Source organism: Leopardus geoffroyi, chromosome D3, assembly GCF_018350155.1.
Source record: "Leopardus geoffroyi isolate Oge1 chromosome D3, O.geoffroyi_Oge1_pat1.0, whole genome shotgun sequence".
In the NCBI taxonomy this organism is placed as follows: domain Eukaryota; kingdom Metazoa; phylum Chordata; class Mammalia; order Carnivora; family Felidae; genus Leopardus; species Leopardus geoffroyi.
The window spans coordinates 23,452,737-23,513,684 of NC_059339.1; the positions used below are offsets into that span (position 1 = coordinate 23,452,737).

Genomic DNA, 60,948 nt, shown 5'->3' on the forward strand with positions numbered 1-60,948 from the left:
GAAGTCTGATACCCAACCAACTGAGCCACCCAGGCATTCCACATGAATCTAATTTTTTACAGTAGGCTCCATGCCCAACGTGGGGTTGGAACTCACGACCTTGAGATCGAGTTGCATGCTCCACCCACCAAGTTGGCCAGGTGCCCCAACATGCATCTAATTTTTTAACTTTTATTATTATTTTTAAATGCTTATTTATTTTTGAGAGAGATTGGGGAGGGACAGAGAGAGAGGGGGACAGAGGATCTGAAGCAGGCTCTGCACTGACAGCAGCCAGCCCAATGCAGGGCTCTAACTCACAAACCAGTGAGATCGTGACCTGAGCTGAAATCAAGAGTAGGACGCTTAACTGACTGAACCACATAGGGGCCCCTTAGTGTTTATTATTTTAAACATTTTTTTTAAGATTTTGTTTTTAAGTAATCTCTACAACCAGTGTGGGGCTTGAATTTACAACCCTGAGATCAAGGGTTGCAAGCTCTGCCAGGTGCCCCTTAACTTTTTAAAAACTAGCATCAGACTTAAAGTTTGCAAAGATAGTAGTTTCTCCATATCCTTCACTCAGCTTTTCCTAATGTCAACATATCATTTAATCATAGTATATTGATCAGAATCAAGAAATTAACACTGATGTACTACTATTAACTACAGACCATATTCGAATTTTACAATTTTTCTACTACTGCCCTTTTGTGTTCCAAGATCCTATCCAGGATTCCAGATAACATTGGGTTATTTCTCTGATTTTCCTGCAGCCGGGACTAAGTTCCTCGGCTTTTCTTTGTCCTTCACTACCTTGACCCTTTTTTTTTTTTTTAACATTTATTTATTTTTGAGAGAAAGAGAGAGAGAGTGGGAGACACAGAATCCAAAGCAGGATCCAGGCTCTGAGCTGTCAGCACAGAGCCTGCTACAGGGCTTGAGCTCACGAACCACGAGATCATGACCTGAGCTGAAGTCCAACGCTTAACTGACTGAGCCACCCAGGAACCTTGACCTTTTAAAGAGTGTTGGCCAAGTATCTGTTGAATGTCTTCCAATTCGGGTTTGTCTCAAGTTTTCTCACGATCGGACTGATGTTCCAGATGTATTTTTGTAAGCTACACCACATTATTTTGGGAGCAGGGTGGGGATTAAAAGCCAAACAAAGAGGTTTTGGCCTGTCTGCAGCCTGAGGCTCAGGGAGGTGATTTGATTCATTAATATCACCTGGCCCAGCATGATCTGGGACCTAAGACTTCTTTTTTTTTTTAATTTTTTTAAATGTTTTTATTTATTTTTGAGACAGAGAGAGAGACAGAGCATGAGCAGGGGAGGGGCAGAGAGAGAGGGAGACACAGAATCTGAAGCAGGCTCCAGGCTCCAAGCTGTCAGCACAGAGCCTGACGCAGGGCTCAAACCCACAGACCGTGAGATCATGACCCTAGCTGAAGCTGGATGCCCAACCGACTGAGCCACCCAGGCACCCCTGGGACCTAAGACTTCTGAGGCTGTGGCCAGGAACCAGTGTTCCAAGGATCCAAGGAAGCAGTTCCTGAGGCACTGACCCTGAAGGAAGGCAGCCTGCAGGTAACAGCTATCTGAAATAACAGTTACCTGAAATAACAGTAGTAAAGGAACCTAGAACACCTTAGGAAATCACTAGTGCTCACCCCATTCCCATTGGGCCAGGATGTCCCTCACGGTGTTAGAGGCAGGCAGACCTGAGTTGGAATTTCTACTTTTCTGTAACCTTGCTCAACTTAGCTTCTCTGAGCTTCAGTTACTTCATCTGTAAAAATGGGCATTAATAATAAATTACGTGACATGCTTAGGAGCCCTTATTAAAATAAGAATTGATATTTATTGAACACCCTCTATGTCTAAGGTGCTGTGTGACCTCACAAAGGTTTTTGTTACCTCTGGGTCTCCCATCTCATCATCACTTAAATTGGGGGGGGGGGGGGGGATAGGAAATGGAATTGCAAATAGCACCTAAAAGTACACATTTATTTCACTTGTACTGAGCGATGATTTTCATACACATGCATTCTCATTGAATTCTCATGATTAAGTAGATTATGCCCATTAGGCAGTTAAAACTAAAGCGCCCAAAGTTAACTTACTGGCCAAAGACCACAGAGCCTAACAGAGATCGAGGCTGGATCCTCAACCCAGATTTCTAGCTCTGGGCCCATGGTTTTCCAAAGACAGCATGCCTACAGTAGCAGGCACGCCTTTGTCTACAGCGGGAACTGAAAAATAACTTTTCTGGGCTAAAATGTATACTCTGGCCTAATTTGCAATTTGATACTGTTTCTGTGTCCTTTACTGTGGTACGTACTTTTGAATCTCAAGCAACATTCTGTATTAGCTTCCTTAGGCTGTTGTAACAAAGTGACACCAACTGGGTGACTGGGAACAATAGAAATGTATTGTCTCACAGCTTTGGAGGCTGAAAGTCCAAGATCCAGAAGTCAGCAGTGCCGTGCTCCCTCGGAAACCTGGAGGGGAAGGCTCCTTCTTTGCCTCTCCCAGCTCCCGGTGTCCCCAGATGTTCGCTGGCTTGTGGCATCATTGCAGCCTGCACATTGTGTCTCCCTGTGTCTTCACACGGTCTTCCCTCTGTGCGTGCCTGTCCTGTTTCTAGATTTCCTTTTTCCATGAGGACGCCAGTCATGCTGGATTGGAACCCACCCCAATGACCTCATTTTAACCTGATTACCTCTGTAAAGAAGACCCTGTTTCCAAGTAGGTCACATTCTGAGGGACTGGGATTGGGACTTCAATATCTCTTGTTTAGGGGACTGAATGAGCCTTTCCTGTCACACTCCCTATACTTCTGACACAAAGTCTGTGGCTTTTTTTACACCAAGCAATTCTCTGAGACACCAGCTGGATGTCCTACAATTCAATTCAATTCTGACACCAACTAGAGTTAGTGTAGACCCTACAGGTTAAGGACACAGTCCCATGAGACTGCTTCTCCTTCAGATGCCAATTATAAGTACTGGTTGTCTTCTGTACTTCTGACCTACTGGCTACAAATTGGGATTCCTGTGACCTCCTCCTTGGACTTAATAATTTGCTAGAATTCTTGTAGAATTCAGGGAAACACTTGGGTTTACTGGCTTTTATAATAAAGGATATAGATGAATAGCAAAATGAAGAGGTATATAGGGTGAGGTCAGGAAGGGTCCAGGGAGCAAGAGTTTTTGTCTTCATAGAGTTGGGGATACACCACTTTCCGAACATATGGATGTGTTCACCAATGTACAGCCTCTCCTAACCCCCTACTTTTGGGATTTTTATGGTGGCTTCACCTTGTTGGTAGACGTGATCGGTCATTAACTCAACCTCCAGTCCCTCTCCCCTTCCAGGAAGAAAGGGGTTTGGGCTCAAAGTTCCAAGCTTCTAATGATGGTTTCATCTTTCTGATGACCCCACCCACTCCCTTCCAGGATCTCACCAGGCATTACCTCCTCAGAACCAAAGATGTTCCTATCACCCAGGAAATACCAAGGGATTTTTGGGGCTCTGTGTCAGCAATCAGGGTCAAAGATCAAATATTTGAACAAAAGGTGCTGGTAGCACTCTCTTATCACTTAAAAAATGACAAGGGTTCTAGGAGCTGTGCCAGAAACTGAGGGCATAGCTGAAATATATATTTTCTATTAATTCACAGGACACAATTCAGCTCATAACATTCTCTTTCCAAGAGCAGACTCCAGGTGCTGTATTTATGCCAGTATAGCTGGGGAGGTCCAGGAAAGTCACATTTTCCAGGAAGGATGCTTTCTGTAAACTTTGCATGATTCAAAACTTTGTATTCCAAGATTCGTTTTCCCCCCAGGAATGAATGTAAAGTAGGTGATGAAATGCACTCGCACAGCTCATAAATCTATGACTGTCTTACTCCATTTTTGCTTTTGGTGCTGCTTTGTATCTTTGCAGCATTATCTCTACCCACGGGTACTCTCCTAAATTGACAGCACTACCTGTTGAGGAGGTGATTCAGTCCTCTTCGTGGTGTTTTATCACATCCAGTATTTACTCCAAAGGTATTGATTTGGGGGTGTGTTTTTCAGCCCTAGCATCTCTACTTTGTAAATGTTTGAATGATGTTGTTATAGCTTTTTTAAGCGGTTTGTAATGAGAATGAACGACAAAATAACAGCTCAATGGGCACAGAAAGCTGTTGCTAGAGTCCAAAGGACGTTAACAACAGTGTGATTTGTTGGGGTGCCTGGGTGGCTCAGTCGGTAAGCATCCGACTTTGGCTCGGGTCATGATATCATGGTTCTTGAGTTCAAGCCTCACGTCGGGCTCTGTGCTGACAGCTCAGAGCCTGGAGCCTGTTTCTGACTGTGTGCCTCCCTTTCCCTCTGCTCCTACCCCACTCACACTCTGTCTTCTCTCAAAAACAAATAAATATTAAGAAAATTAAAGACAAAAAACAAAAAAAACGACTGTGGTTTGCTCAGCAAGGACACCGGTGGTCATTTGTTTTCCCCGCTACAGTGGCGCCGCCTTGTGGCAGTAGCATAAACAGTTTTTAATCCATTCCATCTCCGTGGCTTTGAAGTTGTTCGATACCTAAGAAGTAGAATTGTTTTCTTTTCCTGGTGTTTGTGTGATTTCCAGTGTATACACAGAGTGTCAGTTTGTTAACATTTTTGCGGCACTACATCAAAGTCGCATAAGTCATATCTGCATATAATGCATACTACAGAAAGACTGGAACTTGGCAGCGTGGCTCATGCCCTAGCCAAAACATAAAAGCTTTCTTGTCCCTGTCACTCCTGTTTGGGGTCCTGTAGGAGCCAGGGGATGCAATTCTCAGAGAGCAGCTGGGCCTGAGCATAAAAGCCCATCAATAAGGAGCAGGTGACGCTGCCACAGCTGGGTAATTTGTCTCTTTGCTCTTCTGCAGCCTATTTGGTGATGATGTATTTGTCCCAGAGAATAGATGATGGCAGGTTTGTTCATATTTTACACTTATGAACCTGCCTGTTCCTCTCCTCCTGGCTCTGCCCATCTGTCTTTGTCCCTGGCTCCTCTCATTTCATTTCACAGATTGGGCAGCAGGCCTTGGCCATGAGTTATGAAGGTGGATTCTGTGAGGGCAGCTTTGGGAAGGGAGGGAGGGAGAAGAGATGGGTCAGCTCCCTGGAGAGAAGGGATGGATGGACAGGTTCAGGAGAAAGAGATGTCACAGACTCAGTAGTGAGTGGGAAGGGACCTGAGAGAGGAAGGGGAGGGAGAGATCCTAGGGCAGAAGACAATGATGCTGGGGAGGCCTGCTCACAGAAGATGGCTTGGAATGCTGGGTCCAACCCCAATAATTAAGTTGGGCCTAGTGTAAAACCTAATTGTGGTAGCCATCCTCCCAGGTGGCCCCCGTGACTCATGTTGGTATTCACACCCTTGTGAAGCCCCCTCCCACACTGATCAGGACCAACGTGTATAACCAATGGGACGTGCAGAAATGATGAAGTGTGATTTCCAAGTCCAGGTCATGAAAGTCCTTGGAGATTCCACTTTACTCTCTCTTGGATCACTTGCTCTGGGGTAATCCCACTGCTATGTGGTAAAGACACCCAAGAAGTGCCTGGAAAAGTCCATGGGGCAAGGAACTGAGGTCCCAAGCCAACACAGAGCAATCACTTGTCAGGCGTGTGAGCAATCTACCTTGGAAGTAGATCCAACAGCCCCAGTCAAGCCTTCAGATGACCACAGCCCAAGCTGACATCTTTTTTATTTTTAATTTGTTTGTTTAATCTCTACAGCCAACATGGGGCTCGAACTCATAACCTCATGATCAAGAGTTGCATGCTCTAGTAACTGAGTCAGCCAGGAGCCCCCCAAAGCGGACATTTTGACTGCAGCATTGTGGGAGACCCTGAGCCAGAACCAGTCCAGCTGACCACTCACTCCTGAATTTCTGACCTGTTTGGACATGTGAGATGATAATTGTTTATTGTTCCAAGTTGCTAGATTTTGAGGGTAATTTATTCCACAGTAATTGGAAACGGTCTAATTCCTTATTTGTAGAACTGTCATTCAGCATCTCTCTGGTTTGCCGCTCAGAATGCACAGTCATGGGACAGGGACCCATTCATGACAGGTGCTCAGTTAACCAGCATTACATGTTACTGAGTGTCACAAAGAGAACCCCTGTGCCTTACTTATTCAAGCAGGGTAAATGGAGTTAGTTAAGCAAGGAGAAGGTTCTGGGATGGAGTAGGTATGTATTGTGAGGAGAGGGATAGGGCCACAATTAGGATGATCAAATCTCCTGGTTTTCCTGGGACAGAGGGGTTTTCTGAATGGAGGACTTTCGGTGCTAAAACTGGGAAAGTCTAGGGGAAGCTGAAATGAGTTGGTCACCCTAGCTGGGGTTGGGATGGGGTTAGGGTTTCAAAGCTGCACTTCCAGTAAGCTGCCACACTGTGGTTCATATGACATGGGAAGGGAGATCTGTCTGACCAGGAGAGATGGTCAGGGGTGGGAGCTTGCTCCTGGAGCTGCCTGGTTTCATCCTCTTGCCCCACTTAAGTGGAGGGAGATGGGAAAACCCTCTTACAAGTGTCAGACCAGTGTAAGGAGGCTGCAGGTCAGCCCTCCCTTCTTCTCCTCAGCAGAGGGGGCCAGAAACATCTAGAATTTGGTGAAGATTCTCACCCTAGACCAGGAGGGCCAGCCCCTTTCTGTCCATGGGTCCTGGCTTCCTGTGGTTTCATTACCAAATGCCTTCTACCACACGGCCAAAAAAAAATCAGTGACCGGTCACCAAGGCTGCCTGCTCCATTGTTAGAGAGGTATTTCCTTGTACTGACTGAGGAGCTGCTACCAAATAACCTCCACCCTTTGATTGTATTTGATTCTGCTTGCTTTTTTTTTTTTTTTTTTTTTAATTTTAGAGAGGGGAGAGGGGCAGAGGGAGAGGGAGAGAATCTCAAGCAGGATCCACGCTTAGCGAGGAGCCTGATGCAAGGCTCGATTTCATGATCACAAGATCACGACCTGAGCCGAAATCAAGAGTCAATTGCTCAACTGAGTGAGCCACCCAGGCACCTCATGTGCTAAAATTTCTAACCTGTTTCTTCATGGCAGCCTTTTCACATACTATGCAACATTGCTTTCTCTGCCTCAGGTTCCCTTTGCCCTGCTCCCTTCTCCTGGCAAACCCTCTCTGCGTATTGTTTCAAGCTTAGGTCCAAAGTCAGGCCTCCTGGGAGGTCCGATGGAGCCAGTCGCTTCCGCCTCTCCAGGTCTGCCACACAAAGAGTCTAAGGGAAGGGCAGCTCTATGGCATGACACCAGTGACATCTCCATCTACCCATCTGGGCTTGTCCTGAGTGGCTGTGACTGGGGAGCCTCTGATCACACCAACTTCCAGAAGGGGGAGCTTATTCCCTGTTAGTCCCTCTGATAACCCCAAGGAGCCACTGGGCCCAGATGTTTCTCCAACACCTCTCTTTGTTCTTCTTTGTTAACACTAAGAGCAGGCCTCAGGCTCACAGTGTTCTGCCTTAGCTACAAGGCAGTGGCTGCAGTGTTATTTCCACTGTATTTATTTGGATGATTCTGCCTGTTTATGAACAATTGATCCAGGTTTTCCATTTATCATGAGGATATGGCTTCCTTTTTATCTATCTATCTATGTATCTATCTATCTATATTTTAGAGAGAGAGAGAGCACGTACAAGTCGGGGAGAGGAGCAGAGGAAGAGAGAGAGAGAATCTTAAGCAGGCTCCACACTCAGTGCAGAGCCTGCCGAAGGGCTCAATCATACTGGGATCATGACCTGAGCCAAAATCAAGAGTCAGATATTCAACCAACTGAGCCACCCAGGTGCCCCTATCGTTTCCTTTTTAAAATAAGCTACACATATAATACATGTTAAGTTAGAAAACACAGGGAAAAAAAATCATAGTGCAAGACTCATTTTCTTATAGAAGTCATTACTGACCCTCAAGTCTATATGGGACCTCCCTTTTTCTCTTCCCCACACATTGTAAGTCCTTACAGCTCCTTGTACTTCTTCATAGTCTGTATTTCAATTGACAAAAATACTTTTGTGTGTATTTTTCACTTATTCAGTAAATATTTAATGTATCATGCAAGAGAAATGAGAGGAGAGCAGCTTAAGGCATCTGCTGTAAAGGGGCTCAAAGTCAGTGCTGATTTGATTTTGTCTCTGCTACCAGACCTCAAGTCCCAAAAGGGCTGGGGGCTTGTTGTCCTGTCTACCTTTAGTGTTTCAGAGCTTAGCACAGCCAATAGCCAGGTAGACGTAGTATTTGCTGAATGATTAACAAAATTAATGCCTGCCCTCCACTCCTCCTTGCCAAGAACACCAGGAGGGAGACACTGGTCTGCAGCCAGTGGGTGGATATTCTTTGAGGAGGTGTACATGCAAACATCCATGTCCCTTTCGGCCCCTGGGCCCCTCGTGGGGTCTGCAGGCTCTCCCCTCCTGCTGAGGTCTGTGACCTGGGGGATTGTGGACCGAGAAGGGATTAATTTGGAAAGCAGGCAAAAGAGCTGGGCAGGGCCAGAAGAGGGCATGGGGCCCCAGAATGTCTAGGCAGAGATGGTAAAATGGGATGAAAATAGAAAAGGAGATGGAGAGAAAATATACCTATGGCCTAGAGCCTTTTCCAACTGTCTGCAATTGTTGGGGTTTGCTCCTTTGATAAATGTGCTAAATACAGCCTGTGGATCCCTCCTCCCCAGAAAAACGCACAATTTCAGGGGGCCTACTGACCCTCTGCCGCTAGTCCTTGAGTGCCCAATTAAGAATCCCTAGTATCAGAAAAAGATTCCATGCTCCTGGATAGGAAGAACAAATATTGTTAAAATGTCAATACTACCCAAAGCAATCAACATATTCAATGCAACACCTATCAAAATAACACCACCATTCTTCACAGAGCTAGAACAAACAATCCTAAAATTTGTATGGAACCAGAAAAGACCCCAAATAGCCAAAGCAATCTTGAAAAAGAAAATCAAAGCCGGAGGCATCACAATCCAGGACTTCAAGCTGTATTACAAAGTTGTAATCATCAAGACAGTGCAGAACTGGCACAAAAACAGACATTCAGATCAATGGAACAGAATAGAAAATTCAGAAATGGACCCACAAATGGATGACTAACTAATCTTTGACAAAGCAGGAAAGAATATCCAATGGAATAAAGACAGTCTCTTCAGCAAGTGGTGCTAGGAAAACTGGACAGCAGCGTGCAGAAAAATGAACCTGGACCACTTTCTTACAGCATACACAAAAATAAACTCAAAATGGATTAAAGACCTAAACGTAAGACAGGAAACCATCAAAATCCTCGAGGAGAAAAGCAGGCAAAAACCTCTTTGATCTTCTTACTCAACCTCTTCTTACTCAACACGTCTCTGGAGGCAAGGGAAACAAAAGCAAAAATGAACTATTGGGACCTCGTCAAAATAAAAAGCTTCTGCACAGTGAAGGAAACAATCAGCAAAACTAAAAGGCAACTTACAGAATGGGAGAAGATATTTGCAAATAACATATCAGATAAAGGGTTAGTATCCAAAATCTATAAAGAACTTATCAAACTCCACACCCAAAAAACAATCTAGTGAAGAAATGGGCAAAAGACATGAATAGACACTTCTCCAAAGAAGACATCCAGATGGCCTACTGACACATGAAAAAATGCTCAACATCACTCAGCATCAGGGAAATGCAAATCAAAACCACAATGAGATACCACCTCACACCTGTCAGAATGGCTAACCTTAACAACTCAGGCAACAACAGATGTTGGTGAGGATGTGGAGAAAGGGGATCTCTTTTACAGTGTTGGTGGGAATGCAAGCTGGTGCAGCCACTCTGGAAAACAGTATGGAAGTTCCTCAAAAAATTAAAAATAGAACTATCCTACAATGCAGCAATTGCATACTAGGTATTTATCCAAGGGATACAGGTATGCTGTTTCGAAGGGACACATGCACCCCAATGTTTATAGCAGCACTATCAACAATAGCCAAAGTATGGAAAGAGCCCAAATGTCCATCAACAGATGAGTGGATAAAGAAGATGTGGTATACATATACAATGGAGTATTACTCAGCAATCAAAAAGAATGAAATTTGCCATTTGCTGCTATGTGGATGGAACTAGAGGGTATTATGCTAAGCGAAATTAGTAGGAGAAAGAAAAACATCATATGACTTCATTCATATGAGGACTTTAAGATACAAAACAGACGAACATAAGGGAAGGGAAGCAAAAATAATATAAAAACAGGGAGGGGGACAAAACATAAGAGACTTTTTTTTTTTTTAACGTTTATTCATTTTTGAAAGACAGAGAGAGAGAGAGAGCGAATGCGGAAGGGGCAGAGAGAGAGAGAGGGAGACACAGAATTCGAAGCAGGCTCCAGGCTCCGAGCTGTCAGCACGGAGCTCGATGTGGGTGGGGCTCGAACTCACAGACTGCAAGATCATAACCGAGCCGGAGTCGGCCGCCCAACCGACTGAGCCACCCAGGCACCCCAAGAGACTCTTAAATATGGAGAACAAACAGGGTTACCAAAGGGTTGTGAGATGGGGGATGGGCTAAATGGGTAAGGGGCATTAAGGAATCTACTGAAATCATTGTTGCACTATGTGATAACTAACTTGAATATAAATTAAAAAAAAAACAAAAACAAGAATCCCTAGCGCCATTGTTCCATGCTCCCATTTTACCGAGGTGGACACTGAGGCCCAGAGTGGGCAAAGGCCTTGGTCAAGGTCACAGAGCAAGTCAATACCAGAGCTGCAGGAGTTCTGAAAACAAAAGTCTGACTTCAGCTCTAACTCTGTGGAGTTGGGGGACGCCCGGCGGAAACGCCCACCTGGCTGCTTGCAGAAGGAAGCGGTCTACGCGGTGGGGCGGGGCTTACTCATGCCCCGCCCCGTCGCCGGTTTCGGGGCGGGGGCTTCCTTCAACCTGCGCCGCTCCAACATGGCTCCGCGGCTGTGCAGCATCTCTGCGGCGACGCGACGGTTGATGGGGCGCCCGAAGCCCCGAGCAGGGGACCTTGCGGCTGCCGCGCGGTGAGAGCCGGGGCAGGGATGGGGGAGGGCTTCGCGCGTGCGGGGAGTGCTGGGGAGGGGACCAGGGTCTTGGTCAGAGGAATGGACAGACTCCGGCTTGGAATCTATATGGGTTAGAGGCGGGAGCAAGATCTAGGCCTAGGGAAGAGCTCTCAGCAAAGAATGGGGGAAATGGTAAAGGTAGGCGCAGGGTCTTTGTCCTAATGGATACCTGGCTCTGGGCACAGGATGAAAGATGGGGTGAATGAGAGGGACATGCCCTGGGCCCGGGAGAGTGGGAGCCGGGCAGAGGGCAGGAGTGGCTTCTTTTCTAGGCCTTTGAGATGATTGTGAAATAACACCCACTGGGGCCTTCTAGGAGAGGCAGCTCCTCCCTCGGAAGTTCTGGGGGGAAGAGATACGGATAGCAATAGGGGACCCCCCAAGGGCCATGGCTACAAAGACCCTTTGCTCCCCAATCCTAAACAGTACAGGTGGGGCAAAGGAGGCCTGGGAAGGGATGGGAGTTGCCCAAGGTCACTCCCTCTGGTGTCCGGAGGTGGCATTGGGTCCGGACCTAGGTCTCCTGACAGTGCTCTTTGCACCACAACTGGTGGCCTCCTGGGAGAGGCAGTTCTCTCAGCCTGGGCTTTTGTTTGGGCCCTGCTCTGGACTGAGGCAGGGCTTGGCCTCCTTGAACAGCCCTGGGCGGCCCCTCCCTCCTGCGTCTCCAGCGGCCTGTACTTTCCCCATCCCCTCATCACCCTCTATACACACTTGCTTGTCTGCCCGACTAGCCTGTCATGTCATTTTTCTGTTAATCCAGCCCCTAGCACAGGGTTCAGGACAGTGTGTGCTCAAGAACATATTGCTACAGAAGTGAAGACACCTGTCTCCCCACCTGTGTGCGGAAAAGAAGCAGGAGGCCCTCCTCTCCAGCAGCCTAGGCTTGAAGCTTCAGAGTTCTGTGAGACCTTGCCATGAGATCTTAGAGCACTGTGCACTGTGGCTCATGGGTCGTTGGGAAAGAGGAGCTGAGTGTGTTCCCCCCACCCTGTCCGCCCAATAATTGGGGAGAAAGCTGGTATCATGGAAAGAACCTGGAGTTTAGCGCCAGCATATCTAACTCAGCCTTTCTTAGTGGGGTGAGTCGTTTGGCCTCTTGAAGTCTCAGATTCCTCATCTGCAAAAGGGATGATAAAATAGTCTGTATCTCATAGAGCTGTTGAGGGTGAAAAAGGCCATGTATGTGAGGCTTCTAGCCCCTGGTAAACATACAACAGATATTGCCCTTGTTCTAACAGTTTCTGCACGAACTCCTCATAGTATCAGGGCTGAAATGGCCTTGGAGAGAACATCTTCTCTGAGCTCCTTGTTTTCCAGATGAGGAAATCGAGGCTGGGATTGGGACCTCACTTCCCCAGGGTACCAGAATCAGTAGGTGGGAGAGCCATTTGTGTGGCAAATATCCAGAGACCACAAAAGGAGCGTGGGACATAAGGCAGCCTACTGCTCCTCACTTACTCACTTGACTTGGGCACTAGAACCTCTGTGAACCTCGGTTTCCTTCTCTGTAAAGTGGTGATGATGATCTGCTGGGCGTTTTTGCAGGCTTGCTGTGAAGGCTCTTGGACTAATGCTCCCCACGTCGCTCAGGGACTGCTTTACAGTTACTTATGCCTTTTAGATACCTGGGAACATCCCCTCCTGTTGACCTTTAGGCCACCCCATATCTCTCTGGAGTCACTAGAGGGACAGGTAGCAGCCTTTCTGACCTCCGAGGTTTGGGGACTGCTGGGATGGAGATAAGAGTGTGGGCTTTAAAGTCAGATGGATGTGGGGGCGCCTGGGTGGCGCAGTCGGTTAAGCGTCCGACTTCAGCCAGGTCACGATCTCGCGGTCCGTGGGTTCGAGCCCCGCGTCGGGCTCTGGGCTGATGGCTCAGAGCCTGGAGCCTGCTTCCGATTCTGTGTCTCCCTCTCTCTCTGCCCCTCCCCCGTTCATGCTCTGTCTCTCTCTGTCCCAAAAATAAATAAACGTTGAAAAAAAAAAAAAATTTAAAGTCAGATGGATGTGGGTTGGAATCCTCTCGGCCGTTAACCATCCTTGAGCTTCATTTTTCTCAAATACGTGTCATGCAGATTAGCACATAGTAATTGCTCAATAAACAGCAGTTGTTACTACTGCTGTACCAGTAATCCTGTAAACAGAACTTTAGTTCTTTTATTTTTATTACTGTTATTATTATGCTTTATTTAAGTAAGCTCTACACTCAATATGGGGCACTTGAACTCACTATCCCAAGATCAAGAGTCACATGCTCTACTGACTGAGCCAGCCAGGTGCTCCAGAACTTCAGTTCTTTTATTTATTTATTTATTTATTTATTTATTTATCTAATGTTTATTTATTTTTGAGAGAGAGAGCATGTGCACGCAAGTGGGGGAGAGGCAGAGAGAGTGGGAGACAGAGGATCTGAATCAGGCTCTGCGCTGACAGCAGAGAACCTTACATGAGGCTCGGTCTCACAAACCGTGAGATCGTGACCTAAGCTGAAGTTGGCCGCTTAACCGACTGAGTCACCCAGGCACCCCCAGAACTTCAGTTCTTTTAGCTCTTATGTATGTCTTCTAAACATACACCTCTGGAATAATCAAGCAGATACATGGTCCTTTCTAAAGTCAGCCAACTCAGGGGTGCCTGGGTGGCTCAGGCGGTTGAGTGTCCAACTTCGGCTCAGGTCATGATCTTGTGGTTCTGGAGTTCGAGCCATGCGTCAGGCTTCGTGCTGACAGCTCAGAGCCTAGAGCCTGCCTCGGATTCTGTGTGTGTCTTTCTGTCCCTCCCCTGCTTGCATGCGTGGTCTCTCTCACTCTCTCTCTCTCAAAAATAAATAAACATTAATAAATTAAATAAATAAATACATACATACATACATACATAAATAAATAAATAAAATCAGCCAACTCAAAACACAAGAGTGTTTCAGAGTGTGTATAGAGCTGAGAACATTCTGGAGCAATTTCATTTTGCAGGGTGTCGGATTGTTGATCACTATTGAGAGTGCAAATGTGACATCTACCAAAAAGTTCTCATCTGAGACAAATATTTGTTGAGCAACTCCAAAGCCAAAAGCACTGTGCTTTGTACCCTGGGGGGGATGGGAGGACATTAGTGGCTTCCAGTGTGGCTGGGGAGATAAGACATACTTCTATGAAAAGGATGAAAGGGCCCATGGAGAAATAAGAGAGGTGTTTTTATGGAAGGGGCTAAAACTGGTCCATCCGGACAGATCTTTCCTGCAGGGTATACAAAGCTGCGTTGTGTTTTTCTAGGCCTAAGAGGCATTCTTAATATAGTTTAGATACCAAAATCTTTGGCATTTCTGAGATTAAATTGGCGGGGGGGAGGAGGAGGGAAAGAAATTAGGACTGTTCTAGAGCACTGATCCTTAAAGTTGAGCAGTCCCCTGGTGGGCTTGTTAAAACCCAGATTGCTAGGCCCACCCCCAGAGTTTTTGCTGCTGTATGTCTAGGATGGGACCTGAGAATTTCTCAGATGACATTATTAGTGGTGGGTTTCAGAACCACTGGGATAGGGAATCTTGGATCTGTGGAAAGCTTGGCAAAGTACATGAGAGCTAGAATTCCAAGTGGAGACATCCAGCCTTTGTTTTGTACACAATGGGGAGCCACAGAAGACTTTAGAGCAGAACAATAGCATCATCCAAATGGTGCTTTACAAAGATGGATGGGCAAATTAGGAAAAGTGGGGAAAGAGTGGGAGCTGGGAGATGAGTTAGGAAGTTTGGTAGGAACAGTGATGTTAGTTGCACTGTCTTGTCAGGCCCTTTCTCTAAAAGAGCCATCCTAATGCCCCTATTTTACAGATGAGGAATATAAAGCTCAAAGAGATGAAGCTGAGCTGAGATTAGAACCTGGATTCATCCAGAACCTGTGCTCTTAAGCACTAATTCTGCTGGTGGTGGTGGGGAGGGAAAGGGACCCTGAGCCCTGCGTCCACACTCTGAACCACCCTTCCTTTAATTTATTTCCTTCCAACTTTCATCATCTTCAGGCGGCTCTGTCTTAGTGTCCCCTCACTCCTTCATTTGTTTCCCAGACACAGACTGAGCACGTGCCAGGTGCCCAGCACCATTCAAGGCAGTGGGAATACAAGGGACAGATAAGATCCCTGTCCATCTGGGGCTGCTTCTACTGGAGCAGACAACAAACAAGGCATATAATAAGGGGGAAAAAGTATAATGTGATAGAAGGAGCTACAGAAACAGCAGGGTGAGAGGGGTCGGGGAGTTCAGGGGCAGGAGAATGTTATGATTTCACTGAGAAAATGAAATTTGAATTCTTGAAAATGTGAACCTGTGGACACTGGCTTGGAGTTCAGACCCTGTCCTGGGATCTTGGACAGGTCCCATCTTGGGTTTTGCCTGAGAAAAGATCTTTTTAGAGATAGGTTGCTTTAGCCTGCTCATTTGACACACGGGGAAACTGAGGTCCATAGGCATAAAAGATGAGAGAGTTGTGGGAAGAGATGGGAGCCCATCAGAGCTCCTGGATTCCCCTGCCATTCCCCTGGAGTGAAGAGCATTCTAGCCCCCAGGCTCTGTCTCCAAGGGCTGACCTCCTGGCTGTTTATCTTGGTCAGTACTGATGTTAATAAATTACTCAAAGCCCAGTCCTGGAGCAAAGGTCTTGGTTGACAGTGAGTAGGAGCCATTGTTTTCCCTGCCACCACCCCTTCCAAGGGAAGCATCCCCTCTATATTCAAATCAAAGGTCGGATCTCTCTGCCAGTGGCTTTGTTGAAACACCTGGTTCTTCACAGTATCTGCCTGATGCTCCCCAAGTCAGTGCTCAAACTGGAGGTGGGAGCCAACTTTGGAGGAAAGAGTTCTGGGTTTCTTCTTGCCTCAGCTCTGCCCCTGATTTACCATATGACCTTGGGCAAGTTCCTTAACCCCCTGACTATTTTCACATCTCAAAAATGGGGACCCTAATAGTATCAACCCTATGTCAACATTACGTAGATGCAGCAGGATCATGCTTCTGACAAGTTGATCACAGATCCCTGACACAGACGATGTCCTCAGCTAAAGTATCTATAGCGAAGCTATATTCTGGTCCCCAAATGTCATAGAACCACACTGCCCATCTGATGATAATTGTCTTTTTTTTTTTTTTAATGTTTATTTATTTTGAGAGTGCACGCACAAGCGGGGGGGTGGGGCGCAGAGAGAGGGAGAGAGATCTGAATCAGGCTCCACTCTCAGTGCAGAACTGAACCTGGGGCTCCATCTCACAACCATGAGATGAGATCATGACCTGAGCTGAAATCAAGAGTTGGGCACTCAACCGACTGAGCTACCCAGGCGCCCCGATGATAATCATCTTTTTTGTTCTTTGTTAATGAAACAAATACATGCACAATGACAGAAAGCCTGTGAATTCAGAAACACTTTAAACAATTTTATTTTTTTAGCTTTCCAAAAAGCTTTAGTGAGTAAAGAAAAGTTTAAGCATCTTCTCCCCTCTCCCAGGTAAGCAGTATTTAGTTTGGGACAAATCCTCATTCATCTTTCTCTGTGTTCATATAAATGGTTTACTACTTTAAGATGCTTTTTTAATTTCATCAGTCTCAGTGGCTGCTCCATATTTTGGAAAAAAATAATACTTTGATTTGCCAAGACATTTATTCTAGCCACAGAAAAAGATCGAAAAAGTACACTTGCTGGCACTTAAGGGCCAGGCTCTCTGGCTAGAAATCATCCAACATGAGAATTGCTTTTCAGGCCTGACTACAAGTTGTACCACTGCTATTAAGCAAAAAGATTTATGGCCACCTAAAAAAAAAAAAAAAAAAAAGCCCGCCCCTGCTGGGACCTTGTGTGGGAAGTATAGTTAGGGTATGGCAGGACCAGGTGGCAGGTCCCCTGCTCTGAACAGAGTACTTCATTCCTTTGTTCATTTTTCAAGGCACCTTAGCCAAGCACACAGGGTGGATAATGTCAATTAAATGTTGCCTGGATGAATGAATGAGTCTTGCCTTGCAATGCCTTTTTACCCTATCTGCTGTTATCTGCCAAATCAGCCCTGGAGATTCAGAGATTGGTCAGATCACCTCCTCTGGAGGGTTTGCCCAGACTGCCAGAGGCTTGCTCACCTAGGCTCTCCCAGATACCTCTGGCTATAATTATGTTCCAAAGCCTGTTTTTTCCAGTGGACTGTGACTTCTTCAAGGACAAAGCTTATTTTTCTTTGGCTCTCCATTTATGGGGACTGGGAAGAGGCACAGGCCAAGTGTAGTGTGGGCACTGGGGAGCACAATGAGTGTAACCTTCTGTCAGAGGGGACAGAAATTGCCAAGAAAGCACTGAGTAAAAGAGCCTTGTATGGGGGCGCCTGGGTGGCTCAGTCGGTTAGGCGGCCGACTTTGGCTCAGGTCATGATCTCGCGGTCCGTGAGTTCGAGCCCCGCGTCGGGCTCTGTGCTGACAGCTCAGAGCCTGGAGCCTGCTTCATATTCTGTGTCTCCCTCTCTCTGACCCTCCCCTGTTCATGCCCTGTCTCTCCCTGTCTCAAAAATAAATAAACGTTAAAAAAAAAAAACTAAAAAAAAAAAAAAAAAAAAGAGCCTGGTATGTTCAGGGAGGAGCACATCTGGAGAGTGGAGTACACAGGTTGGAGGGAGGGGACAGCAAGGAAGGCTGGTAAGATACATTGCACTGTCAGGTTTTGGACATCAGGCAAGGTGGTTTTAGGGTTGATCTTCTTGGCAAGAGGCTGCAGATGTGTGCCCCAAGGAACCTCTTGGAAAGGGAAAAGTGGAGGGAGGGAGGAGAGAGGTGGGAGGTGGGGCTCTTCCCCTGGCCTCCTGAGGCCTTGCAAAACTTTAAGAAGCAAAGTGGGTAGCCATGACCTCTGTAAAAGGGACCAGGTCTGCTCAGCTGACTCCAGTGACATTTTAAACTCTGGGTCTGCCACTGGATTCTTTGGCTCCATTCCTAGAAATATGGGTTCCTCAGGACATCTGAGGGATGGGGGAACAAGATATCGGAGCCGATGGGAAAGCCAGGGCTCCCCCCCCCCCGCCCCGCTTGTCCCCCTGAACTCCTCTGTCCTTCAGCTTCTATTCCAAGGACAATGAAGGTAGCTGGTTCCGCTCCCTCTTTGTGCACAAGGTGGATCCCCGGAAGGATGCCCACTCCACCCTGCTGTCCAAGAAGGAAACAAGCAACCTCTACAAGATCCAGTGTGAGTGGCTGCTGAGCCAGCCCGCCAGCCCTTCTGGGGCCTCTGGGAGCCCACAAGGCTTCAGCTGGGACAGGAGAGGGGCTGGGACATCCTGAGCTATCCTGGGAACCTTGGCCTGTGGGACGTCCCCCCACCCCAGTTCCCCACAGACACACACACACCCTGCTTCACCTTCCATTTTCTGTCCTCTGTTGCAGTTCACAATGTGAAGCCTGAGTGTCTGGATGCCTACAACAGCCTGACGTGAGCATCCTCCTCCATCTGCTCATCCCTCCCTGCTTGGGTTGGAGACTCCATCCCAGCCCCATTCTCCCTGCAGAGATCTAGGAGATGTAGATGTCAGAGCCAGAAGTCCTAAAGATGTATTGTCCAGCCTCTGCATCTTAGAAATGGGGACACTCAGGCTCAGCCCTGAGGGCCTGAGTTGGAACCCTTATCTCAGGGACCCTGGTGGCTGATGTGAGCCCTCCTCCCTCTCTCTGTCCCCCTCCCCTCCACCCCAGGGAAGCTGTGCTGCCCAAGCTGCACCTGGATGAGGACTACCCCTGCTCACTCGTGGGCAACTGGAACACATGGTACGGGGAGCAGGACCAGGCAGGTGAGGTGCCCACCTCCCCAGTGCTACTGCCGCCCAGCCCGGATCTCTGACACCTGTCATGCCTAGCCACCTTCCACACCCTCCACAGTGGCACCCAGAGGGATCTTTCATAATGCAGTCCTCCTCAGCTCACTCTACTGCTTAGACACCTGTTGTGGCTCCTGTCTGCCCTCAGGGTGGCCCACGAGGCTCTGTGAGCCCTTCTCTGCCACATCCTCTTTGCTTTGCTTCCTGTGCTCTCCCACTCAGGACTTCTTGCAGTTCTCCAGATTGACCATTTCACCCTCCACTTCCAGACTCTTGTTCCTGCTGTTTCTTCTGCTGGAAACATCCTTTTTCCCTTGCCCGCTTTACCTGGCTCACCCCTCTGCTCAACCTTTGTTTTGGTGTAGACCTCACCTCCTCCTAGAAGCCTTCCCTGATCCTCTCCACCTAAGCGGGGTCAGGCACCTCCCCTGACTTCCCTCTTCACAGCCCCAATCGTGTACCCCATATTGTGCTTGCATTTTCCCCATATAGGTGGTGAGTTCTGGGATGGAGGGGGTCCCTGTCTGTCTTTACTACCGAATCCCCTATATGTAGCACATACTTATGGAATTCACAGAGGCTCTTGTCTGAGCTGGTTCCTTATAGCCTCCCGGAGGTCCCCATAGCATGCACTATCCCTCCCCCAGAGACCCACCCTGCCCTTGGCACCAGCTGCTAGGCTGGCACACATAAATTTGACTCACAGCATCTCATTCACTCAAAGGGTCCCTGGTATTTAGACTGCACTGTCAGGGCAGTAGCCACTAGCCACATGTAGCTATTTAAATTTAAATTAGTTAAAATTAGGGGCACCTGGGTGGCTCAGTTGGTTAAGTATCTGACTTCAGCTCGGGTCATGATCTTGCAGTTCGTGGGTTCAAGCCCCATGTCAGACTCTGTGCTGACAGCTCAGAGTCTGGAGCCTGCTTTAGATTCTGTGTCTGTGTCTTCGTCTCTCTCTGCCCCTCCCCCACTTGTGCCCCTTCCTTGGCTTGTAGATGCATCACCCCAGTTTCTGCCTCCGTTACCACATAGCATTCTCCCTGTGTACCTCTGTCTTCACATGGTGCTCTTTTTGTGTCTCTTTGTCTCTCAAATATGAATAAACATTAAATTTTTTTTAATTAGTTAAAATTAAAGAAAAGGAAAAATTCAGTTTCAGTCACACTAGCCACCTTTCAAGTGTCCACTGATAGACCCATGTGGCTCGTGGCTACTGTGTTAGCACACCCATAAGACATTTCTATTGTAGCAAAAAGTCCTTTGGACATGCTGATTTAGACTCTGTATAGCACAGGGAGCTCTTCTGCAACAGTCCTGATAAAGGGTCTTCTAAGGGATAAAGGGATAAGGGTCCCTTGAACACTCCTAGTAATGGGGAACTCACTCCGTAATAAGCAAACCTATCTCATCCTTCCACCGCCCTGATAATTGTATGTGTCTAAAAAAAAAAAAAAAATCAGTGTCTTACAGACAGATTCCCTTGATCATGTATTCTGTTTCTGTAACAGACATTGACACATTGCTAGGTGGATAAGAGAAGATCAAACTGTCTTGAGCTTTAGCCCCTACCATTTTCCCATATTAGGTACAACTTAATCAGCTCTAGCTATAGTCCTTGGATTCTCTTAATTATTTGCTAGTTGGGAAATGAACTTTGAGGGATGAGTTCCTGAACTTTTAAAGCATGTCCTAAATTTTGTGTATCTTGAGGTGTCGTCCCTTGTGTAGAATCAGCTAGGGAGCAGAGACCCCCACCCCACCCCAAGCCATCCCCTAGAAGTAGGGCTCAAGAATCTACATTTTAATGGACGTAGAAGAACCGTTGATCTATCTCCTAGAGGGAGCACTGCAATTGTTAGAAAACTGTCTTTTCATGGGCCTAGGATTCCTTTCCTGTAACTTTTCCCTATTGGTCCCCAGTATGATGTTTATCCCTCTTCTACTGGCAGCATTCCTGAGCTTGGTAGACTTCCATCCATATAGTATTTTTGCTGTTTCCCTTGGGAAAGAGGCCTTTAAACTCTCAGGTCAGACCATTTTGCAGATAGGAGAATCAAGGTATACAGATGGGGTCAGAAGGCAGGTAAGGGATAGGCTGGGGATGGGAAGGAACAAAAGTCTGTGTTTCCAAACCACTGGTCAGCCAACTGCCCTCAGCTCTAGTCTCCCTTTGGAGACCTTCCTCTCTCGACCTCAGCCATGCTCCCAAGGGTGACAAGACTGTTTCCTTTTTTCTCTTCCACCTTTATTATTGGAAGGTGTAGTAGTTTCCTACGGCTGCCATAACAAAGTGCCAACTACTAGGTGGCTTAAGACAACAAATTTATTCTCTCAAGTTCTGGAGCCCAGAGGTCTGAAATCTAGGTGTTGGCAGGGCCGTGCTCTCTCTAAAGTATTTTCTTGCCTTTTCCACCTTCTGGTTTTTGCTGGAAATCCTTGGCTTTCCTTGGCTTGTAGATGCATCACCCCAGTCTCTGCCTCCGTTACCACATAGCATTCTCCCTGTGTACCTCCGTCTTCACATGGTGCCCTTTTTGTGTCTGTGTCCAAGTCTTTCTCTTCATATGAGGACACCAGTCTTTGAATTTAGGTCCCACCAATATGACAGCATCTTAGCTTGATTATATCTACAAAGACCCTATTTCCAAATAAGGTCCTATTCTGAGGTTCTGGGTAGGCATAAACATAAGGGGCAGGGGAATACTATTTGACCCAGCAGAGGGGCTATGATAGAAAATTCAAACAGTACACAAGAGTTTTCAATAAAAAGCAAGCCTCCCTCCTGCCCACAATACCCGGGCCTCAATTCTCTGCCTCAGGGGCATCTTCTATCACAATCTCTTGGGTCTCCAATGAGAGATGGTATAAAGACCAGCATCTCTGGATATGTCTCCCCACCCCTAAACACATGTGCTAGCATACTGTGCATGCTGTTCTGTTCCTTGGTTTCTTTCTTTCTTTTTTTTTTTTAATTCACTAAGAATGTTCCATCTCAGCCCATCAGGCCTACTCTCCCTTGTCCATCCTGTCCCTCACAGGCCTGGTGTGCTGTTGCACCTTGGGTACAAGGACACACCTGATCCTCTTGTGCTATTTAAGGAAGATTGGATGGAAACATTATTCCCATTTTCAGGATGAGGACGTCAAGGGCTGGGGGGGGTGGGGTGTGGGATCAAAGGCCACCTGGCAGACCTGGAGTTCAAACCTAGGCCTCCTGGGCTTGTGTCTGGGGAAATCCCCTGTCTAGCACTGTCCCTTACCAGGGCAAAGGGAACTCAGCTGGAGACTGCCCCATCTCATACACACTTAGCTAGCCTTAGGGTAAGCAGGGCAGGGTCCCAGCAGCCCCCTGACCTGTACCTCCTATTTTCCTCACCCCCAACAGTACACCTGTGGCGATTCTCAGGTGGCTACCCAGCCCTCATGGACTGCATGAACAAACTCAAAAACAACAAGGTATGTCGGCATCTGTTCCACAAACCTCTCTGGAATATTGGCTCTGGCTCAGCCTGTGCTGGGGGCTGCTACCACTACCCCATGAGATACACCGCCAGGGTGGGGGGCTCTTCGTGGCTGCCATGCCCAGACTGCCACACCCACAGGAGTACCTGGAGTTCCGAAAGGAGCGGAGCCAGATGCTGCTGTCCAGGAGAAACCAGATGCTCCTTGAATTCAGCTTTTGGAATGAGCCACAGCCCAGAGCAGGCCCCAACATCTATGAGCTGAGGACATACAAACTCAAGGTGCCTCCTCCCAACCAGATCCCTGCCTGCCTCCCACCTTCCCTGCTGTGGTGGTGCTTTACAGATACACCTACATGGGTGGGTCCTGTGCCCCAGCACCCAGACTGGGGCTTCTGGCCTCTCCCTCCCAATGGGTTCAGAATAGAGGTATGTACACACGTGTGCACACATGCACACCCAGGTGCAAGTCAGGACCCTTGAATGAGGCCAAGTGGCCCCTGGGGTTGGGGAGACATAACAGTTTACCCCCTCTACCCACCCGTGACATTTGGAATCTGAGATGGGGCTCATTTCCACTCTTTCCCCTGGTTCTCTTTCAGCCAGGAACCATGATTGAGTGGGGGAACAACTGGTGAGTGGCAGTGCCTGGGGTTGGGGGGACCTTGCCTACCTATCCTGCTTAGTTCCCTGGCATCCCACCTTTCCCAGGGCCATATGTCAGGGAACCCGACATCCTCTACTCCAGGAGAAGGATCCAACCAGGATGTGAACCCTCTTCTAGCAGAATACCCAGCCCACAGCTGTACCTCTGTCACCCCCTTCCCTGATCATCTCTGAGAACTGGGGGGGTCCTACCTCAGGCTCCTCCCTTGAGGTGTGGCTAAGAAATCAGCCTGGTGACACCTCATAGGGCCCTTTGCACTCGCCCTGGCCCCTGCTCCACACTCTTCTGCTGTCCCTAGGGCGCGGGCCATCAAGTACCGGCAAGAGAACCAGGAGGCGGTGGGCGGCTTCTTCTCGCAGATAGGCGAGCTCTACGTTGTGCACCATCTCTGGGGTAGGCTGGGAACCCTCTAGGGGCCCTCTGCTTGTCCCGTTTCTCTATTGTCACTCTATATAGACAACGCAAATATATTAGTGCCCTTTTGAGCTTATGGTCCAGCAGAGGGGGACACCACCTCAGACATAAACTAACACAAAAACATCATTTTGGGTTATTACAAATAATGAAGACGCAGGGAAAAATGATGAAACAAACGGGAATGACTTGGATAGACAAAGAAGGCCTCTCTGAGGAGGTAAAATGTTAGCTCTGCTAAAGGATGAGAAGGAGCCAGCTTGTGAATTGCCAGGGAAAGGCATTCTAAGTAGAGGGAACAACATGTGCAAAGGCCCTGTGGTGGAGAAAACGCCTTCAGGGTTTTGAAGAGTGCAGAGGAGGCCAGTGTGGAAATAGGGATGGATGTGAGGAGATAGGGACAGACCAGATCAGGCTGGGCCTTGCAGGTTGTGGAGACAAGTGGGATTTATTCTAAATGCAGTGGGAGGCTGCTGCAGCATTTTAAGCACATGACCTGATTTGTATTCCACTGATTGCTCTGGTTGCCATGTGCTTTGCTGGAGAGAGTTTGTAGGGGAACAAGAGAGGCAGTGGGGCATCAGGAGATGGTTATACTAGTTCAGGCGGATGGGTTCAGGAGGATGGTGGCCTGGCCTAATGTGGTGGCAGCGAGGATGCTGAAAAGGCCACAGATTCATTAGTCTGGAGGTGAAGCAGTGGGCTTTGTGGATGAATTGTCTGTGTGGGGCGAGGCAGGGAGAGAACTCCAGATTCCTGCTTCAGCAGCTAGCTGTGTGTCTCTTACTGAGACCCTAGGAAGGGGAGGTTGAGGGAGTCAAGAGTATAATCTTGGCCCTTGGAAATGTTGCCTTTAAGGTGCTGTCACATCCAAGTGGAGACACAAGTGGGCACCAGATATATGGCTCTGGAGCCGGAGGGAGAGTTCTCGGCTAGAAATAGAAAGGTGGATGTTGTCAACAAATGTACAATTGGATGAGATCGTCAGAGCAGACAGTGTGTGGTAACAGTCTGAGGCACTGGGGAGAGACAGCAGGACAGGGTTTGGGGCAATGGGAAGAGGGCTCTGTGCTAGGTATAGAACCAGATCCTCTATGCCCACAGAATGAGCCAATGCCTTTCCTACAGCCTATAAAGACCTACAGTCTCGGGAGGAGACTCGAAATGCTGCCTGGAGGAAGAGGGGCTGGGACCAAAATGTCTACTACACAGGTGAGTGCTTTTGCTGGGGCATCAGCCTAGCCCTTGGAGGTCCTTTGCAAGAGCCCAATCTGAGGATAGAATCCCCTCTGCAAGGAAATCAAGCCTCACTTGATTACCTCTCGTGCTGGGAAGCTTTTAAGACAGTGAGTAGGTTTCGATCTTGGTGGCACACTCCTTGTGATTTAGGCAGTGGGTGTAGGTGAGTGCCTCAGGGGACGAAAACACAGGTGGTCCCAATGCACTGTGGCCTCAGGCATGGTTCTTTACACTGAGGGCTCATCTGTAAGATGGTGATGGTGCTTCCCTTGGAGGGCTGGATGGAAGATTCTAGGAGCTAATTTCTGGAAAGTGCTTCCAGACTGGCACAGAGGAAGTGCAAATTTTTTTAGCAAATTTTTTATTCTCCATGTTTGCTACCTTGTGGGGACCCCAGAGAACCACGTGAAGTCAGCAAGTGTTGATTGTGTGCCAGGGACTGCAGTGGGTGGCTGGCTGGGGGACACAGAATGAATAGAAGAAGCCTGTCCCTCCCCTTGAGCTTACAGTTAAGGATCCACACTTACCAGCTGGTGTGGGGGAAAATGCATCTCCTGAAGTAATTAGCAGGAGCCTCATTCTTGAAAGTGTGGTGCTGAATGACAGTATCAGTATCTCCTGGAAGCTTGTTAAAAATGCCAAATCTCAACCCCCACCCCCAGCTGCTGAATCAGAATCTGCACTTTAACAAGAACTGGAGGTAATTGGTAAAGTTTGAACAATTCTGAGCAAGAGGAGTCTGACCTCCTGGGTGAACTTGTGCTGACCTATGGACTGCAGCCTCCCCATCTGTAAAATGAATCTGTTGAACCAAATCAGTGTTTTGCAAATGTTAGCCACTTGAGGACACCCTCATAGCTTTTATCCTCCTTGTATACTATGGCAATAATTATTTTCTTGATAATGAAAAAAAAAATTTTTTTAATGTTTATTTCTGAGAGAGAGAAACACAGAGCATGAGCAGGGAAGGGGCAGAGAGAGAGAGAGGGAGATACAGGCTCCAGGCTCTGAGCTGTCAGCACAGCACAGAGCCTGACGTGGGACTCGAACCCACAAACCATGAGATCAAGACCTGAGCTGAAGTCAGACGCTTAACTGACTGAGCCACCCAGGTGCCCTTGATATTTTTCTTTAAATCCCCCTACTTCTACACCTAGCTTTTGTTCTAAGCAATATCTGCGAAATCACTTTTTGCTTATTCTCTCACCTATACAGGAACATAAATATATAATTATGAAACTTTAAGAATGTTGCATCTCAGCACCACCCAAGTCCCCTCTTATCCCACAATTGGGTGCTCTCTGTTCTAGGAAGGCAGTGGGGCTTTCCCTGTCTCAGCATCCTAGGCCGCCTCCTCCTTTTTTTTTAATTTAATTTATTTTTTAATTTTTTTTATGTTTTTATTTATTTTTGAGACAGAGAGAGACAGAGAGAGACAGAGCATGAGCAGGGGAGGAGCAGAGAGAGAGGGAGACACAGAATCCGAAGCAGGCTCCAGGCTCTGAGCTGTCAGCACAGAGCCCGACAAGGGGCTCGAACCCTCGGACTGTGAGATCGTGACCTGAGCTGAAGTCGGATGCCTAACCGACTGAACCACCCAGGCGCCCCCTCCTCCTCCTTCAGAGTCCAGTTTGGGGGGTTGGTTTGCCTCTGCCCCCTCTGTGACCTCTGTTTCTCTCTCTGCAGTCCCACTGGTGCGACACATGGAGTCTCGGATCATGATCCCTTTGAAGATCTCGCCTCTCCAGTGATGCTGCCGCTGCCTCTGCCTCCTTCCCCTTCTCCCTCAGGGCAGCCAATGGACAGAGGATATCACAGTCCTGCTGTCTTGGTTTTCTTTCGGATGTGGGATGACTCTGGGGGTTCGTCCTCAGCTCAGACAAAGGGGAAACTGAAGGATGACAGGGTTCTGAGGACTTGCAGCTCTGCCCAGGCCCTTCCCACCTTCCCTGCCCACCCCTTCCCCTGTGCTGGAAGCAGTTTTTAGTTTCTCTGATGAAAAACAGCAACCTTTTATGTATTCTCACATTGCCCCCTAAGATTCCTCATCTCAAGGCCACCAGTCCCTAGTTATCACCACGGAAGCCCTCAGTTTAGCTTTACTTACACAAAAGGTAGTGTGTCCAGTGGTTAGAGGTGGGGTGGGGAGGAAGGAAGTCAGACCAGGCCTGGTTGTCTGGAATTCCCTGGTATCCACTGGGCCACCCACTTGCTGGATAGTCTGAGCCAAGTCCCTCTTGTCAGGGAAAAGCCTAAAACTGCCTCAAGAAGTAAAGGGGAAAACCCTAAAGTTAGCAAAATCAGCGTGAGATCCTACATATTCCATTGAGAAAGGCTGGGAAAAGGGATGGAGCTGGGAAAGATCTGGGTCACAGAATGGAACATGAACTTAGAAGGTAGAACATAGAATTCAGACCTTGGATTTGAACTGCAGAATTTGTAATACAGAATCGGGAAGATAGAGGTTACAGAAGACCACCTGGGAAGGGGTTCCCAGTACAAGACAGAAAGAGGCTCATCTCTTTCTCCCTACATAATGAGATGGAGAACTTGACTGTGTAGCTCCAGCACTGCTGTGTAGGGAGAGTCTCCTCCCCTTTTTCACTCCTGCAGGCTAAGGAGAGGGCCAGGGCCTGTATTTCCCTCACCCTGCAATTCCTTTTCTCTCTTCATATTCTATTAGCCCAACCCTCATTCTACTGGGCCACTGGGTATGTGGAGTGGGGTCAGGGACTTCAGTGATCCCCACACCTCATCAACCTCTAGGTAGCCTGATTCTGTCTCCCTTTCAGGAAAACTTATGCTGGAGTCACTGATGGAACCAATTAAAAATTTACTATAAACCGTGGTGTGTGTGTGTGTGTTTCATCTGCAAGGAACTTTGGCAGGTGCTAGGGGCAGGGCCAGTTTCCTAGTTCCATCTGGCTGATTTACGCACCCCCCCCCAACTCCGTTACCTGAGCTATACTCAGGAAGGGCCTCTGCACCCTCCCAAACCCCCATGGCAGAAGGGACAGCCCTTCATAACCAGGCACTCAGGACATTAGTGTTTCTACCTCTGGATGAGTAGGATTTACACCAAAAGCCCTTAACCCTGTCCTTAGAATTCATACCAGGGGCAGAAAACACTGATACTGTCAAATGCTGCATGAGAGTTGTGACTGCCCTAGACAAACCAGGCCTAAAATGAGGAAACTACTGATGCACCCTTGGGGAAAAAAGTGTCAGAGAATGAATGCCATCCCTGGCTTGCAGCCCTCACTAGTGTGGGATGTTTGGGTGAATGTGACAGTGGTTAAGAATCCAGGTCATGAAGGCATATCCGCAGTTTCAAATCTTGGCACTACCACGCTTTCGCGTTATCTTGGACCTACGACGAACTCATTCACTCAACTAGTCGGAAGCAGAGCGCGCACTAGTTGGGGGCCGTTGCTTTAGGCTCTGGGCAAAGAGTAAACAGGGCACCTAAGACTCTGCCCTTGCAGCATCAGTTTCCCGTTTTGGAGGACAGCGTGAGGGTGTTGGTGACCCTTCCTAACAAACACCGGTCTCAAGGCCGCTTGCTTGCGAGCAGCCCAGGAGCTACTTCCGCCGGGAGCCGGCGGCCGGCAGGGGCCTCAGCGCTTCGCTTCCGGCCTCCGCGCCTCGCTTCCGGCAGACCGCTCTTTCCTTCCGTTTCTCTATGGTGCCTGGGAAGCCCTCTCTCCGCCGCCGGAAGTGGCTCACTGGCCGCGACAGGTTCGGGGCTGCACGCGGTGAGGACTGGAGCGGGACAGAGGGGCTGGTCGGAGGGGCGGGGCAGGGCGCTCCGGGACCGAGGTGCGGACTTCCCGGAGGGCGTCCCCAGGCTGGAGTCCGACCCGAGTTCTCCGTGCTCACTCTTCGGGGTCCCCCGCCGCTCGGCGCCGCGCGCCCAGTCTCTTCAGGTGAAAATGTTGGCAGCAGCAGCTTCGGGCCGCACTATGCAGCTCTAGGTGACGACGACGTTGTCGATGTCTATGGTGGTGGTGATAACAACTCACATTTATTGGGTGCTTACGTGTGCCTGGGTCTCTTTACTGTGTAGCCGAGTCAGGATTTCTCACATTTCAGCCTTTCGCGTCCCACCTTTTTGGGTTTTGCCCAATTTACCTTTAAGACTGTTTACTAAGGTTTTTAATCGAGTCACTTTTTATTTCGCAAAGGTAAATTGGTTTTAGGAGAAAATTTCGATGGTCTCCCATAAACGGAGACTTGGCAGTATGCAGAAAGTAATGATAAAAATTAATATAATTAACATGAAAACAGACTAATTCTGGCTAGATTGCATTGTCTAAAGCTCAGAGACAGAATCCTTTTGCTAAGAAAGGAACATTGATGTTCACAGATGCTAAAGACAAATTAGGAAAATGAGATGTTCTCCTTGAAGCAATCGGAAGTTTCTAAAAAGAATTGAAAAGGGATTGACCTCCTTAGATGTTCAACATTATTTCAGATCATCCATGTGCCATTTACAGTCCTACTGCTAGGTCATCTTCATCACCTTCCCCAGAGGAATGCCTCCTGTGTCAATGTCCACAACAACCCCTGAGGTAGGGACTGTTATTCTCATTTCCTCTGAGGAAACAGGCCCAGAGAGCAGTGAAGTGACTTGTCTCAGGACTCAGGGCTTCTCTGACTCACTACCATCAGCCATTGGCTCCTTCAGTAAATGCTGGTGGCAGATTTTTTGGGCTAAGGGAGATGGTGCTGCCCACCTCAAGGGGCTGTGGTGACAACCAGGAGAGGTAGCAGAGGGGGAGGATGCTTTGTGACCCTAGAGCCCCACGAAATGTAGGTTCTATTCTTTTAAATTTTAGGGTCAACCAAAGAGTTAATGGCATTGCCAGCTGAGATGGTAGCAAGACACATTGGTGTTACAAGAATGTAGTTAAGAGGACTGATGTGGCGTCAGATGGAACCAACTTTAGCAAACTAGCCGTGTAACCTTGGGCAGCTCATTCGGCTTTCCGAGCCTCGGTGTTCTCATCTATAAAATGGTACTTGTTCTTACCTGAAAAGTTTGTTATAAGGATCAAATGAGTATTTATCTGTAAAGTGCTTAGATCAGGTCCAGCACACGGTGATCAATCGATAGTATTGGGAACAGGTATATATGCTAAACTTCGGAGTTTAGTCAGTGATGTGGTTATGGCGCCTTTAATTTTTTTTTTTTTAACGTTTATTTATTTTTGAGACACAGAGAGACAGAGCATGAACGGGGGAGGGTCAGAGAGAGAGGGAGACACAGAATGTGAAACAGGCTCCAGGCTCTGAGCAGTCAGCACAGAGCCCGACGCGGGGCTCGAACTCACGGACCGCGAGATCGTGACCTGAGCCGAAGTCGGACGTTCAACCGACTGAGCCACCCAGGCGCCCCAGTTATGGCGCCTTTAAAGGAGGTGAAGATGAATTCATTTTGGATAGGCTGAGGACCGATTCCCCTTTTTACACAGGATTAAACTGAAGCTTTGGAGGGTTGAGTGACCCTTTTTTTGAGTTACCTAGGTTGTTAGTGGCCAGCACTACTAGTTAGACTTAAGTATTCTGACTCCAGGAAAATCTCCAATTCCAACTCTGGAAAATTGCAAAAGTTTTCTCCTTTTAACAGGTCTCTATCTCCTCTTGACCTTACCAAACAACCATGTCATCAGAATCAAGCAAGAAACGGAAGCCCAAAGTGATCCGAAGTGATGGAGCTCCATCTGAAGGCAAGCGTAACCGTTCTGACACAGAACAGGTGAGATCAGCCAGTGCTGCCATGCTGCTGAGAAATTACAGCTTGTGGCGAATCACCTGGCTGTGGGTTTGCAGCAGCTGAGGGTCACAGTGATGGCCTCCCAGGTGGCCTCTGCTTGACCAAGTGCCTGGAATTCCCCTGGTTCTACAAAACCTGAGTATTCACATTTGGCTTAGCGGCAGCATTCCAAGAACCAACCAGCCTATATCAGACATGAATAGTGCCTGAATGGACAATGCATTCTAGTATGGTGTGTGTCTCCCAAGTTTCCAGAGTCAGAAGAAGCCAGTATCTGCAGCATACCACCAGAAACTGGAGATGTGGCATTCCTGGTCAGCTACTGAGAAAGTACCAGAACAACATCTCCGCAGAATCTCTTCTGTGGCCTAAGAGCTCATACTGTCAGCAGGTTCTTCCTTTTATTATTTCTCTGTCTTTAAATCTCTCAAGCTAATTTTTCTTAAAGATTATTTATTTATCTTGAGAGAGGGAGAGCACATGCCCACGTGTGCGAGTGGGGGAGAGGCAGAGAGAGGGGTAGGAGAGAAAATCCCAAGCAGGCTTTGCACTGTTAGCTCGGGGCTCAATCCCATGAACCAAGAGATCATGACCTGAGCTGAAATCAAGAGTCGGACGCTTAACTGACTGAGCCACCCGGGTGCTCCTGTCAAGCTAATTTGTGACCTAATTGTTTTGATTGGTTGGTTACTTTTTTTTTTTTTAACTGGATTAGAGAAGCATAGGAGCTTGAATTTAAGTAGAAAACGATCTTTTTCTCAGATTTAGGAAATCTAGAGTAAGAAAAAACCTTATCCATTGTGTAGGCATTAATTCTTTTTTATTGAGATGTAATTGACATATAACATTAATTTAAAGTGTATAATGATTTGAAATCTGTGTATGTTGTAAAATGATCACTACAAAAGTCTACTTAACCGTATGTAGTTACAGTTTTTTTTTTCTTGTGGTAACTTTTAAGACCTATTGTCTTAGCAACTTTCAAATATGCAATATAGTATCATTAGCTAACTCTCTTCAAGAGATGTGTTCCATTTACTCCAAAGGCTGGGTGACCAATTACGATATTTTAGTCTCTGCTAAAGCTTGATTTGACCATCTAAACACCCATCAGTAGGAATTTGGTTAAATGCATTCTGGTTCATCTATACAGTGGATTCTCACACAGCCATTTTGATGAATATTTAATTTATTGGGATGAGAAACTGCACTAAATAGCATGGACAGTGTGATTCCATTTTGTTTAAAAATAAAATTTGTGTTTATCCACAGTATTAAAAATAGTTGTTTCAGTTTGGAGGTGAGATTACAGGCAACTTTTCATTTTGTTTTTGATACTGCTCACTATATTCTGAGTCTCTGACACCAAGGATGCATTACTTTATAATTAGAAAAAAAGAGGGATTCTTTTCCATTTTGAGAAGAAGGAAAACATTTGATTTGAGGACCAATTTTTTTTTTTCTTAAGATTTTAGTTTTGAGTAATCTCCACACCCAGCATGGGGGCTCGAACTCACAACTCTGATATCAAGAGTCGCATGCTCTACCAACTGAGCCAGCCAGGCGCACCTTGAGGACCAGATTTTTTTAGAGACATGATTTGGGGTTTCATTGTTACTGATTTCAGCCAAGTGTCCCTGGTCCCAACAGGGAGACTTTTATTCCCCACCCAAGGCATGTATCCGTGCTTCCACAGGAAGGTAAATACTACAGCGAGGAGGCTGAGGTGGACCTGCGGGACCCTGGCAGAGACTATGAGCTGTACAAGTACACGTGCCAGGAGTTGCAGAGGCTCATGGCTGAGATCCAGGACCTGAAGAGCCGAGGAGGCAAGGATGTGGTAAGGAGTAGCAGTGGTTTGGGGCAGACATGAACATGGTGGGTTTGCACGGATGGACTTGTTTTGCACCCACCAGAGCCCTTCCTGATCTTGGTCTTCTGGCCTAACCATGATCAGGTAGTTGGAGTCTGCGGGCTCCAGAGATGGTGCTTATTAATTTATTGAAACATTTCATCGCTCCCCAATCATCAATTAGAGTAACAAAAGTACAGGATAATTAATTTTTCTCCTAAGTGTAATTTGACAGTTCATCCAATTAATACTTATTACATGTCAGGCATTTTGTAGGTGTTGGGAAATGATGATATGTGTAAATTCCTTTGCTGTTGTAAGGATGGATAGGTACAGGTATGTTATAGAGACCAAAAATGAAATTGTTAGTATTAAATGAATGAACCAGACTTTGAGGCAAAGAAACTAAACAGTGTAACTAAAAACAAAACCCATGTATTGCCAAGAATCTCACTTATTTGTGCTTATCCTGGCCCAATATTGTTATGATTATTACATCATATTTTACTGTTGCCAAGCTTTATAGCTATAATTCTGGTATGTTCATTTAAGTTATTCTGTAAGGTTATTCATAGAGATCAAATTGTATGGCGGGATGTTGCTATTGTTAGGATCTCTGTAGACAATATGTAGGAACAGATATTAATTGGTTTTATTTTTTAATGTTTATTAAAGTTTATTTATTTTGAGAGAGAGAGTGGGGGAGGGCAAAGAGTGACAGGGAGAGAGAAAATCCCAAGCAGGCTGTACTCTGTCAGCAAAGAGCCCAACATGGGGCGTGAGATCATGATCTGAGCCAAGATCAAGAGTCAGACACTTAACCGACTAAGCCACCCAGGTGCCCTGGGACAGATATTAATTGTGCATTGGCTATACTTGCTCCATTTTCCATCGACAGTTCTCATCATTCTGAGCTCCTTCCAGTATCTGTTTTTGGCCCTGGGTGGGGATGGGTCAGCAGTGAGGGGCTGAAGGAAGCTGAGCCATCACCTGTTGTCAAGGTCTTCACCAGTTTTCTTTGCCTGCAGGCAGTTGAGATAGAAGATCGGAGGATCCAGAGCTGTGTGCATTTCATGACTCTAAAGAAGCTTAATCGATTAGCCCATATCAGGTTGAAGAAAGGAAGAGATCAGACCCATGAGGTAGGAATTGAGAGGTTTAATCCTCCTCCTCCCTCTTCCCCATCCACTTCTTAATCCCCTTTACCTCTTCCCTGAGTTTGCTGCTGCTCTGTTTGACCTGACTTGCCCCACTTAGCTCTGACCTTGTCCTCCTTTCAGGCCAAGCAGAAAGTAGATGCCTATCACCTGCAGCTCCAGAACCTGTTGTATGAGGTGATGCACCTGCAGAAAGAGATCACCAAATGTCTGGAGTTTAAGTGAGTTTTGGAGAACAAACTTTGTCAAAATTGCCTACTGGTAACTACTTTCTCCTGCATAGCTCAAGGTTAGCTAGTCTCCTTAAAAAGAAATCAGATGAACTTAGAGACTGCAGGATCTGGGACAAAAGTGAATAGATCACTTTGGGAGAATTGGAAAGCAGTGTTTTCAAGCTGCACAAAGAACCTTAGAAGCTTGTCTGACTTTTTCAAGTTTTGAGCTCTGTACCTGGCCAAAACCAGTTGTCTATCTCCAGCAGCGGCCTTTATGTTACCAGTTTGATTCCTGGGCACCTTGCATGGGAGCAACTCCCTTCCAGTCAAATCCTTTTAACCTTTTGGCCCACTTTTCCTCTCTAAAGTTCCAGCCATTCATTTTTGCAACTGGATTTTATTCTTTGGAACCTGAACTTCTTGCCACTTAGTTGCTCTCAGGTAAACAAACTATAGTTCGTCAGTGTCCATTTTAAAATGTAATGCCTCTTGGCAAATCCAAGTTGAGAGATGAGGAGGAGGAAAGAATAGACAGAGGAAGAAAAGAGAACGTATTCTTGTTTGGTCAGACCTATTTGTGCAAACTGAAAAGAGGCAGGTTTTATTGTAATAAACTTGTGATGAGAGGGGCATATCAGTCATTGGGTCTGGTGTATTTCTGATAGTTATGCTAATTTTTTAAAGTTATTTTTTTTTTTTTTTTTAATATTTTTTTTTTCAACGTTTATTTATTTTTGGGACAGAGAGAGACAGAGCATGAACGGGGGAGGGGCAGAGAGAGAGGGAGACACAGAATCGGAAACAGGCTCCAGGCTCCGAGCCATCAGCCCAGAGCCCGACGCGGGGCTCGAACTCCCGGACCGCGAGATCGTGACCTGGCTGAAGTCGGACGCTTAACCGACTGCGCCACCCAGGCGCCCCCCCTAAAGTTATTTTTAAGGAGAGAGAGCTCACAAGCGAGCAGGGGAGAGGCAGAGAGAGGGAGAGACAGAATCCCAAGCAGGCTCTGTGCTGTCAGTGCAGAGCCCAACATGGAGCTCGAACTCACAAACCATGAGATCATGACCTGAGCTGAGACCAAGAGTTGGACACTTAACCTGCTAAGCCACCCAGGCACCCCAATAATTACACTGATTTTTGAGAGACATATTTATTTGCTTTATACATTCATCATGTAATGATAGTTAAATACTAATAGAGGCAAAATTCACATCAGGTTTTTCTCTGAGTTAATAGTATTGAGTCATTGTCAGTTTTGACTATGTACTATGCATAGATCAGATATTATTGGGGGAACCAGGGGAAGGTAAACTCTCAGTACTGTTTTTGAAACTTCTTATGTATCTTAAACTGCTTACAAATAAAAGATACTAAAAACAGAAGAGTGGGATGCCCCAAGCTGTAACTGTCACTCAGATGAAAGCTGACAAATTCAGAATACAATAGAACTCTAGTCTCCGGAGAGGCAGGTGACCACCATTGGCCCTGGTCAGATAAGCCTGGGTTCAAATCCCAGCTCTGCCACTCACTAGCTATGTGACTTTAGGCAAGCTGCTCATCTGTAGGAGTCTCCATCTCATTTGAAACATGGAGATAGAAATCCCCATTTGATAGAGATGTCCTGAGAATTAGGTGAGGCTGTCATACAATGGGTGTTTAATACCTGGTAGCTGCCATTATTACCATCATCTGTCCATGACCTGTGCACTATGTTAATGCAGGAAAGAGTATGGGATTTCTTTAGTATACGTGAATCACTAAACATAACAATTGAAGCCTCTAGATCGTTTTCACACCTGGTTATGCCATCCTGAATCTTCCCCATCCGTTGTTTATGTGATTAATGTTTTAAACTTAAGTGCAGACCCTTAGGTTTTTTTCTGTTAAACGTAATTTATTGGTTTCAACCTGTCAATGTAGGCCTAGACTGTAGTGTTTTTATTGACTTTTTCAGCTCTTAGCTGTCTTGCTAAGCTTGGAGATAATCTGTAAACTTGATAAGCATCCCTTCCAAGTCTTTAATTCATGGATAAAAAGGTTGAGCACCATGGATAAGGATCCTGTGGTATGTAATCATCTACTTCTCTTCAAAGTGAGATATTTACTAACGAGCATTTGCTGAGAAGACTTGATGGATTCCAGGTTCCTGGGTAGTTGTAGACCAGGGCTAAATGGGCATCTATGGAGGGAACTGTGGGCTTGCTTATTCCTTGGTTTGGAGTCTTGAGAACAGCAACTTAACATCTAGTATTTGCCTGCAGGTCGAAGCATGAAGAAATTGATCTGGTCAGTTTAGAGGAGTTTTATAAGGAGGCTCCTCCAGATATTAGCAAGGCTGAAGTCACCATGGGAGACCCTCACCAGCAAACCCTGGCACGTCTGGACTGGGAGCTGGAGCAGCGAAAAAGGTTGTGTTTCTCCCTTCCTGACCTTGTTAACCTGTGCAACACAGACCTTTACCCATGGGGACAACGCTTTGTCATGACCCACAGTCAGACAGTGCCAGGGTCTGTGGAACCAGCAGAATGATTTCTTAAGACCAAATCTCATTTTGTGATTCATTCACATCTGATAATTCAGACTTGACCAACTGCATCATAGGTGAGGTTGGAATTAATTAAGGCTGTCAATAGAAAATTGGAGTAACATTTTCTTTAAAATTTTAATACCTGAGACCTAAATATCTTTTGTACTGTTAAGTCCAGTTTTGTTTTTTGCTTGTTCCTCCTGCCTCTAAGACTACCCCTATGGTACTTTAAAATTGTGCAAACATTATTTTATTTTTTTTATTTATTTATTTTTTTTAATTTTTTTTTTTTTTCAACGTTTATTCATTTCTGGGACAGAGAGAGACAGAGCATGAACGGGGGAGGGGCAGAGAGAGAGGGAGACACAGAATCAGAAACAGGCTCCAGGCTCTGAGCCATCAACCCAGAGCCCGACGCGGGGCTTGAACTCACGGAACGCGAGATCGTGACCTGGCTGAAATCGGACGCCTAACCGACTGCGCCACCCAGGCACCCCATGTGCAAACATTATTTTAGAAGGTTATACAATATCTTGTATGTAGACAAATTATAATTTATATAGTTTTTTCTTTATTGGGTTAGACTTTTATCATTTTTTTGCTATCATAAATTATGCTTTCAGGAACCCCTTTACACATAAAAATTTCCCATATTAATAAAGGTCTTTTACTTATTAAAAAGAACATTTCTACTGTGTAACTTAATCTAGGTATTTTTAAGAATATAGCATTTTTTTTTTCATACTGGATTTTTCGTGGCTGCATCCTTTTCATTATGGTGACTTTCTTCCTCTGTATTTGTACAAGAATTCTAGGGCATTTGGTTGACACAGCTCTGTTTTCCATTGGAGAAGTAGGTGTTTTATTTCCTTTTTTTTTTTTTTTTCTTTTCTGTTATAGAATGTATTCTATTCAGTCTATGTTAATGAATTTAGTAAGCACTAAGTTTGACTCTTATGGAATTGGTGCCAGATTTTAGCAGATCGGGCTGGCCCATCACTCCTCTGTCCAGTACACTGCTTGCCTTGGGCATAGGTTAAACCATGAGTGTTGTATTCCTGTGGTCCATAATCCATCCTTACCCTGCCCCATTCAGTCCAGTCTGTGGACCTCATTTGGGTCCTATAGTTGCTAGATCCACATGTTTGTGAAAGTTTGGGGTCTAGACCCTAGAGGCAAGAAATGGAGCAGGAAATGACACAGGGATATCCCCTAGTGGTTAATGGGCAGAGCCTCTGGAGCCAGACAGGCATGGATTCAAAGCCCAGCTTTGTACTTACTCTTAGCTGAGTGACCTTGGGTAAATTCCCTACCTCCTTGAGCCTTCATTTCCTTCTTTGGGGAAAAGAAGAGTCCCTATCTTCCAGGATTTTTATAAGATTAAATGCAGTAATGCTTATAGTTCTCCAAGTGCCTGGCACATAGTAAGTACTAGGTAAACATGAGTTAATCATGACTGCTGTCATTAGGTGGCTTGTGACAGTGAGTAGATGTATCGGGAGATCTCTGAGCAGCTTCAAGTGACAGTGGTCTGTCCTCTCCCCATAGGCTGGCAGAGAAGTACCGAGAGTGCCTGTCCAACAAGGAGAAGATCCTCAAGGAGATTGAGGTGAAGAAGGAATACCTGAGCAGCCTCCAGCCTCGTCTCAATAGCATTATGCAGGTGAGGCTCTCCCCCACATACTCCCCTACCTTGGCCTTTTGCTTTGCTTTCAGCACCCAGCAAGACCTTGCTGACCTGAGGCCTCCAGCAGCCACATCTCCCTTTGGGTTTTGCCAGGTCTGTTACCCTAACGGATGTCAGAGCCCATTGCAAGGATGGTCTTATCTCTAGTTTCTACCCAACCAGTGCAGTAAGGTTGTGTCCTGGGTGGAAGAGATGCTGCCAGGTGAGCTCAGGAACATGTACACACATTTATGTGAGATGTTTTCTTTTCACCCAGAGCTTCCTCCAGGTAAAATACTTCTGCAAACTCTAGGTTTAATTTACCCCAGAATAGTTTCCATCAGCCTCACAGTTTCCAGGCATGCTTAGATGTGGATGTCTGTTAGACTCCCTGACTGCACCTTGGGGATAGATGTTTAGCAGAGGTACTCTCTCTGAAAAGAACTTTACTCCTATTTGAAAGCCATCAGGTACCTTAGGAGGATAAGTCCCCACTTTAGATTGTAATGTAAAATGTAATGTCTTTCTTTCTTTTTTTTTTTTTTTTTTAAATGTTATTTATTTATTTTTAATTTTTTTTTTTTCAACGTTTATTTATTTTTGGGACAGAGAGAGACAGAGCATGAACGGGGGAGGGGCAGAGAGAGAGGGAGACACAGAATCGGAAACAGGCTCCAGGCTCTGAGCCATCAGCCCAGAGCCCGACGCGGGGCTCGAACTCACGGACCGCGAGATCGTGACCTGGCTGAAGTCGGACGCTTAACCGACTGCGCCACCCAGGTGCCCCTAAATGTTATTTATTTTTGAGAGAGAGCACAGTGGGAGAGGAGCAGAGAGAGAGGGAGACACAGTATCAAAAGCAGGCTCCAGGCTCTGAGCTGCAGCACAGAGCCCAATGCGGGGCTCGAACTCACGAGCCATGAGATCATGACCTGAGCCGAAGTTGGATGCTTAACTGACTGAGCTGCCCAGACGCCCCTGTAATGTCTTTCTATATAGGTGACCTGATTTTTGTTTGCTCTGTGAAGCAGATTGCTCTAAATCCTTATAGTTTTTTTTTAACTTTTTTTTTTCTTAACTCTTTTTTAAGTAAACTCTGCCCAACGTGGGGCTTGAATTCACAACCCCAAGATTAAGAGTTGCATGCTCTACAACTGAGTCAGTCAGGTGCCCCTGGGAGTTTTTGCTTTATAAACTAAAACACGACTGTTTAAAAAAAAATTTTTTTTTTAATGTTTATTTTTTGAGAGAGCACAAGTAGGGAAGAAGCAGAAAGAGAGGGAGACACAGAATCCAAAGCAGGCTCCAGGCTCCGAGCTGTCAGCACAGAGTCCAGTGTGGGGCTCAGACCCACTAACTGTGAGATCGTGACCTCAGGTGAAGTCAGATGCTTAACCAACTGAGCCACCCCAGCGCCCCTAAAACACAACTGTTTAAAACAGCGTACATATATTACATTTAAAAACATAATTTTTACGGGGCGCCTGGGTGGCTCAGTCAGTTAAGCATCCGACTTCGGCTCAGGTCATGATCTCACAGTTTGTGAGTTTGAGTCCTGCGTCGGGCTCTGTGCTGACAGCTCAGAGCCCGGAGCCTGCTTCTGATTTTGTGTCTCCCTCTCTCTCTGCCCCTCCCCTGCTCATGCTCTGTCTCTGTCTCTCAAAAATAAATAAATGTAAAAAAAAAATTTTTTTTTTAAACACAATTTTTACAAAAGAAAAGCATACAGTTCCTAAGTGTATAGCTCAGTGAATATTCTCTAGTGAACACATCTATGTAACCTGCACGCAAATCAAGAAAAAGAACATTACCAATTTTCCAAAAGATATTTTATTCCCCCTCTCAGTTACTATCTCCTCTCACCCTTCAGTAACTATTATCTTGATACCTATTGTCATAGGTAAGTTTGGCCTGTTTTTGAGTGTATACAAACAGAATTGTATATATACTCTTGTGTCTGACTTCTTTTGCTTAACGTTATGTTTGTGAGATTCATCTGTACTGTTGTGAGCACCAGGAGTTCATTTATTTTCATTAATACTTAGTATTTGATTGTGGGTACTTCCAGTTTGGGGCTATTATGAATAATAATGTTATAAGCATTCTTTGTCGTTTGGTGTCGTATGTACATATTTCTGTTGAATATATACCCAGGAATGACATTGCTGGGTCGTAGAGTATGCTAGGCATATATTTAGCTTGGCAGACACTGAAACAGTTTTCTAATGTGATTGCACTGATGTACAAAATTCCCCCCAGCACCATATGAAAGTTCTAACTGCTCCACATCCTCACCAGTGCTTGGTATTGTCAGCCTTCTTGATTTTAGCCATTCTGAAGGGTATTACCTTTCTTTGGGGACCAGTGATGTTGAGCACAACCCCTTTTTATACTTCTTTGCTTTTGGATTACCTCATTTGCAAAAGGCTTATTCTAGTCTCCTGTTCATTTTTCTATTGGATTGCTTTGACTTCTTTATATATTCTGGAGATGAGTCTTTTGCATGTATTTTTCCCATTTTATGACTTTCTTTTTCACTCTCATAATGGTATCTTTTAATGAGCAGATGTTCTTAAATTTTATATGATCTAATCAGTGTTTTCCTCTGTGGTTAGGATGTCCTGTTTAAAAATCTCTCTGTCCCAGGGTCATGGAGATATTCTCGCATTTTCTTATAGAAGCTCTATTGTTTATCTTTCACACTTAGAATCTAGGATACCTGGAAGGGAACATTGTACATAGTGTGATATAGGGTCAGTTTCATTTTTTTTTTCATGTAGGTATTCAGCTGGGTCATTTATTGAAAAGGCCATGCTTTCCCCACTGTTCTCCAGTGCCACTTTTGTCATAAATCAAATGTCCATGTAGGTTTGTGTGTCCTCTATTTGTCTTTCCATGCACCAGTATCACACTGGCTTATTTACGGTAGCTTTGTCAGAAGCCTTGATGCCCAGGGGCGCCTGGGTGGCTCAGTCAGTTAAGCAACCGACTTTGGCTCAGGTCATGATCTCACAATTTGTGGGTTCAAGCCCCTCATCGGGCTTTGTGCTGACAGCTCAGAGCCTGGAGCCTGCTTTGCATTCTGTGTCTCCCTCTCTTTCTGTGCCCCTCCCCCACTCATGCTCTGTCTCTGTCCTTCAAAAATAAATGTTAAAAGAACTTATTAAGAAAAAAAATAGTTTAAGAGAAGTCTGATGCCCAGTAGTGTGTGCTCTAGCTTAACTTTTCAGGATTGTCTTGGTTGTTCTTGGCCCTTTGCATTTAACATGTAAATTTTAGAATCAGCTAGTCTATTTTCACCTGCTGGGATATAGACTGGGGTTGCATTGAATCTGTAGATCAGTTTGGAGTGAACTGATTTCAGGGCAGTGTTGAGTCTTCCAGGCCGTTAACGTGGGCTTTCATTTCTCAAGCCTTTGTGTAGAGGCTTACACACCTTTTACTTACTTATTCTTAGGTAGTTTAAGTCTTCTTGATGCTCTTGGATATGCTTTTTTTTTTTTTTTTTTTTTCATTTTCATACTGTTTGTTGCTTGTGTAAATTGATTTTTTTGTATTGACCTCTTATCTACCTATTCTGTTAACTTATCATGTATTTTTAATAGATAAAAAAAACTATTATAGTAACTCAGCAGCCATCTCTTCACATGTGGACTGCCTACAAAGGGAAAATAAAAATCCTTCTTTTGTTGCATGCAGGCTTCCCTCCCAGTGCAAGAGTACCTATTCATGCCGTTCGACCAGGCTCACAAGCAGTATGAGACAGCTAGACATCTGCCACCGCCTCTCTATGTCCTCTTTGTCCAGGCCACTGCGTATGGGCAGGCCTGTGGTGAGTATGGGGGCTGGGTGAGGAAGAGGGGCTGTGGGAGCAACAGCCGTGGCCGATTGAGTCATTTGGAAGCCCTGCCTGCTGAGGAAAGCTCCCTGGTCCTGCTCAGAAGTTCCCAGGTGACAGACGCTGCCTCCCCTCTGCACCGCCCAGCATGGCTGCTCTGACCAGCTGGCCTGAGGCTAGACTAACCTGGTGGGCATTTCAGAATGGATGGCTTTAATCTTCAATGAGCCTGGCTGGTCGGCTAGTGGGTATAGTGCCCTGGCAGCCTGCCTGCCTGGGCTCCCAGACACTCACCCCATCAAGGCATGCTTGGCAGGTGGATCAGCACTTCTTCTTCCGCTTCAGAGAGAGGACTTGGTGAACACAGGTCCCAGGCAGCTTTCCCAGAATTTCATGACGCCCAAACAGGCTGCATGTCGTTAAAGTGAATTACCAAGTGGGAAGACGTGTCTGCTTTAAGCTCATGGGCGACCCTTTACTCCATAGAGTTTTGAAAAGGTTTTGGAGACCTTACCTTTTTCCCTACTGCAGCTTTCACCCAGCACCTAAACTTTTCTTCTTCACCCCACCGCATCAAACAGACCTGTACAGCATCAGTGCATGCCTATCCTCCCAGCCATGGGCACCGACACATTACTGTCTCTCTTCTTGTGTCTTCCTGGTCCTCCTGGTCCTCTCCTTCCCTTTTGTTCTCCTTCTTGTTTCCATCATCAGCTCATATGAAATCCTCCCAGCCCCCTAGACAGGGTGAGTAATTTTCTTTTCTTTTGTGTTTAAACCCAACCTGTTTCCTTTCCCATTTTACTATAGAATTTCAGAATTAAGCTACCCAAAAGAACAGTTTGGCATTTGCCAGTGGTTGATGGGGGCATCTAGCTTGTTTGGGTGAGGTATGTTGGTTCATGCAGGGCTGTCAGAGAGCAGTGGCCGATCACCTGGAAGTATTATCTCAGCGGCCTTGCCAGGTAGAGGAAGTTTGTCATTCCTCTTTAGTGCAGTTGGGCAAGCCATTTCAGTCTCCTATGAGTGTCTGTGACCCATATACCGTTTTGGTTTTTTTTTTTAATGTTTGTTTATTTTTGACAGAGCGCCCATGCGCATGAGTTGGGGAGGGACAGAGAGAGAGGGAGACACAGAATCTGAAACAGGCTCCAGGCTCTGAGCTGTCAGCGCAGAGCCCAATGCGGGGCTTGAACTCACGGACAGTGAGATCATGACCTGAGCCAAAGTTGGACACTCAACCACCTGAGCCACCCAGGTGTCCCCCTTATACCGTTTTGAATGGAGCAAGAGAGGTGGTGGCCTGCCTGACCTCCCAGTAGACCTACAAAGTTCCACAAAGGCAGGCCAGGTGTCACCTGGGGAAAGTGTCAGTCCTGGTGCATGGAACAGCCCTCTTATCTTCCTGTTTAAGACACCAAGCTCAAGTTGAATAGACCTAGTCTTGAATCCTAGCTTAGCTACTTCCTGGCTAATGTGTCTAACTTCTCCGAGCCTTGATTTTCTCATCTTGTGGCTATAGTAATAGTATGGTTCTCACAGAGTTGTTGTGAAGGTTAAACATTAATTTGAAAAACATAATGTTATAAGTACAATTACAAGCATCAGCTCATTTGGTCTTTGCCACCCAACCAGGCAGTTACCATTTGTCAAGACAGGATTTCTTTCATAGATGCAGAAAGTGGGGCTCAGAGCAGTGAAATAACTTTCTAGGTGTTTAGGAATTGGTGGGGCAGGGACTCAGATCTGGGACTAAACTGCAGGGTCCAAGCTCCTGTGCACTGTCCTGCCTCCCAGTTAAATGTGACAGTACCAGCCAGCTGCTTGGTGTAGTACAGAATAGAGAGTAAGCAAGCACTGAGATGAGAACCGTTGTTTCTGAGATGAGAACAGTTAGGGCGTCTGGATGAGAACCTTTAAGACAGTTGGCAGAGGAGTATCCCGTGGCTTTAGGTGCTAGGGTGGGATTACGCGTTGGTGTAAGCCTGAAAAGGGAAGCGTTCACCATAGTGTCAGGTGGTGCTTGTCTAAAATTTGCACTTTGGATTCTTTGTTTTCAGTAAATGATGGAAAAAAGCTTTAAGTTTCCCACCTTGTTCCTCCTCATGTGGAGAAAGGGCTTTTGCCTTTCCACCCCCAATCAGTTAGGAGTTGTGACAAAGGCAGAAGAAATGCAGCCCCAGAGTTAGCCTGTTGTGTAGCTTAGCTCCTTCCCTCAGCAGCTGTCCTACAAAGTTTCTTCTTGCTCACAGATAAGACGTTGTCTGTGGCGATCGAAGGCAGTGTGGACGAAGCCAAGGCTCTATTTAAGCCTCCTGAAGACTCCCAAGGTAATGTGGTCGGGATCCTTCCCCACGTCTTCCATAGCTGGGTCCAGGGGCACCAGGTCAACACCTCAGGACAGTGCTGGTCCTTTGGAAATTATCTGTACTCGTTCTGAGTAGCAGGGAGCTTGACTTTAATGTCTTAATGCTCAAGGGTAGACGGGGTAAAGCATTGGTTGTGGATTTTGGTCCTGCCACTCACTAGCTCACTGATCCTGGGAGAGTTATTTAACATTTCTTTCTTTTTTTTTTTTTTTAATGTTTGTTTATTTTTGAGACAGAGACAGAGCATGAGCAGGGGAGGGGCAGAGAGAGGGAGACACACAATCTGAAGCAGGCTTCAGGCTCTGAGCTATCAGCACAGAGCCCGACATGGGGCCTGAACCCATGAACTGTGAGATCATGACCTGAGCTGAAGTCAGACACTTAACCAACTGAGCCACCCAGGAGCCCCCTCTTTAGCCTTTCTGAGCCTCAGTTTACTTACTTGTCAAAACAGGATAGTAATACCTCATGTAAAATTATTGTGTCAATTAAATGAGGTCATACATGCAAAGTTCTTAGCATCATTCTTGGCACATAGCAACCCCTCAAGTTGTATGAACTGCTACTGCTGTTGCTATTTATATTACTGTTACTACCACCACTACCAACAACAGGGGTGGGGCTTGTGGTCCATAGGATTGCATTAAAAAGCACCTTCAAAAATAGAGGCAGTTGGATTATGAGGCATTCCTCCTTTTTTTCTCGCATCACCATGTTTTCTATACTGAATCAGCAGCAGCAAATTGGTTTATCATGTATTCTAAAGAAACCCATTTACAAATGACAGAGTCTCAGCCCCTTTAAGCCCCATGGGTTGAGGCACTTTAGGAGCATTGGGAACCTCCTTACCTCCAGATGCTTTCTCTCTGTGGTTGCAGATGATGAGAGCGACTCTGATGCTGAAGAGGAGCAGACCACGGTGAGAGCTGTTTGCCCTCCTGAGTGTGTCAAGCAGCTGCACTGGGGCCTGCTAGTTGGCAGGTGCCATCTTCCCTAGAAGCAGACGAAAGAGGTGGGAAAGAAAGAGCTGCTGGGGTCTGGCAGCTGGATAGCTGAAGCAGCAGGTTCCAGCCAGCGGGGCTGAGGCCCTGGCCAGTAGGGAGAAGGAAGGGGCAAATTCGTATGACCAGTGCTCATCTGATTTGATCTTTCCTTTGTCCAGAAACGCCGGCGACCCACACTGGGAGTTCAGTTGGATGACAAGCGCAAGGAGATGCTGAAGAGGCACCCGCTATCTGTCATGCTGGACCTGAAGTGCAAAGGTCTGGCTCCCTTTGTTCTGGAGGATCCATAGCATTTGAGGCTTTTGCTAGCTGCAGGTGCACAAGGTTCAGCAAGCCAAAGTCCTGTTTGACCAAGAAAAGATTCTGGTTTCATATTTCTTTGTTTTTCATCATTGTTTTGCATGGAGTTTGATTTTTTTTCTCTAAGTCATAAGCATAACAACAGAGACGAAACTAGACACATAAGGGATGCTTGATAAAATTATACCAATTTCTGAATTGACTAAGTCAGATACACAGAACAAGTCACAAGAGTGTGCAGGATTCGAGTACTGTGACCAGTGTGCTTAATCTCATACACATAAGTAGAAGTTTGTGTTCTGCAGAGAATGATTTGAAACTGGTTTTGTATGGATAAAGCAATATACACAGTATAAGAGCTAACTGTCACATGTAAGTTTCCGTCTCACCTGAGACTCCAGTCCTCCGTCTTACCTCCAAGGTCTTACCTCTTGGTGACAGATTTCTTACGTATTTTCTAGAACTATTCTATGTATTTAGAAGCTTTTATACAAGTGTATATTTATCCCCTTCTCCTTTTAGTTTTTACACAAATGGAAACATACTCTACACACTTCACCTTTTTTTAAAAACTTGTTATTTTGAGATAATTTTAGACTCAGAAGAGTTGCCGTAATAATAGACTTCTCAGGGGCGCCTGGGTGGCGCAGTCGGTTAAGCGTCCGACTTCAGCCAGGTCACGATCTCGCGGTCCGTGAGTTCGAGCCCCGCGTCAGGCTCTGGGCTGATGGCTCAGAGCCTGGAGCCTGTTTCCGATTCTGTGTCTCCCTCTCTCTCTGCCCCTCCCCCGTTCATGCTCTGTCTCTCTCTGTCCCAAAAAATAAATAAACGTTGAAAAAAAAAATTAAAAAAAAAAAAAAATAATAGAATTCTCATGCTCTTCACTCAACTTCCCATAATGTCAGCATCTTAAGCATAGTACAGTGATCAAAACCAATGTTAATTTTATTGGTACAATTAACTAAACCACAGAATTTATGCAGATTTCTTTGTTTTTTCCACTAATGTCCTTTGTCCATTTTAGGATCCAGTCCAGGATCTCACATGACATTTAGTTGCCATGCCTCTTAGTCTCCTGCAGCCAGGACAGTCTTCTCCTCCTCAGTCTTCGCTTATCTTTCATGACCTTGACATCTTTGAAGACCAGGTTTATTTACTATGTGGAAAAACTCAATTTGGCTTTGTCTATGTTTTCTCCTTATCAGACTGAGCTTATGGGTTTGGGGGAGGAATACCATAGACATGGGTTCATCATCCCATCATATCAGGGGTACATGGTGTCACTGGTACTAACCTGGATCCACTTGGTGATCACTTGATTGCTCCCTTTCTTTTTTTTTGAAAAAATTTTTTTTTCAACGTTTATTTATTTTTGTGACAGAGAGAGAGCATGAACGGGGGAGGGGCAGAGAGAGAGGGAGACACAGAATCGGAAACAGGCTCCAGGCTCTGAGCCATCGCCCAGAGCCCGACGCAGGGCTCGAACTCACGGACCGCGAGATCGTGACCTGGCTGAAGTCGGACGCTTAACCGACTGCGCCACCCAGGCGCCCCAGATTGCTCCCTTTCGATATTTTACTTTTTAGAAACAGCTAAGTCCAGCCCACACTCAAGGGGAGGGAAATGAATCTCCCCCTCTTGGAGAGAGGAGTTGCAAAGAATTTGTAGACATTTTTTATTCAATATAAAATTGCCATTGAGTTTCTGTTTTTACAGTAAAAGCTCTTAAAAGCCTCGCTTTTACAGTTCCATAATACTGTAGACTCTGCTCTCATGTTCAACTTGTACATGGTCTTCTTTTCATCCTCCCCCTCCAGATGACAGTGTGCTTCACCTGACCTTCTACTACCTCATGAACCTCAACATCATGACGGTAAAGGCCAAAGTGACAACCGCCACGGAGCTGATCACCCCCATCAGTGCAGGGTACTGGGCAGGCGCTGTGGAGAGTGGGGCATGGGGGTGGGTGTGAGGAGAGCCTCTCTGCGGGCTGCTTTTGGTTCCTTGCGCACACTGGCTCTGAGGAGGTGCACTGCTCCGTTGACTTCTGTTGTCATGTCCACGTCTGGAAGTCCTGGCACCTCACTGGTATTTAGAAAGCACTTGCTGACTTAAGTTGGTCCTCTTACTACACAGCAGATGATAAAATGACTACAATGTATGGAAAATTGAGTAGGCAGGGCAGAGCAGCAGCTTGTTCTGACAAGTGGAAAGGTGTGAATGTAGAAATGGAATTTGGCAGACATGATGAGGTTGACAAATTTAGGCCTTCATTTACTCTTTCCCAAGGTGCTGGGACTTTTGCTTCATAGCCCAGCTCAATCCCAGGTTGTCCTTACCTGGCAGCAGGAAGAGGTTTTGAGGAGGGTGAGTGGAGGCACGGTAATGATGGCCACAGGTTCGGCATCCCCAGGAAGCGCCTGGCTGTGGCAGTCTTGTTCCACAGCTAGGATTGGGAAGAAAGGAAAAGGGCCAAGAGGGCCTGAAATAGCCTCACAGGAGCACTACCCTGGCCTGGTACTCCTGCACACTTGAGTCTTTGGGTTGGCTATACAGAGACCACTGAGGGAGACACACAAGTCTGGTGCCTGGTGGGGTGGGGCTCTTCCCATGGCTGCCTGGTGTCCCTGTATTCTCTACCCTACACTTACAGTCCATGCCCTCTTCAGGCTGCAGCCTTGGTCCCTGGACTCAAGAGTTATTTGATCACGCTAGGGCACTCTGGATGAAATTGACCCTATTCTCACCTGACCCCAGCAGAGGGAGCCCAAGGCTTGCTTCTTCAGAGTGCCCGGTTACACTGCCTGGCCAAAGCTCTCAGTCTAGCAGCTTGCGGGCCCTGGCCATGGTGGAGTTCCTTGTCACCAGCATTCTGCCTGCTCACCTCTCAAATGCCAAACCTACTAAGAAGAGGGCTGCCAGCTGGCCTCAGTGCATACTTAACTCCAGCTTCTCCCTAAGTTTTGCACATGCAAGTACTGGGGACAGTACTGCTGAGTGGATACCAGCTGGGCTCAGAGCTCCAGTGTTTCCCGGGTCTGCCACTTATACCTGTGTGTGCACCTTTAGCCAAGTTTCCTGGCTTCTGAGGCTGGTTCCTCACTCTGGTCATGAATTGTAATATACACTTCCAGGGTGTTTATGAAGGATCAGGTCTAGTGCTTAGCATAGGTGAAGCACTTGGTAATGACAGCTGGTAATGTCACACTTGGTAATGTGTTTGTCATCATGAATTTGCTTAACTCTTCACAATAACTTTACAAGGGGAGGAAACTACGACTATCATCGATAGATGGTCCGTGGCCCCAAAAGAGGGAGGGGATGCAAAAGGAAGCACCACCCTGAAACCAGGATTGTATCTTTATGGGCCTTCAGGTGTTGTCTAGCTCATCCCCCTATTTTTCAGTTGGAGAAACTGAAGTCCAGGAGGCATCTGACCAGTTATGGAAGCTCTGGGCCTAGAGTTCCAAACTGCCAGCTCAGAGGCCTTTGCTTAAGTACAGGCTGCTTTGGCCCCTGGAGATACCAGCCTGGTGTATGGTTCTATTTATTCATCTACTATAACACAAGGATACTTTTTTTTCTCCCTGATGTAATCACAGTCTCACACTAATTCCTTAATATCATTCAATATCCATTCAGAGTTCAAATTTCACTGATTTTCTCTTAGTGTTTTTTGTTAGTTGTTTTTATAGTTTGGGTTTTGAATCTGGATCTTTATAAGGTCCACATGTTGCAATTGGGTGAAGCTTCTCTCAAGCATCTTTTCATCTGAATGTCCCTGCCATCTGTTTGTCAAAGAGAATGGGTTGTTTGTAGGTTTCCCCAGTCTGGATTTTGATGATTGCATCCTTGCATTAGAATTTAGTGAGTTATTACCTTCCTGGGTATTTCATGTTAATTATAGTTAGGTTTAGAGGCTTGGTGAGATTCAACTTTGATTTTTTTGCAGGAGGGATGAGGGAGCAGGATGGTATAAATGTTGAGTGCTTCCATCAGGAGGCACAGGCTGTCTCTATTTTTGTGGTGTTAGCAGCACTGATGACTGTTGCCAGGATCTATTAATTCATTAGGAAATTGATGTTCTTCATACAAACATTTTAACATTTAACCAGCCGTGCTGAATTTTCTTCAAGAAATTATTTTACAGAATGATCTCCATTAGGACATTTTGACTCACTACTAATCAGTTTTTCATTAAGTCATTAAACTATTTTTAATGATTTTCCACTTTTACTTACCAAATTCTTAATCCCTTTTTACCTATTATTATTTTACAACAAAGATTTGACTGAGTAGTTTTTTGTTTTGGTGTTGTGTTTTTATGACTGTATATAATCTCTCCTTTTATGTTCATTATCTTCACCAAATTCGGTTGTCCTGAACCACATATTACCGATGCAAATTTTTCAAGATTTGATTCTTTCATTAGGTTTTGTTAATTAGAAACCGTTATTGTGGAGTTTTAGCTGTTCTGTTTATTTTTGTTGACTCCTGATTCATTCTATTTATTAGTAATAGTCACTAAATAATATTGGCCAAACGACTGACAATTCTTATTTCTAGCCAGTTCTCCATGAAAGGCAGTGAGGTGGGGCAGAGAGACTCTGGGAGAGACAGGAAACCAGGAAGAGTCAAAGCTGCCACCGCCCCACTGCTAAATTCTTAAAGTCATGCCTGGTCTCTGAGCAGTAAGATTAGCCCATTCTGCCTGAGTTGCTCCTGATGCCAGACCTGGAAAGATGAAGGAGAACCCCTGCTGGTTGAGAGAAAGACTGAGCCTTGTCCTTTGTGATCAGATTACTCCATTATCCTCTTCCTCTCCCCTCTCCATCCCTTCTCCACTTGTCAGCGTTTAATTACAGGCTGTGCCCTAACCATTCCAGATGGGTGGCAGTGATGCTGTCTCTCTGCTTATAGCCCTGGGTCACCTTGTGTCCAGCGCATGTGATAATGTCTTTTCCTCGGAACATAAAGGGGACCTTTTCTGTGAGTGGCATGAGATTTGGTCAAAGTGAGATAGACACACCATTAAAGCTGTTTACTTGCTCTTTGGGGGTAGAAAGGAATCTCTTCTGCTGTTGTGAAAATTGTGATTATTTTATCTCCAGTGTCACAGAGCTTTGCTCCCCTGAAGGTAAGGCCTTGGTCACCATATACCTCTCTTAAAGGGATAGGGTTTTCAAAAAATTTAGTGTGTAGGAGTACTACTGTCTTTGATCAGACAGTGCAAATCCCTACTCCAGCACTTATTAGTAGTGTGATCTTAGACAAGCCATATCTTTCAAAGCCTGAATTTCTTCTCTGTAAAATGGAAATGGTCATACCTCATAGAGTGTGAGATCTGGTGACCTCAAGTATAAAGAGTTATGGTCTGTCCTCCCTCCACTGCCCTGGCCCACAGGAAGCATTCAGTAAATGGTAGCATGATCATTAATGATAGGTGGCATTACTATCCCCAGATGCCCAAGTCTGCCTCAAGGCAAGGCATTGGCCAGTGTTTTCACTGCGGTCTTATCCCTTTTCCAGTGACTTGCTGTCTCCTGACTCAGTCCTGAGCTGTTTGTATCCAGGGGATCATGGAAAGAAGACTCCGAATCCAGCCAATCAGTATCAGTTTGATAAAGTTGGGTGAGTCAGCAGTGTTTCCTCCTTTCCCAGTCTCTTTGCTTTGGAGTTTCTCTGGCAGCTCAAGCCCAGCATTAAAGACCTGTTAGGGTCAGAGGCCTATCAGGGGGCAAGGGAGACCCTGGAGCTTGAGGGAGTGCTATGTCAAAAGAAGGGAACACAAGGGGCAAATGAAGGTCATGGAATAGTAAGGAAGGGTGGAAGGATCAAACTTGGAGGACATGATAAGAACACATGAGAGGATAACATGGTTTAACATTCAATTTTCTGAGGATTAAAAACCTGAAAAATATTTTATAAATTGGTGGACTGGTGAAGAAATCAAAGGCATTGACTTTATATTGAGACTTGAGACTTGCTTATGAGCTGGGGGGAAGAGAAAAGGGAACATGGGAGAGGTGAAATTCACAGTAGGAAGGTGATGAAGTTTAGAGACTTTGCTGGCAGCCGGGCTGTGAGTGTGGCCTAGCCTGTGAGACCATCCATTTCAGGGGCATGGGAGGAAGGCTGTATCCTGGGACCACTGCAGAAAGGACTTATAAAATCATTTTATGCTGTGTTCTTTTCTGCAGCATCCTGACTTTGAGAGACTACGTACTTGACCTAGGTCACCCCTATTTGTGGGTACAGAAGCTAGGTGGCCTCCACTTCCCCAAAGAGCAGCCCCAGGTGTGTACACTGTGGATCCAGTCTCCTTGGCTAAGGATCTCTACTCCCTCACCCCCCAGACAGACTCCAGAAAGGCTTTGGATGGCCTTTGAGGGCTTTGAAGTATCAGAATGCTTTTCCTTGGGGCTATGGTCTGTCCTCCCTCCACTCAGGATACTAAAAATGTCTGAGGCCCACAAATGTGTAGGTACCTTTGGTTCTCCCTGAGCCTGGTAGCCCTCGAGATGAAAGTAACTTGAGTCCTTGCTCTGGGTGCTACATGACTCCAGGCTCCACCGCCCCTCAGTCTGGTGTTCAAAAGTGCCAGAACCCCAAGGGATCTGGCATCTGGCACCTTAGCAGAAGCCTTCCTTTCTCAGGAGCTGGCCAGGCCTCTTGAGATTTCCAGCATCCTGTATTCCTACTGGAACTCAGCATCTGGCCTGTCACAGCAGGTGAACCCTGCCATTCCCATAAGGTGCCCACCTCAGGGTGTGTGTGGTCCTGGCTGCCATTGGCAAGGAGGGCCTAAGAGAGGCAATGCCTGGAGACAACAAGGACAGAGGGCACTCAGGGTGCTTCTCGCTGTCGTCTACAGCACACGGTGATTGCTGACCACTCGCTGAGCGCCAGCCACATGGAGACCACCATGAAACTGTTGAAGACCAGGGTTCAATCCCGCCTGGCCCTCCACAAACAGTTTGCATCCCTGGGTAAGCTGATGTGTGGCTGTGGCTTAAGGCCTATTTGGACAACACAGGGACAAAGATGACTTAGTCCTTCACTCAGGTTTCTTAAATCCTGATGACACTGCCTGGCTCTTGATGAGCAGAGGTGTTGGCAGGACCCCTGGGGAGAGCTACAGGTCCATCCAGGCAGGGATCTTAGCTCCCCTCAGGACTATCAGGGCTGTCCCAGCTCACAAAAGAGACCCAAAGCCTCCTGGGTGGTCCAGGTTAGTGGACTGGTCAGGAACAACTTACTGTAGGTTAGCGCATGTCAGATTTGGGTGTACATTCCAACAGATACTTAGTAGAAATCCATTCATGCTTTGTAGAGTTTACATTTAGCTTATTTGATACAGCTATCCAGGGATCCACCCCCTCATACCTCCCTTGAGACCCACTGAGCTAACATCCTCCAGGGTGAGGATGAACCCCAGTGTTATTCATAAGCTCCCAGGTGATTCTGAGCCATTGAGCTAACGAGCCATTGACCAAGGTGGTGGCCATATCGGTGTTCCTTTTCGTTTACTCATTCAGTAAATACTTGTTGAGGACTTACCATGTATAAGGCACTTGAGGGGAAGTGAGGGTTGAGATCTTTCTGACTGAAAAGAATCACTGTCAGGAAAGACATTAGGTTTCCAGGACCCATCTGGAGTCCTTACCCATCTGGGGCAGTTCTTGTATTCCACATGGACCCTGATCCCTGCAGGGCAGCATTGTTTGTGGGTTTCTTCCCCATCACCATTGCTAAAGTTGTTTTGTCCCAAGGTTGGATGATTGTCATCCTAGACAGCATTTACTGTGTTGGCATATTTGTGGATTGAAACTCCAGCAGGAATTTGCCCTGGAGCAGTTCTCTAACTCTTCTCCCTTAGAGAAACTGACACAGAACACTTCAGTCATTTTCTCCATCAAGGTCAGCTGTGAGAAAACAGCCCTCTTGGCTATTTGATCTAATTAACAGTCACTGCTGCAGAGGCACCATCACTGGTTCTGGCTGCCAGGGGGTTTTTGTTTTGCTGGCCATCATTTGCATTAAAGATAAAGCACCATGAATGCTGGTGCTAGGTCCAGCCACAAGCACATAGCAGGGGTGAAGGTCAGGTTGGTGTGCCTGGATTCCTAGCACATGTTGTTGACCAGGGCACCTACTGAATGCTTCATGTATCTGGAGAGCTGGCAGGGCCACCTGAGCCCTCCAGATGATCCTAGTTACCCAGCTGTGGCATCTGATTTCTACCTGTAATACACCTGACTTGCTCTCTTTTAGAACATGGCATTGTACCAGTTACCAGTGATTGCCAATACCTCTTTCCTGCAAAGGTTGTCTCCCGCCTGGTAAAGTGGGTGACAATTGCCCATGAGGATTACATGGTAAGTGGAGGAGTGACACGTCACCCTTGCTGTCCCAAAGACCCATATCATCTTTCAGCTCCTGCCCTTCCCCTAGAAGGGCAAGGGATTTGACTGGAGGATCCAGGAATTCCCTCCTCTGTGGTGACTTCTAGGAGCTGCATTTCACCAAGGACATTGTGGAGGCGGGACTGGCTGAGGACACCAATCTTTACTACATGGCACTCGTGGAAAGGGGCACAGGTAATTGCTCTTCTGATCACAGTGGTAGGCCAGGGAGATAATAAGAATAAAACATTCCTGAAGGTTGCCCAAAGAAAGCAAAAGATCCTAGAATCTTGCTGGGGTGACTTAGCAAATAGTAGTAATGATTGTAAGAGCCACCATTCAGTGAGGACTTGTTCTATAACACAGCCACATACATGTTTTATCTCATTTAATCCTCATGACTGGGAGTGGTAATGCAAGTACCCCCTGCTTTCCTAAAATTTGCATTCCACCACTTTGCTTTTGCACAAAACCTACATTAGTGCTGTTTTCGCTAACTGAAAGAAAGGAGGATGTTCACCTTTGCAAGAAAAACCATTACTGTACTAATGTAGGTCTTGTGTAAAAGTAAAGTGGCATTAATGCTCGAAAAGTTAAGTGGGCGATGCTCCTCTCCTTATGCCATTTTGACTTACGGAAGGTTTCATAGGAACACTGTACTTTTGGATAGCAGGGGAAACCCGTATTCCCATTTTATAGGTGAGGAAATTGAAGCTTTGTCACAAATGCGATCTGAGCCTGAGCACTTAGCCCTTTGCTTTACTGTTCTCTAAAAGCAGATACCTGTTCTTCCTCCTCTTCACAGAAGGGCCAACAAACCACTCTCAGTTTGTGAAGTGCAGGGTAGTAGGACCTTCCTCCCTGTCTGCTGTTCTGTACTCACTTTTGAGGAATCAAAAGCTGTGATTCCTCACGGCTGTCCTGGAGTCTAATTTGCCACGGCTTTCTGTGGAGCCACCTGGGTGCTGCCTGTGGAGCTGTTTTCTAGCTCCTGCCTCGGCAAACCTGCCACTGCCCACGGAATCTGACCCCTGGGGCTCGGTGCTGTAGCTGCAGAGCTCAGGGGGTTGGTTGTGGGTCTAAGTGCGAGAAATACAAGGAAAGGTTGCACTCTGTGATATTAGAGTTTCTCTACCATGGTTTCTTGCCTTTTGTATGTTTTAAAAATATCCTGAGTAAATTAAATATTTTAGATACTATTGAGGTCCCCAGGGCACTTCATGCTTTCATTCTCTCCCTCAACAATTGGTGACTCCTATTTGGAATTTGTACATTTGCTTCCCATCCTTTTCACTTTCAAAAATCACTTTTGTCTCATCCCTAAATAACACAGAATACTGTTTTGAAAAGGCACAAATATGTAGTCCAAGAAATTTATAAAGCCCTAAGAGGGGGAAGTCACTAGAAGACCTCACTCTGCTTCCTGGTTGACCAGATGAAAGCTTATGTAGGTAGTAAGTGTTCTAGATCCATAACAGAGTGAATGTGATAACTAAAATTTTCATAAGATGCATTGCAGAATTTGAAAATTTAAAAGTGAAATTTAAATAAGTGCACAGCAATTATAGAAAAATATTTTCTCCATAGGATGACGTTCACTTTTACCACCAATGCGCTGTGTATGTGTGTGTGTGTGTGTGTGTGTGTGTGTGTATGTATACGTATACTTATACATACGTATACACATACACACTCACATATATGCATATACACATATACACACAGAGACACATGAATAATCCTTTATTTTACAACAGATCAGTTTGAAAATTTTACATAGTATGGGTTAAAAACAAAACTTAACTGAATAGAGATTAAATCCAGAAATATATGCCAACTGTTAGGACAGAAGCAATACAGCAGAGAAAGGACTCACTTTTTAATAAATGTGGTCGCAGCTGTCAGGGAAGAATTGTCTTAACCTCCACTCTCTTGTCCTCTGTTATTTGAATTACTGGTGTGTCATAGTTCTTTTTCCCCCCATAAATAATGAGAAAGGAATGGCATATCTAGCGCATTTGTGGTAAAAGTGAATGTCATCCTATGGAGAAAAGCAAAGGCTGCCGCCAGAGAAAAAATGAATATTTTAAAAAATACAACTGTTTCCTGTAAGGACTATGAACACAGCTTTGATAGCAGACAGTTGTAGTTGAACTCAGCACTGCTGCTTTGCAACTGTTTGATCTTAAGGAAGTGTCTATGAGAGCCTCAGTTTCTTTATAGGTAAAATGGAGATGATAATAACGGTACCCATCTCATACAGTCATTGGTAGGTTGAAATAAACCTGAAGTAAAATGTATATAAAGGGCTTAGCACAGTACTTGGAATACAGTAAGTACTCCGTAAATGTTGGGTATTAAAAAGTTTCACATAACAAAATACATAAAAAGAAAAGAAACAATAGAGAAAATATGTTGATGTAACAGCTAATACACAATATTGTTAGAAAAAAACAGTAAGCCTTCATGTGGGAAAATCCTTAACTTGTGGGCAAAGAAAGAAATGCCAGTTAAACTTCTGTCAAAGGAGCAAATATAACACTTGGGCAGACCCAGTGTGGACCAGACCCTGGAGAGTCCACACACCTCTGCATCCTTAGAGGGACCAGAGTCACAGGACTTCACATTCTGCTGCCTGGCAATTGTACTTCAGAGATTATAGAACAAAAACAAAAGACCAGAATGTTCTGTGCAGTACTCGGATTAATGTAAGACAAAGATCCAATGGGGAGGGTCCGTGGCTGGCAAGCTGGGTCTCAGAACTGATTTTTCCTCCTTCCCCCTCCCTTCCCAGCCAAACTCCAAGCTGCTGTGGTGCTGAACCCTGGCTACTCCTCCATCCCACCCATTTTCCAGCTGTGTCTGAACTGGAAAGGAGAGAAAACCAATAGCAACGATGACAACATTCGGGTAAGGCTCTGATGGGGGGTAACGGGAGGAGTGGGGAGAGCCTCCTTGGTGAGATGGGAGGTGGCAGAACCTACTGCATCTGAAAGCTTGCCCACTGGCATGATCCTAGGGACAGAGGGACCTGCCAGGATTTGTAGAATTTGCTGGAGTCTGTGTGGTATAGTAGAAGAAAAAGCCTAGACCCATCTTAACAACTTACCTAGTTTGGGGTCACCCCATTTTAAAATGGAGATAATATAAATACTTGCTTTGAAAAGTAGTTGTCTTGGGCTTCTGTAGAATTGTGAATAAACTCGGGAGCACAGACGTGGTGGGATGAGATGATGTATAAGATCATTGCAGCTATTATTAATTTATTCTGTTGATTTGATGCTGTAGTGGTCTTCTGGCCGTGGATCATGCTTTTAACCCTAATACTTTCTGACTTAGATCTTATCTTGAGATTTCTTCTTTACATGCCTCCTGCCTCCATCTTTTTGGCTGTGCAAGTATTGGGCAGGAAAAGTTATGGGTCAGAATCAGGAAGACCCTGTTGTCCTGAGAACAAGCCCGTCTTGCCTGAGATGGTATGACCCAGCTCCTGCAGAGGCCCGGCTGTGGTTCTTGTGGAGCTGCCAGACCCACTCAGTCTGAAGGTAGTGCTAGGTTCCTGGCTATCCCACTCCTTAGGCAATGGAGAGCGAGGTCAACGTGTGCTACAAGGAGCTCTGTGGCCCCCGACCCAGCCATCAGCTCTTGACCAACCAGCTGCAGCGCCTATGTGTGCTGCTGGACGTCTACCTGGAGACGGAGAGCCATGACGACAGCGTGGAGGGGCCCAAGGAATTTCCCCAGGAGAAGATGTGTCTGCGGCTTTTCAGGTGAGGGGAGGGGTGGGAGCGCTGGGGCTCTGGGTGCCTTCAGCCCTGCCTCTCTCAGGGATTTGGGGCAGAGATCAAAGCCTGGCATGGAGGGCGTGTGTGTTCCCAGGTGTGCTTGTCTGTGTTCACAGTGGAAATTAAAATTCCATAGCTGGATTTTCTGGAGAGAGCTTGCTCCCTGCTTCCTGAAACTTTCCCTGCAGCCCACTTCTACCATCCTGGCCCAGTTGTTCTTCACGAGCACCCCCTGAAGGTGGGCCACCCACTAAGTGAGCAGCACCAGACCACAGACCAAGAAGATGTAGCTGAACTTCCTGTGCTTTTTCTGGAAAACAACAGGGTTTGCTTTTCTCTGTCCAAATAAGCTTTTTAAACTACATATAGCCCCAGCAGTCCCAGGGTATGCCCTACTCTTCCTGGGGTGCTCACAAGTCTGCCACAACCACAGCTTTAGGCAGTCGGGCATCGTGGAAGGAACCAGCTCTGAAATACCATAAACATAAGTGCAAATCTCTGCTTTGTTCCTCACCAGCTGTGTGACCCTGGCAGAGTCACTTTAGCTCTGGGCCTATTTCCTAAAGGCTGAAGTAGAAGTATACAGTCTGGCTGATGAGGAATTAGAGATAAATTATGTCAGCTATGAGAATGATTCCTGGCACAGACGGGGGCTCACAAAATGCTGTTAGGTCCTGACATCTTGGTGTTTAGCCTGTCTGTGCTCATGGCACTTCTAGCCAATGTTCCATTTCACTTTTGTCAGGTCCTTTCTCTCCCTTCCATCCCCCTAACTCATGTTCTTGTTCTTAAAAGCGTCAGTTTCAAAACTCCAGAGTCCACACTATTCAGGTATCCTCTCCCTTTTGAGCAAGCAGCTGGGGAGAAATGGTGTCTGGGAGAGGGGAAGGGCACATCCCCCCTATTCCCTGTCGGTCTAAAGGTGCCTTAACTGCCCGTCACCTTCTCTCAGATAGCCAGTGCCAGCCCCTGGAAGCTGTGCCAGCATCCTCCCGCCTCCATCTGGCACTTCCACCTGGCCTGGTTCTTCATGTTACCTGGTAATAACCAGTTCCAGCCCCCAAGTGGCTGCTGGGAGGTGAAGCAGTGACTAGGTGTTGGTGGCTTCTAGGACTTGCTCTCCCTGGTGGGTCTGTGTGAGAACTCAGTTCTTCCCACCTTCTCAGTCTGCTGTAACACATTTTCAGGGTGGAAGCTCTCACACTGTCGGTGTTTATTTTCTGTTATCTAATGGTTCCCAAAGGATCTGTTTCCTGAAGTGCTTTTGTGTCACCCAGGCTGAGCTCCTCTGTCAGGGCATGCTGGGAAGGTACTCCTTTGGCTACTCAGATCCAATTAACTCCATGATTGGTGAGATGTGAGTTTCTTGGCCTGGAGTCCAGCTGACCACTGGGATCAGGACAAGGGGCTGGGCTGCAAAGCGCTGGCCTGGCAGCAGGGGCCCGAGGTCTGGTCCTGCCTGTGGCTGGCTACTTTCAGCCTGTGGGTTCTCCATTAGCCACATGCCTAGACTCATCCAGGTGACTCTGTGCCCCTCTGGTGTTGGGAGGTATCTGTCATTGTGAAGCAAGGGCTTCAGGGCCAGAAAGATGTAGGTTCAAGTAGCAGCTCCTTCCTGTGTGGGGAGGTCTACATGTAGCCCCGTGAGCTTCAGGTTCCTCATCGGTAAAACAGCATCTCAGGTATTGATGATACCTGATTGATGATTGAGATACCAACCTCAGGTATTGTTGGGAGGATGAAATTAAACCAGATGTAGCTTGTAAATTGCCGAATATGATGTACGCAGAGTAAGCCCTCACATAAATAAGTGGTTGCATTAGTGTTGGAATAAAAATCTTCTTTCTCCTCATCTCTACCATCACATAGACACACACCCCTCCTTCAGACCTGGATCCGGGATCCTTTCTAGTTACCAGTGAATGTCAGTCATAGGCAGACAAACAAAAGAGGCCCTGTAGCTGGACATCACTCACTGGAGTTGTGCAGCTTGGGGGCCCTGTGTGTTTGGCCTGGGGGCCCAGGATTATAGCCGAAGCACCTTAGCTTTGTAGCACTGGGGGCTTTGGCCATGGCTGTCAGTCAGCCTCTGGCCAGTAGGCTTTGGTGTCAGACCTGGTTTTGAATTTGGGCTGTGTACTTTCTGACCATAAAATCTCAGGCATTTTACCTTCCCGAGCCTGTTTCTTCATCTGTAAAACCTATAAAATGGTGGAAACAGCACCGGAGAGTAGTGAGTATAAAGCACATAGCTCTTTGCAGGCACTTAGTGCAGATTCTTTTCACTCCCAGACTCCTGCCTACATGGGACTCTCCTTGCAAAGGAGGATTTTAAGGTTTTCTCCTTTATTTTTCTTATTACAGAAATAAAATGCGTTTCTTGTTAAACATGCAGACAATAACAAGTAGTTCTGTAAAAATACTAAAAAGTGAAGGTACCCAAGCCCTGTGCCTGTTGTCAGTGTGGGTCCTTCCAGGTTTGTGTTCATGCATTTGCAGGCATTTATGTTTTACAGTCTGCGTTTCTCACAGTGTTCCTTTTCCCCTGAACAGCTGCATAGTTTTCCCTTGCGTGGATGAATTATAATTTATTTTTTCAGCCCAGAGGGTATGGTGTTAACTGATCTCCCATCTCCTGTTTCTCTAGGGGTCCCAGCAGGATGAAGCCATTTAAATATAACCACCCTCAAGGATTCTTCAGCCATCGCTGACCTCCCACTCAGCCTGCTGTTTCTCCCTAGGCCCTAAGTGCTGTGCCTCTGCTTTCTGTTCTGGCCCACAGGTGGCTCTTGATATTCTCCAAAGACAGATTTTTTTATTTCTAGCCTATTAAAGTGTCACTTGACCAAGTAGACTTTGTCTTGTGGTTCCCTGGGATGGAGGGAGGCAGGTTTACAGTCTGGAAGGGCAGTTGGGGGCCATGGCATGGTGTGAAAGAGCTTTCACACCTACGCTTCCCCTAGGTGGCCAAGAAAAGCAGAGTGCAGAAGATTCTGGTTCTATCAAAGCATGCTGCCCTCTTGTCCCCACTCACCTTTCTTGTTCCTGCTTTGGACAATTATCTTGTTTGTTACCCCAGGTCCCTGCTCTTAGGAGGTGGCTGGGGAAGGCCAAGTCAGCATAGCACAGAAAGCAAAAGCTCTTTTCTCCCTCCACTAACTTTGTCAGTGCCTCCAATGGCCATTCTCTCCGTTGGACGTTATAAACATGTGAAAGTATAGCACACATAGAAGACCAATACAAGGAATAATTGTACATATTGCCAGATTTCCTGAAGTTGATGAAGATGGTGTTGGAGAGCCTCATGCAGAGCTATCATCTAGTGA

At 46.3% G+C, this 60,948-nt stretch overlaps 2 protein-coding genes across 10 annotated transcripts; both read left to right on the plus strand.

The window, feature by feature from the left end:
- The first annotated feature begins 10,931 nt into the window (after nt 1-10,931).
- Nucleotides 10,932-27,571, plus strand: NIPSNAP1 (nipsnap homolog 1). The gene is made up of 10 exons (XM_045458134.1): nt 10,932-11,071; nt 18,192-18,319; nt 18,517-18,562; nt 18,823-18,917; nt 22,333-22,403; nt 22,550-22,690; nt 23,011-23,042; nt 23,374-23,468; nt 24,618-24,701; nt 26,415-27,571. Exons 1-10 carry the CDS (start codon nt 10,980-10,982, stop codon nt 26,477-26,479), a joined length of 849 nt encoding a protein of 282 aa, XP_045314090.1. The 5' UTR covers nt 10,932-10,979; the 3' UTR covers nt 26,480-27,571.
- A 792-nt stretch (nt 27,572-28,363) lies between these two features.
- Nucleotides 28,364-60,474, plus strand: THOC5 (THO complex 5). Of its 9 annotated transcripts, none has more exons than XM_045458130.1 (21): nt 28,364-28,483; nt 30,358-30,486; nt 32,201-32,344; nt 33,385-33,498; nt 33,637-33,734; nt 35,990-36,136; nt 37,804-37,918; nt 41,621-41,753; nt 42,474-42,506; nt 44,012-44,089; nt 45,007-45,047; nt 45,291-45,390; nt 47,250-47,358; nt 50,962-51,063; nt 51,633-51,729; nt 52,307-52,421; nt 53,707-53,810; nt 53,945-54,032; nt 56,632-56,747; nt 57,417-57,607; nt 60,270-60,474. In XM_045458130.1, exons 2-21 carry the CDS (start codon nt 30,391-30,393, stop codon nt 60,331-60,333), a joined length of 2,085 nt encoding a protein of 694 aa, XP_045314086.1. In that variant the 5' UTR covers nt 28,364-28,483; nt 30,358-30,390; the 3' UTR covers nt 60,334-60,474. The 9 variants fall into 9 exon arrangements, with proteins under 9 accessions (XP_045314086.1, XP_045314088.1, XP_045314085.1 ...); XM_045458129.1 differs by having other exon boundaries at nt 28,441-28,702; XM_045458128.1 differs by having other exon boundaries at nt 28,441-28,654.
- The last annotated feature ends 474 nt before the right edge of the window (nt 60,475-60,948 follow it).

Excerpts from the sequence above, each read along its gene's own strand:
- NIPSNAP1 (XM_045458134.1), top strand. The coding sequence starts at position 10,980 with ATGGCTCCGCGGCTGTGCAGCATCTCTGCGGCGACGCGACGGTTGATG. Across the intron at positions 18,918-22,332 it reads CGGGGAGCAGGACCAGGCAG|TACACCTGTGGCGATTCTCA; the intron begins GTGAGGTGCCCA and ends CACCCCCAACAG. Across the intron at positions 24,702-26,414 it reads CCAAAATGTCTACTACACAG|TCCCACTGGTGCGACACATG; the intron begins GTGAGTGCTTTT and ends CTCTCTCTGCAG.
- THOC5 (XM_045458123.1), top strand. The coding sequence starts at position 30,722 with ATGCATTCTAGTATGGTGTGTGTCTCCCAAGTTTCCAGAGTCAGAAGA. Across the intron at positions 33,735-35,989 it reads ACCAAATGTCTGGAGTTTAA|GTCGAAGCATGAAGAAATTG; the intron begins GTGAGTTTTGGA and ends ATTTGCCTGCAG. Across the intron at positions 36,137-37,803 it reads GAGCTGGAGCAGCGAAAAAG|GCTGGCAGAGAAGTACCGAG; the intron begins GTTGTGTTTCTC and ends CTCTCCCCATAG.